A 72,089-nucleotide genomic window follows, 5' to 3' on the forward strand; every position below is an offset into this window, starting at 1 on the left:
TTATCAGAGAGGGCTCGGCTGTCTATCTTTTCCTTCCCTGCAGTGTCAGCCTGGTATTCTGACATTTGAAAGGAGAAACTGCGGAGGTGATTAGAATCTAGTTCTTGGCAGGCTCTTAACAAAGCACTTTGCGCTGGGTGAGAAGTCGCAGATCCTGGGTTCCTGTTCTGGCTTTGCCATTTGCAAGTACGTAAACACAGATAATTTACTATGCTTTAATCTTTTTGAGTCTCAGTTTCCCACTTCAGAGTGAGATGACAAAACAAGAGTTTTAGCCTGTTGGAGAAATTTTATGTGGGTTTCCTAAACATCGTCTCGCTTTCAGCCTCTGGGGACTATGTGAAATGCAGAAGAGGTAACATGATTTTAATTAACATAAAACGACATCAGTCATGTGACATCCCTTCTTCATGCTGTCAAATTCCTCATCTCAAGCCTAGAGATACAAGTGCAAATGCTTCCAGGCAACAGCAAGGGTGAGTGGCTGGGCTGCACACCACTAGGACCTCTGAACACTCAGCCTGTATTAGGAGAAAGTCACCTATTCTGGGCCCTGCACAGAGACAGAGGAAAGCCAGATTTTGTACTCTGAAGGAATGGCTGCTGGCTCTCTCTGCACGATCAAAGAAGCACCAGCTGGTCTTTGGCATGATCTGGTTTCAGGAGTCAGTAGCAGAATGACAGATCAAGTCATGGTACCTGCCCCATCCTTCCCGTTAGTGTGCTTGGTTGGGGAAACAGGGCATGGCAGTCACAGTGGACACCAACCACGTTTCTACCTTTATGCCTTCAACCACATTTCTACCTTTCCCAGGCTTTCAGTCATGCAAATTTCAGGGCTTGTCTGTTGCCATTCTGACCAATGAATTTGGAGCAGATGTGTTGGTGCCACTTACCGACTGAAGCACTAAGAGTCAGTCTGCTGCACCAGATTTCTGTTATCCTGCCTTGGCAACATGTTCTGTAGCTCTACGATGGAGCTGGCTGTCCAGCCTGCATTGGACTTGACTTGAGCAAGAGATAAACCTTTGTTGTTTCAAGTCATCCAGATTTAGGGGCTTGTCTGTTGCCGTAGCTAGAGTTAATTACCCCATTTCAAACAGGGTAAACAGACATTGGGAGAGTGAGAGTATTTGAAAATTATCTGGAAATAATTTCAGTTCTTAAGGAAGAGTGTTTTAAGAGAACTTTTCGAAAATAGGTGGTCAAGGAAAAATTATGGGCCCATCCAATGAGATAGTGAGCTAAGGGTCACAACAGTGTTTAGGAAGAGCTTGTGTGCAAAGATGCTGTTAAGTATCTGCCGTCTCCCTGAACTGACTACCCTGATGATCGATCAGAAGACTCCCTAAGATGGTGCCTGTGAAAGGCTACCTGAGTGTAAGACGGTGCTAACTCACCAGCGATGGGTTTATGGAAAGTGTACCGAGCATGTTTCCTTTCTCTAATGTCAACTCACTCTTTTGTGATTTCTAAGGGCGAAAAGACTCCAGACTTGGCTTATTGGATTTTCATTGTCCTTTTATAGGACCTACTAAAGCAGAATGACTTTGACACAGGCAGAAGGCACTTTTCTTTCCTAATTTACTAGATCTCTTCCCATCTTGGGCTTCTCTCGCCTTTAGGGTTGTTGCCAGGCAACAGCCTAAAGCCCTTGGTCTAAAACACCTCAGAGAAGCTCATCTTTTAAAAGAGTCAGACTTCAGTGGTTTCTTTTGACCTCACTGAAAAGCAAGAGATGGACTAGCATTTTGGGAGGTGGCCTGCGGTAACTTCAGAATGTTTCTTGCTGTTTAGGTTGTTGATAACAGCTTTTTGCTTTCTCATTCTCAGGCCACGTAAAAGCAGCTCACCTTCCATGACCTTCCCTGGTTTTTGCTTAGGAAAGGAGGTAACATGCGGCCAAGGTGATCACCACTCAGCAGACAGCTAAGACTGTTGTTCCCACCTTGCAGGAGGTGTTGGGGCACTAGGCGAGTGAGAGGTGGGGCTGGGAGCTGCACAAAGAGGTAGAGAAAATTCAAGGTAACAAGCCAGCCACCTGTAAATGTAACATGACCGACTAAGAGAACTGGCCACTAACAATCTAGAAACTGTTCAGAGCGATGTTCAGCATTTCTATTTTAAATCAAAACAATTTTTCAGGAAGAAATAGATTGTAAGGAACTTGGAGCTCTTCTAGTCTGAATTCCCCCAATTTCCCAGAGTTTGAACGCCAGCAGACAAAGATATGAAGGGGTCCATGGCAACCCAGGACTGACATTCAAGCCTCTAAACTTCTAATCACTGCCTGTTGTATTACACCCCTAAAACATCCCTCAGAGATGTACTGTGCAGATAATTCTTAGTAAAACTCCCCCACCTAAGAGAGGATGGTCTCAGGTTGTGGAGTTTCTATGGTCTTCATTCATTCATTCATTCATTCATTGCTTCTGATTTCAAGGAACTTTCATTCTCACATGGAAATGCTATCCACTGACCCAGACATTGACTTAAAGGGGAAATATGCATCTCCCTCTCCTTATTAAGCATGTCAGTGTTTTCTAGGGTTCAAGTCCTAAGCAGCAGTGGTCCGCAGTGTGCCCCCCAGGCCTGACTTCTGTTCCCTGAGGTGCTGGGTTAGTGCAGTGCTCTCTGCCTCGGGAGCAGAGAGGGTCCCGCTCACCTCTGGGCTCTTCCAGAGCTCGTCAGGGGCCAGGATGGGCAGTCCTCCCAGGATCCCTCAGACAGGCTGACACCCACTCCTCATCAGGACTTCCTGGATTCCATGGGGCCAGCCTCCTTCCAGGAAAAGCAGTGCTCTCCTCCCCAGCCTTGCACTTTCCTTCCTGGGCCCCTGGGCTTCGGGCAGGCTCCGAGAGCAAACATGCAGCCTCCCTTGACCCAGGCACTGGCAGCCGCCCCGCCTGGGAAGGGGGTTGGAGAGGTGAGGGCAGGGGAGCAGGTGCCTGTCTTAGGACCATTGTTTTCCAAGAGTCACGACTTGAATGTAAAGTTGAGTTCATGTTGTTTTTTTCGTTCCTAAGCGTTTCCTCTCCACGGCTTCATAAATAGCCACCTCCTCTGAGCTCACAGAGGTAGGTACAGCTGCTGGGGCCCTGCTGTGACCTCGCCTTTGCATCCAGTGCATCACATCAAGTCATGGTGCCACGAGCACCGGCTGTTGGTGCCACGGGTTAGGAATGTGACACTTTGGGAGCAGAACAAACAGCAGGTGAGTCAAAAAAGCATGCGCCTTACTTTGCAGGATGATGAAATGGGCATTCTGTCGCAAACCTGAGGAGGCTAAGCGGAGAAGGGACACAGCCCATGAATCAGATGGGCTGGAGACCAAGGCTGGGGACGAGACCCAGGCCGACAGAAGGCTTGAGGACAAGCCGAGAAATCAAAGTTCAGGCCTGTCAGAGAAGGAAGAGCCTGAGTCTCCCATAAGCTGCCAGGTGTGACAGTCAAAGGCTGTCTTCATCAAGGAGCCCTCTCTTAAGACAGAGATGCCCACTGACAGAGGACGAGGCTGAAAGCTGCCTGCGGCCTGTGTTCCAGCAGCAGTGATGGCCAAAGCCCTTCCTTCGGCACAAACAGAGAAATACGCATCAGGCAGATTTAAAAGGGCTACAGGTTAGCGGGGCCGCCTCTCGTGTGAATGTAAGCCCCAGCTCTGATGTAACTTGTTACCTCGGTGTCCCACCTCACCCCTAAATACACACAGACACACACACACTCATGCACACATACACTATGTGTGTGCATGTAGACACATGTGTGTATATGTGTGAATTATACATGATTAGTAATACATAAAACACTATACATACATACACACACACAGAATTGAGTTTTGCAGGACTCCGGTGTCCTGCTCAGAGACTGACTGCTTCCTCCTTCCTCAGGCTGCCCCACCCCACCCCCACCCCATCCATCGTGATTCCTCGGTCCCGAGCTGTGCCCTGGGCAGTGAGTGCCTAGGCTTCAAACCTTTTCAAATGCCTTCTGTTCCTCAAAACTGACCTGTTCAGTGTCCCATTTCCTAAACACCCTTTCGGTGGGGTTGGTTCCAATCTGACTAGCTAGTTCCACTAGGTGGTTGCTAATGACTTATTGTGTTATGCTATTCAGAGAATATGTTTGCATGTTAACCAGGTCCTTCGAGCTTTATCCCACATGGACTGCTGCGTGGAGGGGCCTGGATGAGGGAGTGGTAAGGGAGGTAACCAGGATGCACAATTTAAGGAGGTGCTGGCACAACTCCAAGAGTGAGTGAGTGCCTCCTTAGATTTACTGCCTTGGGAGCTTTTCTTGCCTCCTCCCGAGCTCAGGCCCTGACTGCCAGATGGCGGAAATGTAAAGTTTTGTGATCAGCAAGAAGAGAGAAACTTCTTGTCTCCAAAAATCACATTCCATGGGTATCTGCTTACTCTGCTAAGTATTAACGTGGGGACACTCTAGTTCTTAAATTCATTTGCTAAGTCAAAATATAAAATATCACATAAAAGATGTTAATTTGTTAAGATATTTCTTAATGCTTGACAATTTTGAAAGAGAAAAAAAGAGATTCTGGGTAGCAACCGAAAGGAGTTGGGCATACACTGATAATGATTTGGCACTGACTTTGTTTTATTTTTGTAGAGCAGTGATTCTGAACTAGGTGGTATTAAAGATAAATTTAAGATATAAAACTAGACATAATGAAGAAAATAAAGCTTGTGAGGTCAAAGACACAAGTATAATTCTGAAATAGATTAATTGCTTGAAAGGCAAAATTTACAAGGTTCCCAGGGAACACACATCAGCACGGGCAAGTCCCACCACTGACGTGGAATCTGCGCATTTCCAGGGACTAATGAATGCAGTGATGATGTTCGGTGACTTCCTGTCACCTTGCCTAAGTCACCAGTGCAAAGGCAATGTTGTGATCGTAAAGAACATGTAGTGAAATTATTTTGGAGGTTCTGGAAATCATCCTGGTGATAATTGTTTTATCCAAGTGGGAAATTAAATGAATAGGAAACTATTGTGTTGTATTCTTATAAAGGAGTAGTGGTTTTGAACAACAATTACTTTTGAAAACAAATGGGCTATTAGTTCAAATCTATCACTAAAGGCTTTTTTTTTTTAAGTATAGTCAGTTACACTGTGTCAATTTCTGGTGTACAGCACAAGGCCCCAGTCAAGCGTATACATACTGGATCAGCTAAAAATAAGTTATGTGGCTTTTGCTGCAGGGTTCCTATTAAAGAAGCAACGATACGTGATTTCCTCTAGTGGGTGTATATAAATGATTTTCCAGCTTCCAAAACTTCCTTCTTTTAATTGAAGTATAGTTGATTTACAATGTTGTTTTAGTTTGGTGTACAGCAAAGTGATTCAGTTATACATATGAATATAGGTATATTCTTTTTAAGATTCTTTTCCATTATGGCTTATTACAGGATATTAAATATAGTTCCTTGTACTATACAGTAGGATCTTGTTGTTTGTCTGTTTTACATATAGTAGTGTGTATCTGTTAATCCCAAACTCCTAATTCATCTCTCCTCCCATTTCCCCTTTTGGTAACTATAACCTTATTTTTTATGTCTATGAATCTATTTTTGTAAATAAGTTCATTTGTATCATTTTTTTAGATTCCACATATACGTGAAATCATATGGTATATGTCCTTGCTTGACTTACTTCACATAGAATGAGAATCTCTAGGTTCATCCATTTTGCGGCAAATGCCATTATTTTATTCATTTTTATGGCTAAGTAATATTTCACTGTATGCATATATATGTCTATATATATACATATATACATACCACATTTTCTTTACCCATTTATCTGTCAGTGGACATTTAGCTTGCTTCCATGTCTTGGCTATTGTAAATAGTGCTGCTATGAACATTGGGGTGCATGCATCTTTCTAAATTAGAGAAACTTCTTTGTGACTTCCAGTCATTCTTCTCCAGGGGTTGCTTGATATACTGGAACTACAGAGTGTGACCATGGAGTAGGAAGGAAACTGAGGAAGCTGCATCGAAACTTGCTGTACATCTTTTCAACAATATGAGAAAGGGATGACTGTCTGTTACTTTTCTTTACCACCTATTTTTTCTCATTTTTTTGTATTCATGTTTAATTATTTATTCAGCAACTGTACAGTGTTGTGCTCACCCTGATGAGGGTAGGAGCATGATGGAGAGATATTTGCAGGAATCCAAAGCCTGTCCTAAACCTCAGGCTAAACCCTTTGGTGTACAAGGGTTAGGTTTATTTGGGTTTGCAATATCTTAATGAATAAAGTAACATTAGATGTTCCATTGATTTGTCTATTTTTTCTCTTTCACTATATCCAGCTATCAGGTTTTGCGTTGTCTGCAATCAAATTCTGATTTCACTTCTCCAAGCTACCATCTTTTATTGGCTTCCCATTGCTGCTGCTGAAAATTTAAATTCATGGCATGATCGGCCTCTCTAACCTCATCTTCCTCTACTTTCCATGTTCCAAGCACACTGGCCTCTTTCTCATCCTTAAGCATTCAAGGCTTTTTACAAGTTTGGGCCTTTGTTTGTATTCCTTCTGTCTGTGATACTTTTCCTCCAGCTCTTCCCTTGGTTCTTCCATCCTTCAGTCTTAGCTAAAATATCACCTTGCAATAGAGCATCTAACTCCATTTTTGTTGCTTGACCCTGCATAGCTTCAAGCTCTGCTTCTCTGGGCGAGCCAGTAACAAAGCCTGTACCCTCACTCTCTTGGCACAGGTACAGGTGGGAAGTCCAAACCTTGCCAGCTGCAGCCCCATGCGTGGGAACTCTCATCCCAGCTCCACCCTGAGACCACAACAAAAGCAAATCCACATGGCCCTCCCTTTGTTTGAGCCATTTGAATTGACTTGGGCATCTTTTTTGCTCTCCCTACAAAGCCTCATTATGTGAGTAATCAACTTTTTCATAAGTCTAAGTGGTTGTGTGTCTTCATCAGCCTCCATATTGAAACCCACTTTGAGTAGGGGGTTTGATCTGACCCTCTGTGTTGCAACTCCAAGGCACACCTCCTCAGAGAAGCCCTCTCTAGCAATCATCCAAAGATGGCTTTGCCCATAATTTTTATCTCATCACATTTTCTATGTCATACTCTATGAAAAAGTCTTTAATGCTTCCTGTTGTCTGCAAAACAAGTTAAATAGCAGTAGCAGGAATCTTATATTCAGAGCCTCCACAGACCGACCACGGCACCTCCAAACGTGTCTACCCTGCTCTCTGAGCCCCCATTTAGCTAGTCTTTGCAAGTCTCACTAGGCTATGATGATCCCCTTTCCATCTCCTTACTCATTGTAATTTCGTTTACGTGGAAAGCCCTGACTCTTCTCTACTTGTTCGAGACTGGTCCATTCATCCACCCATCAGTCTCAGATTTAGAACTATTTCTTCCATGAACCCTGCTAAATAACTTCAAAGCTCAGTGATTACTCCCATCTCTAAACTCTTATAGAAATATTTCCTGGCATGGCTTCTCCCAATACTTTCCTCTTTCTTCATTTCAAGCAGGCAGCCAGACCCTCAGGAATTTTGCCAAGAGAGAAAGAAGGAGAAGTCTGAAATCAACAGCTTTTCCACGGTGATGTAAAAGCATAACTCACTGAGTTGATTATATCAGTACCCTGGAGCATCAGGAGAGGGAGGGTTCTTTGAGAGGCAGCTAGAAAGAGTGGCGAGTGTTCTCTGAAATGGTGACAGGAGAGAGATCTGAGGCTCACAAGAGAGTGGAGACTGGGTAGCAGTTTTAAGGCAGCATCCCAGGGTCAGGGGCAAACTGACAGGACTTAGCTGTGGGTTATGCCAAAGAAGGTAACACCCTAGGCACCAGAACTCAGCCTCCCCCCAGACTGTCAAGCTCTAAGCAGACCTTCAAAGTGGCAGAGTCTTTGATCTTGAAGGAATTGTGCAGACTGAACCATAGTGTCTCAAAATAACTAATGTTAACAGGTGACTAGTAGCCTCCCAGACCTGGATGCTTCACCAGCTCAGGGAGAGGAGCCCTTGGCATTGACTTAGGTTGAATTTCTATTCAATGTGGGACAGAATCAGGTTGATCTCGAAAGGAAAGATATGTGCTGTTCCTCGCACTTCTGAGTTTCTAGACTTATTATCTTATACTTACTACTCTCGTGATTTATTTAACTTGCTAAATTAGCAGGATATTTATCACTGATACTCATCCTTCTTTTGTAGTTGTATTATGTCTCCCCAGCTATATCAAAAGCTCCTGGACGACTGTGTAATTCAGACTCTAGTAGAATTTGCTGCATGTAAATAACAGCCAGTTTTCTGTGTACACTGCCTGGCAGAGGGACTTTAGTCTCTTGGTAATCATTGTCCTCATAAATGGTCCACGTGCTGGGAAGTAGTCCACATGAATTCAATAACCCAAGATTTATTCCTGAAATAAGAGGAGATATGTGAGTCAGGGAGTGGAAGAAAAAACAGATAGCTGTTAGGGCTTGCCTGACTCATGGCTATCATTTATAATAACAACCACCATTTGTACGTCCTTACTAAGATGGGCCCTGCTGCAGTATCCCCTTGCTGTGTTCCAGGGCTGTATGTCAGTAAAATGAGAAATGCCACTCCAAAATCAAATCTACAGAAGTGCTCATTAATAAAATAAGGCAGGAGAGAAAATTGAATATAGAATATTACTCTAATTTTATTGTTTGTATATCTACATATTTGTCTACTTGAAGAACACACACACACAATTATTTTTGTGGATATACATGTAAATATATCCATCTATTCTTGTTTCTATATCTATAAACTTTAAGCCTAGTTATCTCTAGATGGTGAGGTCCTTGGTGACTTTTACTATGTTGTTGATAGTTTTCTGTATTTTCTAAAATTTCCACAACACACAATGCATTTTTTATTAATCATAAAAAATAGTAAATGGTTCAGTTTTTAAAAAGGCAAGTCGATAGAGAGGCATTAGGTTTGACCACTACGTTATTTATAACTCAGTTAGCATTGTATTTATCCACCTGACATGGAACTGGGCAAAGAACAACAACAATTATACATGTTCGATTATTGTCTTGTGATCTGCGTTTCTCAGAGTATTGTTCGTGAAACATTTTCTGAACTGTATTACTAAAATCAATTCTAGAAATCAATAATGTTCAGAAATTACAGCAATTTTGTTTATATCTCTGTGACTAACATATGAAGACAAAATCTGAAGTGATTGTTTCAAATCGAAAACTATGGCCAACTAAAAGTATTTGACAAAGCTGACTCTTTGTAAAATATGTTTTTATTGCTGAGCAAGCATTAACAGTAGAGTCAGTGGAAGAGCTACCCCATGCCTTTTGCTCCCCACATCTGGCCAACACTTCCATCTGTTCATGCCCTTGAGAGGAAGGGAACTAACATGTAGTCAGCATTGCTCAAGGGCAGGCAGTAGCCTTATGTGGACCTGAGTCCACGTAAGTGCCTGAGCATCAGGTGAACAAGAACCAGCAGATGTTTCTGATCTGATTTGTCAAGTGTTCTTATTTTTTAAAAACATTGTCTAAATAATAAATGCAATGAGGAAATTTTACACAAAAAACGCTAGAGTTCCCGTTTGTGTTGAATTCCAGAGGTTTGTTGAAACTGGGTTCCCTGCGTGGCATTACGTGGGCCAAGCATCGGAGTCCCCCGCTGTCTTGTTTCACACAACTCTTTCATCTGCCTGGATCCTGCAGGCATTTACATTTCCAATGAAAGCCCTTTCGACCCAAGACACCAGGGTTTGGACTTTGCTTTAGAATAAACATCAGGCAATTTTCTAACATCAAATCTCCTGTAAAGCCAACAGTCCCTCATCTCTAATTGTAACATCCAAATGCTCAGAAAACTGAAAGTTTTTGCCAAACTCTTTTGGCAGGTAAATTTGCCCCAAACTGATGTTAAGCTTTTACAGCATTTCAGTCTCAGGAGATTCACTACTAAAAATTATTGTGAACCTCAAAGTTCTTTTGCTTATGTGAGTTGTATCTATCCAGTTACCACATTAGAAATGAAATGGAAAGTCAAAAAACATGTATTTATGTTTATTTAAAAATAACAATGAGTCCATTACACGATAACATAAGTGATACTTTATAAAGACAACTACTTTATTGTTCCAAACCAAAATTTTAGTAGGAAGAGTAGTATTGTTTTATACTCTTGCAAATCTCTTTATATATGGTCTTGCTTAGCAGAGAGCCAGATTCTCATATCTGCTTCTACATTCAGCCTACTATAATATCACACGTGGTCTAGCCCCTTGAAAACTTCACTACACACTCACATAAGCAAATAAGAGTGAAAAAAGAAACATATTTTTGTAAAAATGGTTTTGACTTCATGGACACCCTGAACAGGTTTTGAAGACCCCCAAGGATCCCTGAGTTATACTTTGAGAACAGTGGTATTATTATCTCTCTTTATCTCACTTACTGTGAATATTCATGTGTTTCACTGGAGAAATACAATGTTTGATTATTGGTGCTGCTCCAGACTTTGAGGGATGTGGGGACATATAATACAGTGTCTGTACTACATAAACTTTATAAATATGAAAAATTTCAAATTACCCTCAAAAATCTCCTTCAGTTTTTTGGATAAGCAATTATGTACCTTGGACTAGTTTCGTGGTAATGACCAAAACTGAAAAAAAGTCAACATGCAATAATAATAAAGAAAACCTCAGCAAAACGCAGTGGCAGATGTGTTTCAGAGTTAAAAAAAAAAAAAATTGCAGCATCTTGAAATAGAGCATGATTGAGGTGCTCCTTTTGGATGCACCCCTTCCTTTATTCATCCAATGAGTAGTTATTGATCACCTATTATGAACACCCACTGTAGTCTCAGCTCTAAATCACTGGTTAGTTGAAGCTGGTAAAAAGTCACACGATTGTTTGATAAAGTTTCCAACCAGAAAGACTGATAAATTAGCATTTAACTTTATGGCACGATTTAGATGTTGATGTGGATTTTGCAGGGGTCGGTAAGCTATGGACCTCTACCTGTTTTTGTAAACACACAGCCATGTCCTCGCCCTTACATATTGTCCATGGCTGCTTTTGTGCTACAAAGAGAGTTGAGTCCGTATGACTTGCAAAGCCTAAAATATTTGTTATCTGGCCCTTTACAGAAAAAGTATGCCCAACCCTGATTCAGAACATTGATTTGAATATCCCCTGAATAACTGGAAAAATAAGACCTGGTTTATTAGATGATGAGTCCTCTATGACTCATATATTTTGAGACATCTCTTGTGATTTCAGTTCCCAGAAAAGTGTGGATTGTATTAGAAGATTCTAAGCCGGTGGAATATACCTTGAACAGAAATGATTTACAGAGGAGAGTTACAATTGAGGCAAACTGTCCTTTCCAGATGAATTTCACTGCTGACCTCACAGTTGTCTTCGGGGCTGATTTCCAAGGCTAAGTTCTATCGGAGGCATCTTGTACCTGTTATACAAGTACTGGATGTGGATAAGCACCTGCCAAGTGGATTTTAATGCTCCAGGAGTGCCTTCCTATTGCCTTTCCAACTTCAGGGGCTTGTGTTTCTCAAGGCTGTATCACTGAGACAATTGAATCAAGCCTACATCTCCTCCTCCTCCTTCTTCTCCACCTCCTCCTCCTTCTCCTCTTTCTTTGAGTATAACTACTTAGATTGCAAAGCTATCCTGGTTTTATGAATTGCATATCTTAAGAGTTTGTGTTATGACCACAGAGAATTAGAGTGGATAATGTCCACTTAAAGTAATTATTGTGTAAATCAGTCTCAGATTAATTGTGGCAAAGGGATTTGCTTCTTATGAAGTTTGGATCAATTAATTTGCCTTATTGATTTGATGTCTACTTGTTAAAAGTCCATCTTTTTAGGGAGAAAGTATCACTGGAAAAAGGGGCCATCCCAGACAAAATTATGGAGTAAATTTCTCTTTGTCTTCCTTGCACCATTGTTTAAATACCTTCTCTTTCCTGGGAGTGATTATTTTCCTATTGATACTAATGATGTTGAAGATAACTGTAATAATTGTTATAAATCATTTAAAATCTCACAATTTAGTCTCTATTCATTATATGTTAGCTGCATATAGGATCATGCTATCTCTCATTCTCACAATTCTATTATTTTTATAATAGAAAGTGAAACGAAGAAGCTAGGAGACTTGGCCCAAATCACATAGTCAAGAAATAGAAATTGGGATGAATCCTGTCTTTATGATTTTTCCAAATCCTCTACCCCTGTTGTCTCTTGGCTTGCCAGGGCCATCCACTCAATTCTGGTCTGTTTTGCTATCTCCTTAGGCCCTGGGCATTGCCTGTTTACCTTCCCTCTCTATTTCTCATCACCACCAGCTCCCAGGCAGGTTGCTGCTTATCAGAAATGCGATAAATTAATTCACACTGGGACTGATTGGGGTTGATTCATTTATACATTGATGACCTCTTTTTACCACTCATTTTGCCTGCCTCTGGATTCTAAAAATGAAGACAACATCCCTGTCCTCATGGGGCTCCTGGCTCACCATGTCTACTGGACAGATAATGACCATGTATTATCTCTTCTGTGTGGTTTATCTATTTTAAGAGAGACAGAGTTGTAATGATGGAACTTCAGGTACCAGCCCGCCAGCCTTATAAAAGTATAACAGAGGAGTGGGGTGAGGGGTCTAGGCTCCCAAGGACCTGTAAGAGCAGGACTTTACTTCTGCGTAAAGGCCGATCCTGTTAGGAAACAGTCCGTTTTAAACTGTTACCATGCCTACATTATTCATTTGGGATTTTATCAAGTTTTATGTCTTACTCTAATCTAAATTCTATAATGTAGCCTCATAAGTTATTTCTCCTCCAACAATATTTAGAATCACAGTTTTGGCAAAGCAGGAGATGAGATGACCCTCCAATCTTAAGGTTTTATCTGTTTGCTGTTATCTTCTCTCTGCTTCTTTCTGCAGCCAAACAGTTGTGCTTGTAGTTCAGTCAGTGTCTCTGATGGGGTTCAGGACATGCTGCCTCAAATATGACCCTTGGTATATTGACTATCTTAAACTGAAGAAGTTTGAGAAAATGGTAGAAGCAAAAAGGCCACTCTGACCTCCCCTGACCACCCTTCTTCCCTGAAAGCAGGGGATAAATTTCCCATGTGAAAAGTACCCTCCCTGTATCCAGAGGAAGGAAGGCATTTTTGTCACCAGAGATGGGGAATGTGGGGCTGAGAAATCCATTCAAACAAACCTCATTAAACTAAGCATTATCACCCTGGTTACTTCTTCACCATGTACTGCCCCCAGCCCAAACCCCTCTGTCTTAATTCTTCACAAATGTACTGTTTCCATGCTTAAAAGGTATAAAAGCTTCCTCCTCTGGTCACTTCTTCAGGTCATCATTCTCTTAAGAAAACTCCCATATACATGTAAAAATGCAGTAAAATTTGTACACTATTCTTCTGTCAATCTATCTTTGTCAGTTTAATTTTTAGACCCCGCCAAGGTCCCTAAGAGGGTAGAGGAAACATTTTCTTTCCCTATAGCTCTATGCAATTGCCAGAAAATGGACTGAAAGATCACCCTCAAAATATGTCATTTTGAATTTAAAGAGCCAGTGAAACACTGTTGTAATGATATAATGCTTGTGTATTTGGAAGCATCTTTGTGTACTGAAATGTGCACAGATAATCTGCTAAACTTGCTGTACCTTTGTTTTCTGTTTTCATATGAAGGAATCATCTCGCTGGAGACAGATTAGAAGCAAGGCGTAACGTGGTTTACCATGAGTAAAAGGTCTTCTGTCTTGCATTTTTACGTGACTAAGTACAATATTTGCAAATATATACCACCAGGCTCTCTTGAATGCTATGAACAAATTTAAATACAAACACAGCAAGTTTCAACAAAAATCATTATGAATATTTCAAATATATTCTACCAGGGAACTAAAACCAAAGATGTAGGCAGTTATGTGATGTGGTTGCACGTATTTTTAAGGAGGGGAAAGTCAGCTGTCATCAGCAAACTGGTGACCGTCTTCCATGGGGCACACTACCTGATAAGGTGAGTCAGAACTTCAAGTTCTCAGAGGTTTCTGGGAAGCCTTCATAAAGCCTGAAGCCAAAGGCTGCTCTCCAGCAGCCAAATGAGTTGACTCTCCTTTCCTGCACAGTATTACCTTGTATTCCTATGTGGTTCTCCTCCTCCTCTTGTCACCTCACTTCCCAGAGCTCTAAATAACTTGCTGCCTTCTAAATACTCCCTCATTAACCCGAAAGCCACGGAGAGGCCGGTAGGGGAATTTAAAAGGGCTACCTATTTTCTGAGCTCGGAAAATTCTATCCCATCGGGTTTCAGCTCACCAGAAACAAATTTGAACATTCTAGCTTTGCACAAGGAAATAGGAAAATAGTTTGTGGTCACCCCCACAGCCTCCCCTGCCCCAAGGAACTGAGGAGAGGGTTCTCCAAACTGTCAGTTGAAAATATCTCCACAAATGCCTGGGGAATGTTGGCCTGCTTTTGTATGTTTTATTCACAACAAGTGTTATTTGTTAAAAAAATATATATATATATTTTACTTATATAGTAAATATATATATATATTTATATATATATTTTATATATATAGTACTGGGACAAAAAAGAGCCTAATTTGTAAAAATTCAAGTTAAAAAAATTTTTTTTATTTAATAGAGTAGCTTTAGTTGTAGAACATACAGTGTAAGCAGATAAAAAAGTAATGGAATCCAGAAATAGATTATGGATGCGTAACATGCCGTGACTGCAAAAAAAGGTTAATGTGTAGCTTAATTAATTTCCTTCATTACAGAACTTTTGTCTTTGCTAGGCTGCAGCTTTATTAGGTAAGCACAAGTTAGAGGTGTTTACATCAGAAAGGTCAGGGAACTACTTATGGGAAAACAAAAGAATAAATCCACAAGGGGAGAGGGGAGAAAAAGGAAAGATGAGAGCTAAGCAAAGGCCAGGTTAGAGGAACAGACTTGGCCACTGGCCTAGAGTTCCATGTGATACAGAAATGCACCCAAGGATGTATGTCTTCACTATATAGAAATACACACACAGATATCTATCTACATGCCTCTGTGTGTGTTTTGAAAGGCAAAGAAAACAAGAGGAATTTGGAATTTTAGAGATCTCATTTGTGGATTAAAAATGTAATTTCCCAATTTACTTTGAATTGTTTTTGAATGTTGGCCTGGGGTTTCTTTTCAAACTAAACTGACAGTGCTACAAAGTGGCTTGGTTTTATTAAGCTGAATGATTTGACATTGCTAATTTTTGTATGTCAAAGATGGTCAAATATTGTTGGTTTTTCCTGGTTCAACCCATTTTATGGGATCTCTCACATTTGGAGTTAGCTAGTCCAGGCACGAAGACTGGTTTAAGTGCTCCAGACAGAAGAAGGCTAGTGAACACAGGCTGGGAGGAGAGGAAAATGGGGCACCACCAGGGCCTTTGCCCTGTGGCTGGTGAGAGGTGACCCAGAAGGGAGAGCGGCAGGTGAGAAAACCCCAGATGAGCAAATCCGAGAGATGCTAACATAGAAACACCTAGCATGAGCTTTCTTCCAGACATCGTGCCAAGCACTGATAGACTAGACCTCAGTACAATCTCACAAGGATCCTGTGAAGCAAGTGTTACTATTTTTCATTATTCTCATTATTGTTATTTTACCCATGAAGAAATGAGCCTGTGATGGCTAATTTTATGTGTTGACTAGACTATAATGCTAAGTTGATGTTATTGATACATAAAATGTTAGCCTTTGAGTAAAACATATTACCCTCCATCATGTGGGTGGGCCTCATCAAATCAGTTGAAGGCCTCAAGAGAAAAGACTGAAGTCTTCTGATGAGGAAGGAGTCCTGCCTCCAGACTGCCTTTGGACTTAACACTGCAACATCAATTCCTGCCAGAATTTCAATTTCAGGCTTTCCAGCGCCCAAAATCACAAGAGACAATTTCTTGAAATCTCTCTTTCATCTCTCTCTTTCTGTCTATGTATGATGTATATATATGCATCCTATTGGCTCTGTTTCTCTGGAGAATCCTAACTAGTATAGAGACAGGAACTCAGGGTTTTCTGGTTCCAAAGTCCTTATTTTTAATCACGACATCATGCTGTCCCCTTATATTTCATCACAGAAGGTGTCATCCTGTGCTCCCATCATTTGCTGATGTGTTTGCTTCCCCTACTAAGCCATAAGCTCAAGAGGGCAAGAACTTTTGTATCCCCAGCATCTGATATAGTGCCTGTCACATGGCATTGCTCAATGCATATCTGTTTTAGAATTTAGAACAAAATATTTATGGTTATGTGCTCTGATGACTGTCAAGCACTATAAAAATAGGAGACCTGTTCTGTGGCAAATACATAATTCTTGTATACTTATTTATAGGCAAATATAGAATGTGTGTATATAGAAGTCTGTATGTGTCTAAGCCAGTGTGTCCCTCAAAGCCAGTATTATTACTTGATAAACTTTTTTCAGGCTTTGCCAGCAACCAGGCATGGGGAATATGTTATTTCTCTCCCTAAGAACTGAAGAAAGAAGTAGGAATCACAGACCCTTTCCTTTACAGGTTAAAGTCAGCAGCATCAAGCTCAGAAAGGCCGCTAGGCTCGCTGGCAGATGCAAGCTCTGACTGATTGGTGGTGGCACCTGCGGTACATGAGAGGACTGTGAGACTGCTCAGCAGAGAGTGCCAGGATTAACTAGCAAGTTCTGCCCTGGGCAAAGGATGGGGGGGCGGGGTAGGCAGCATGAGTGCCATTTTGTCCCCCGCCCTGATTTAAGCAATACAAGTCTAGCCTCCGTGGTGTTTTTGTGAATTAGCTACGCTTGCTGTTGGGAAGGAGGGTAGGAGTAAAGGTTCAATTTAAAAGGGAACCAGAATAAATTTCTCGAATCACAGGTAAAAACGTCTCAGGGTCTAGGTAAAGATTAATTGCCTCAGTGCTGAGTTTAACATACAGCGTCTTCCACCAACTCTTTCCTTTAATCACCAAAATCAGAAAAAATCAAATTAACCAACACTTTTAGGAACATGTTTGCTGGACTAGAAGAATTAGTCGTCAGGGCCCACGTACAAAGCCTACACCAGGGTAGAAATACATACTATTGCTAAAACCTGTTTCAGTTTTCTCCTATATTTCACCATAAACTAGATATTATTTTCATAGTTTTAAACAGTCAATGGTTGCTGACTTTTCCTCACGCATCTATCAGTGTCTTTGCACACTGTTTTATTTTTTCATTTTCTGAACTTGTTTTTGCACGTCAAACCTTCCATCTGGAATCACTTTTCCTGTTTGAAATGAATGTGTTCGTTAGAGTTCCCTTTAGCAGGGATCTTTTAGCAGTAAATTCACTTAACTTTTTCTGTTGTCTTTGTTTCCTCTTTGTTCTCAAAAGACAGTTTTTTTTTATGGTATGGAAATCAGGTTGACAGTGATTGACAGTGATTTCCTGTCCGTCTATTTTGTGCGTCCTGCTGGTTTCTGCTCTGTATGACTAGAGGTCAGCCATCAGTCCAGCTGTCATTCCTTTTCAGGTAATCTGCTTTTTCTCCTGGGAATCTTTTAAACATATTTTGTTTTTCCTTGTCACTCTACAGTCTCACTATTGAGTCTAAAATTGAATTTATTTTCACTTTTCCTGTTTGAGATGTATCATTCTCCATGAGGCTGGTACATCTCAACTACTTCTTGAAAGTGCACAGCCTTTTAATCTTCAAATGTTGTCTAGTTTCAATTCTTTACCTTTTTCTGAATCTCTGATTAGGCATTATTAGAGCCCTTGTCACTCTTTTTTCTTAATTTTTCATATTTTACATCTAATTTCTTCATAGTTGTGTTCTAGTTCTCTGATTCTCTATGAACATCTCTCTCTCTTAAATGTTTTGTTTCATTATTATATTATTACTTATTTGGTTTTTATCTGGACATAACTTGATTTGGCTTATATTATCTACATATAGTTTTATTTGGTTCTTCAGCAAATCTGGTCAGTCTCTATCATGTCTTATTCTTTGCTCATGCTTTGAAGTTTTTTATTTTTATAATTTAGTCAAGTATTTTAAGCGTAACGGTTTTACATCCTTTATTAGATAATTCTAATACCTGACCTTATTTTCAGTCTGTCTCTGGTTTATTCCTCATAATGCCTTATTCTTACTGGATTTTGTGCTGTGAACTATTTATTTTCTTGATCTATATCTGTGTCAAATCTTTGGTCAAGCTGACACTACCAAAGAGGATTTACATTTATTTATTGTCTTCTGTGTGACACATCCAACTCAAAACCACTTTCAATTTAATTCTTAACTTCAGGTTTTTGGACCACAAAGCATGAAATTGGGCTAAAACTCAATTTAGGGCCAGGTTGAGGCTTCAAATTCTTGGGGTAGATTTTTCTCTCTTCATCCAGTGTCAAATTCAAGACAGGCACATTTCCTTGCTTTCCCCTTCAGTGTCATTAAGGTCCCCCCTTTATGTAGGGTCTCCTGTTAATTTCTCTGTCTTCAGCAGCCCTGAGGTTTTTCCACTGTCCCCCATGTGCTGAGAAGTTAACACATCAGAAACTCAAATTCTCCATAGTTCAGCAGAAATCTTTGGGGCAAAAGCTAGCCTTGGTATTTACCTACCTCTCAGACTTACTGTTTCACCTAATTTTTAAAACTTTTGGGTTCCTTATTTTTTGTGTGTGTGCTAGTTCAGCAATGCATTTAAAATGTTTCCAAAGAAAATAGTTTATTCGTCTTCATCAGAAAAGCCATTCGAGTTACATAACTTGTTATAATGTTGAAAACAGAACTAAAAATCAAATTTTATCTTCTCATGTTTTCACTCAGACTTCTGCTGGGGACATTTGACTTGAAGGCGTGAAATCTCTTCATTCACACAAAATCACAGTCAAGAGAGCTGACTGAGTGTACTGAGGGGGGCTCTCTGATTTGGGGGTTGAAAGCTCAAATGCATTCACTACTTCATGAGCTTTTTGTTGTATTGGACTTTGCAATGTATGAATAAAGGAGAATTCACGTGGAATCTAGGTAGAAGCTCCTGGAGGCAGTTTGGCTACCATTAAGTCTTACCTTGATATTACAGATCATGTCAGGGCAGGTGATGGAGAATACTGAAGTGTGTGGTATTGAAGTGTTTGAGGTAGCGGCAGAGAAACAGGACCATATGGCTTTGCAAAGCTTCCTAACACTATTATGCCAGACGCACTCTCTCTCTAGGATGGAAGACCTGTGACCATAAGTTTGTGCTAGGAAGGGCAGGCTGCTCATCATAAGACACCATCTGGGACAGCTTATCCAGATGCAATTTCCCTTAGCAATTTTCCTATGCTTGGCTCTATTACCATAATGGATAGATTTCTGTCATCTGTTCCTTGGAAAGATTTTTGCACTATCAGTGTTCATGCTGTTAGGATTTACTTATTTATTTATTTGGCAAGGAACTAAGAAGTGTGACAATTTATTGTCAGTGAATTTGAAGAGTAAAATATTCCCTTACTCTGAGACCTTAGCTCACGTCTGCTCATGAATACCCTGTTCCAATTACTCGAATCTGGAGCCAACATATGTAAGTAAAATTCTGACATGGAATTACATGACTGCAGATAAAACATCTTGTTAAAACCATGAAACCAATTTTAGGATTCTAATTCTTCGAAACAATGTCATACTGCTTTATACTATTTTGCAATGACAAGCAGGCTTGTACATTTTAAACCAAGAGTAAGGATGGCTTTTGAAATAAAATTGCCTTTTGTCCCCCTAAAATCTAACAGACAATAACATCTGACGAACTGAGCAGGGGAGGAGGACTTAGTGTCTGCGGCTTATACACATGCACTTTCATCGTTTCTTAGGGCCATGGCCTCTTCACGGTGCAATTTTGCCCAGAAATATTTTATGTTATTTTTTTTAATGTACATTAGCAAGAGAGAACTAAAAGTAATATTTAAGGAGGTGCCAAATCAGGTATAGGTGTCTCTAGTCCTCAGTGTAGTTTATACAGTAAAATTTTTAAGTATAATTTTACAGGGTTCATTATTCAACCCACCATATAGTGGTTTGGATGCGAAATATTCTGTCCACTGAGATGACTCAGGGAAGGCTTCCTGAAGGACACGACATTAACTTAATCTTTGAAGGGTGAGCACTAATATGGAGAAATCACATTTTCTTAGCAAGTAGAAATTTCCTCTAGGAAGAGCCTTGTTTTGTCTGATGGATACTCTGACCATTCTTTTTGGGGTGGAGACCTGAGACCACCAAAGAGCAGACTTATGTACCAGGCAAGAAACGGAAGGCAGGTGCGGTGTCTCAGGAGTGAGGCTTTTAGGAGAGAAGAGAAGTGATGGGCCATCACTTTGGGTGTCACTACCATGTGAAACTTTCCCCCTATCTTTCTACAATATATTTGGTGAGATATCCACTTATTATTAACATATTCTGGAATTAGAGCTATCAGTGCCCTGCTTCAAGGCTGTTATGAATTAAATAGAGAGGCTGTTGTTCACAGGCTCCTAATGGGTAGGACTGTGATGACAGTGAAGGTGATGCTTTTCTTAATTTGGGCTCCTAATGGGAGTTAGAGAGCAGATGCTTGAGGCTGTATTTTCTCATGAGTGCTAAAAATGCAAATAAACTGGGTTCTTGATTAAGAGTTCATTACAATATTATAGAGGGCACAAAACAGAGTAAAGCTGGTGTACCTTTGCGGAAATTGAGGAGTCTTTGTCAAAGAGTTATAGGGATGGGGGACCATCTCAGCCCCACGTGGAGAGAGAAATAAAGAGCATGGTTTGATTGTAATATGGGGGAATAAGAATGAAAGTAGTAAGAGGCAAGGCTGGAAAAATAATCTGGAGCCAAAGCATGAAAGACCTTTCATGCATGAAAGAACTTAATGCCAGTTGTAAGTATTTGGTTCTTGTTTATTAGGGGAAAAAAAGAGAGTCATAGAATATTTGTTTTGGGATGGTAAATTAGATTTACAAAATAAGTTTTTATTGCTTCTAAAAATAATGTGTTCTTGTCATATAAAGCTAAGTAATATAGAAAATGCATAAAAAGAGAAAATAGATATTTTGGTAATCCTACTGTATTTATTGTATTCTTATATTTATTGTATTCTTTCTGGACTTGGGTTTTGCATGTAGACACAGGCCTTAACAAATAAAAATGTGATTATGATGCACATAAAGCTTTGTCAGCTGCTGTGCTTTACTTATCATTGAAGACTTGATGGGAGACCAACTCTATGTGAATAAATGTGGTTGCAGCTAGGTGCTGGGTTGTAGTGACCAGATCCTTGATACTGGCAAAGCCCAAGAGAGGTCTGAAGAGAAGAAATGTCAGGGTTGTTACAGAGAAACTGGGGAAGACCAAGAAGAGCTGGTGGGTACACTGGTCAGGGAGGCTGGGGCAGAGGAGGGCTCCATGGACAATGATTTCCAGATTTTCAGCCTTAACCTATTGAAAAATTAACCAAAGTAGGGAACTAGGATGAGTTGTCAGTTTTGATAGAAAGTTGATAGGTTTGATTGGAGATATGTGTGGCTGTCAGCAAATCCGGGTGAAAATGTCCAGTAGAATCTGGAATAGTCAGGCACGGGAACCAGGTTAGAGGGCTGGAATAGGTCAGGGAACAGCAGGCAAGTGTTTGCGCGTGCTCAGCTCACTTAAGTCCTCAACCTTGCAAAGCAAAAATGATCATCTCCATTTTATAGATAAGAAAAGCCTCAGGAAGATTAAATCACCAACCCAAATAGCTGCTAAATGGCAGAACTGAGAATTAAACCTTGTCTAAACTCTTTCTGTTCTGCTAAGCAAAGAAGTGTTGATGGGGCAGAATGAGTGGGGGAGAGCATTAAAAGCAAAAGTATCCAACTATTAATGTGGGTGTATTTAAATACATACGTATATACACATATCCCCCCACATGCATATGTGCACGTGTGAATGTGCATCTGTGTATGTGTTTCGAATGTTTATTACGACAGAATAAGGAAGATAACTTTCCTTATATACTCATACACCAAACAATGTCTCTACAATCACAGAGCTTACATTTTAGCAATGGAAACAATCACTAGACTATTGAGTGTCCATTACTTACAATTGTGATAAGGAAGCATTAGAAGGAATTAGTCATTAATAAGGGAATCTGACCCCATCTTGTTGTCCAAGGAAAATTTCTCTGAAGTGACACCCTTCAGGTATAAGTTTAAATGAAAGAAAAGGGAGAGGAAGTTATTCCAGACAGAGAAACCATCTTGAGCGAATCTCTGCGGGGGAGAGAGCAGGCACAATCCACGTTCAGGACGGCTGAAGTGTGGAAACGGGACGGAAATGGTGAGAGGTTAGGCTGGAGCAGGAGCAGGGTCCAGTTCCGCAGGGCCGACAGGACACGTTTGCTGAAACGGTAATGAAGCAGCTAAAGAGTATGGGAAGGGGAGTGTCACTTTAATTTGTTTACTCAAAAGACCTCTCTAGCTTGATGTGGTGAATACATAAGACCCATGTGGTGAACTGCGTTATCGTTTCTAATTCTGCATCCTTTCCACTGTTATAGAATAATGGATCCTTGCTTTTTACCCTGTGACTGCTCCTCTTTTCTCTGGATGGGGCGGCGGGGCTTGACGGCAGGCCTGGCCACGTGACTTGCCTTGGCCAATGGAATGCAGCGTGGGAGCCTGGCGTGGAGCCTTTAGATGTGCCTGAGCATCAGTTATGAGGAGAATGGCCTCTGGTCCCAAAAAGAGACACAGACAGAGCTGAACTAAGCCAGACCCCACTCCTCAGGTGAGAAAAACAAATGACTTGAGTCCATAAGAGTTTATGCAGCTTTTGCTAACTCAGGATGTTTATAAGAATGAAAGCAAAGAGACAAATTAGTGTTCTAGGTAAGAGATAATGGGGGCTTGGGTTAACATAATGGCAGTGAGGAGATGAAAGAATAGATTCCAGAGACATTTAGAGACATTTAGGCTTTAGAACTGGGAATATGGATAACTGATTGATTGCACAAGTAATGGAAAAAGAAACACCAAGGATGGTGTTTCAACTAGAGATTCTTGCAATACTGTTCAACTTTATGATCCGAAAGACAGTGGAATACGCCCAGAGCTTTCAAGTGATGTATGTTGTTTTATTTGTGACTACAGAGATCATTATTTTGGTGAGAAAGTTAAATAGTCGAGGTCTCTTCTCCTGGGAGTTCACTGAGGGGATCCAGGCTGCTGGGCACTTACTGTTCCTCCCTGAGGAAGCAGTTCCAGCCCAGGCTTCAGAGGACCTGTTGCCACTAGGCTAAAAGCCCTGCCTTTTGATGTGATTGATATCTAGTGTCCTGTTAAGGCTTTGGGGTTGTCTCAGGCATGCCAGCTTCTGCCATTAACAAGCACTAAACCTATCATTTTCACAAGGCAGCAAAAAAAAAAAAAAAAAAAAAAAAGTCCCATTTATTATATTTTAGTGCAGGATGCTTGTCAGGGTCTCTGCCTAAGGCACCGTCTGTGCCTGAACTTGGATGCACAGGTTTATAGCCTGTTCTTCCCCGACACAATTTCCCCGTTCATTCTGGGTGATTCTAATGGTTGCTTATTTTGTTTTTTCTTTCTAAGGAAGCAATGAACTATTTTCCATCCAATGTTAGTGAGCTGCACACAGCATGATTTTCATTAAATTAGTGAGAAAATAAATGTTGGGCATTTAGCCGAGTTGTTGAGACAATGGGGTTGTGAACTGCAGAAAAGTCACCAATCTAGTCAGAGACTGACTCCTTCTTTCAAAGGTTCTCTCCCAGCAGCCAGAGGGGTTTAGGTGTCTGTCAGGCTCTGTGAGCAGCAAGCTCACTGTGGCCCTTCTGCTAGAGGTCAGGGAATCAGAAGCACGTGTGACTCATCAGGCAGTTTGGACTGTTTGGTCTGACTTTCTGGGTTCTGCCTGCTGAATTTGCCTCTGTTAGATTTAACTCCATTTTAGCAGTTTGTCAGTTCTTTCAACAGAGCTCAGCCACTATCGGAATTACCAAAAACTTCACTTAAAAAAAATTTTTTTTTAATTTCAGAGTTATTTATTTATTTATTTTTAGTTGAAGTATAGTCATTTTACAATGTTGCATCAATTTCTGGTGTACAGCATAATGTTTCAGCCATACATATACTTACATATATTCCTTTTCATATTCTTTTTCATTTTCATTCTAGGTTACTAGAAGATATAGAATATAGTCCCCTGTACTATACAGTATGAACTTGTTGCTTATCCAGTTTTGTGAGGATTCTCCTTGTATTTCTGATGTAAAAGATACTCTGCCAAAGTTCAGTAGGTATTCTGTGCAGATCGTTCCATATGTAGATGTAGTTTTTGATGGATTCGTGAGAGAGGGTGAGCTACGTGTCCTTCTATTTTGCTATCCTGGAAACCTCCAAAACTTCACTTTTTGACACCAAAATTAGAAAAATTAATTGCAGTTAATTCTTAAATAAATATCTTAATAATTTGGTAAAGATGATATATACAGTGTCCCATTCTGGCTTCCCACGTTCAGTGTTCCCTGAAGATTTTCACTGAAGCAGCTAACAAATACTAAAATATATTGACTGATGTGTATTTCTGTCTCTATCATGTCATCGTTCTTAGAAGTCTAGGGGTAATAAGACTGCCTGTGCTGTAAAGACATGACAAAGATCAATGTAGAAAGTGGTCTAGGAAATCCACAAGCCATGTAATCAATATAATCAACATCTCAGTATTCACGAGTTGCCTGGAATATATTTTTTTAGCATCCTCACTTCTCCCATGTCCTGAAAAAAGCCCCTCCTTTTATGTAAAACCAAATACAAAACAAATACTTTTTTTTCTTTTTCTTTTTTCATTTATCAAAGATATTGTTTCAGTAGAAAGGGTAGGAGATTTGGAAACAATAAACTTTGTGTTTGTCTAGTTCTGGCTTTGCCAACATTCATTATATGGCCTTGGGCAAGTCTCTTATCACTTCTGAGCTGCGGAGTCCTCATCTGGTAAACGAGAAGGTTTTCTTCGGAGACCTTTTTAGACAAAAGACTGTATTTTCATTTCATGTGTTGCAGTTTACATGAGCCTGGATCTGTTGTTTTCTTAATAATATTTTTGCTTGTGTAGACAACTCGCAGAAGTCACTAATCATTCTTTGATGTGATAGTAATTTGTTTTGATTATATTGATTACAATAAGTGCCATTCATTTTTTTCATGATTAAGAAAAAAGAGCATCTTTTGCCTCCATTCTATTCATATATTTTTGAGGCTATTTTTCTCATCCTTTTAATCTCATAGATCTAGCAATGAAAATTGCTAAGAAATGCAAACACAACAAACAAAACAAAATACAAAGAGAAACTATACACACAATTAACCAACAAAAAATAAAGCAAAATATCAGAGGCTAAAAAAATCCAAAGCAAGATTTAACCACCCCTAGGAGCCTAGCCGGGACCCCTGGTTTAAATTACCCACAAAATGACATCAGATGAAGATGATCCAACTGGTTTCGTGAAAAATGTTTTATTTCCTGGCTATTTTGGCCTTTCAGTAAAATCTCTTTGCCTTGCAGTTGACGTCATTATTTCAGCATCTTTTTCTCATACTGTTCTCACTTGTAAATTTCTTAAGATGCCCTTTACATGGGTGTCTTGAAGAACACATTTTAAAACAGAGCCTCAGATCCAGGATATGTGACTATTCACCCATTCCTGTGAAGCAGTCCAGACTGTACTACCCTAAGTTGTGCCTTACAATTTGACATACTGATTATTTTCAGCTAAAAGCAACTGAGAAATAGCAGGCACAAGCATTCTCTGCTCTCTTCCTGTCTTCCTGAAAGTAGAGCATAAATGCCCTCCCCCAACCCATACTAGGATGAAGAAGAGACCCTGATCACTGGAGATGGAGTAAACAAACCTTGTCTTCCGTTCATTCCCCCCACAGATTTCCTAGTCACTTTCTCATAGTTTATCCTCCCTAGAAGCCCAAACCCCCTTCCTTTGTCCGGTCATATCTCCACAATTGATTACCCTTTGTTAAAAATAGTATATTAGCACCTGAGTCTAACTGCTTCTTTCGGTTTCCACCTCTTTCCTGTGATACTCCTGTGCATATAAAAATGAAAATGTTAATAAAATGTGTATGCCTTTCCTACCTACCAGGAGAAGGCCAGGGGCCCCTCTGTTAGCAAGCCCTAATTGTGGCCTTTTAAAGAGGAAGAAGAAATGAATCTGTAATGGCAAAGGGAAACGGCAAAGGGAAATTGGGAAGGTGGAATGCCATGGTCCCAGATGGAATTTGGCTAGCAGAGAAACTTCATGGTTGGAAAGTCGTCAGAACCTTCAGAAACTATATCATTATTAAGATGTAGACTTTGACTTTCTGACTGTTTTTCTTTCTGTTATGTGTTTTATATTGATAATGTTTCCCACTAATTGCACATTTGCCCCAGATTTCTTTGAAATAACTCTCTATCTTATTTAAGGAGACTTAGTTTTATTTCCACTATCTCCTTATATATAGCTAAGTTTTTAAAGAAAGGTAAAGATGTTTAAAAAGAGTGTGAAACAGGTGCAAATTATTTGTAAATGTACAGTATTTTGCCATATAATTTTCTATGACTTTCAAGAAACCAAACAGAATGTGGTTTGAGTAGATTTTTGTGCACAGTAATCTTCTCTGATATATCACACTTTTTTTTTCTAATATATCACACTTAAAGAAGTTTATGTTAATTTGTCCAGGGCTTACCTCTGGAGAAGCTTTAGCATTTAAAGGTCATCATTACAGCTGTATTCTTAATTCTGCTTCATTCATTAAAAACATCTATTTAGTACTCACACTACAACAGACACTGTGCCAGTGCTGAGAATACAAAGATGAAAATCCTAAGTTCTTGACTCACTTTGACTCCTTCAATTGGCAAATATGGAGGCATTTGCTGAAAACTAGGTCAAGTGCTTATAAAATCTCTTAATTTTCACTACATGAATTACACAGCTTGTTTGCAGGCAAATATGGCCCCAGAAAATTTTGGCTTAATGAATAAAAGTAGTCCAACTTATTTTCATTTATTAGAATGGCTTACCACTGAAGACTGGTTCCAATAACAAACAACAAATATATATGTATATATTCAATATTTATATATTTAGGAATATATATTAGTTTAAAATTATTTTTGTTCTTCACAAAACTGTTTTCATACATGCCTAATTTCTTGGTCACAAGCATCTTCTGACACCTTTAAAACTGGAGAAAAATTGAGTGTTTGCATGTGTTTGTGTGCATGTGTGTAGGTGTGTTAATGAGTGTCGCATCCTCACATGTAGTCAAAGTGGCTTCCAGTTGTGTCTTTTATAGACCAAAAGTTATATTTGCCTTTGAACTGCTTATGTTTATTTTGTGATAAATTAGAAATAAGACCAGGTTGTGCACATTTGTACTTACTCTAAATTTTAATATATCTTTTAAATGAAAATTGAAAATAATTTCTATCATATATGCCTGTCTTCTAAATTATTCAACTTTCTAAGTGACTTTAAGATTCTGAATTTACTGTGCCCTTACTTTTTAATTTTAATTCGTACAGTTTTTAAAACTTCAGGATGTATGTAAAGGGAATTTCTAACAACCTAAAAGTTTAGCTAGATGGTAAGTGATCTTATGAAAGGATGAATGTTTTCATATTATTTTTTCATGTTTCGTTCCTTTCTCTCTTGTGTGAAGTTCTCTCTTGTGTAAAGTTGTGTTCTACGGTGTGTCCTTCTTAACTAAAAGGCACATTTCCCTAAAAAGAAAAACGCTTTATTCTTTACTTACCATTTAGTTCAGATCAAACTTGAGCAGAGATATAGGATTGGAGATGCTTGCTTTGGTTCAGAGCTGAAAATATGCACTTCTAAGATCTCTCCCTACTATGTGATTCTCACTTAGATATGAGAATCCCCGGTGTCATGAAAGAAAATTGTTAAGCGTTGATTTCTTGAATTACAAACTCATACCAGGTAAAAGGATATGTCCTTTCAAAGCAAGTGTGGTGCTTTTCTGCCCTTAGAGACTTAAGTAGATTTGGCTTGAGTGGCTGAGAATTGAATAATTTCTGATGTATTTTTTTCCTTATGATTTCCTCTGGATTTTTTCTACTAATGTTTTGAAGTATAGTGTATTAACAGAAAAGCTGAGGTACAGTAAGGTCATCAGATCAGGGGATGATTGCCATTGCAAAGATAGTCACTCACAGTTCCCAAGAGGAGTCACGCCAAACCATGGAGGCCACTTGGGGAATCCAAGAGGTCAGAATGAGGCAGAGGGAAAGTGGGAATACGAGCAGTGGCCTTTATTGTGGTTTCTGCAGGGAAGAGCAGACGAGGGAGGGTAAGAAGGCTTAGGGTTGGCTAGTTGGACCAATTTCCATAGGCTCTGGGGCACAGCAACTGGCCCTAGTTGTCTGGTAACTGGCACTGGGGTGATTAGGGCAGATGGATGGTGTCCCAGAGTGAGGGAGCCTGATAAAGGAGGTGGTTGGGGTGTGGGCTCTGGATTGGTTGGTTTGCATTTGAAAAGCCTTCTCCTAGGAGAGTTGTTGACTATCTCTAGGAACTGTCTGACTCCGGGGGCGGGGGGGGGGGGGGTCCTACAAGACCCTGGATGTCAAAGCATCAGAAGACTGAAAACAATGCAACTGGGTGAACTTCCATTCTTGGTTCTTCACCTGAACCAACAGTATAGCCCTTTCTTCATCAGTTCCCACAAAAGTTCTAATCACATGGAGAATTTTGTTAGTTTAGGTATTCAAAGTGTTACAGGAAAGTACAAGGAGTTATAATCAATTGTCTTTATCTAGCTCCTTCTTCCCTTCCCAGGGCAACTGACAGTTTCCCCTCCTTCCCTCTGGCAGGGCAAATCCTTGCATTTAGACCCTCAAGGTCTTAGTTTCTACTACCACCAGGGGTTTCAAGTAATCTTTTCTGAGCATTGGTGGCTCACTTCGCCTTATGATAAATGCTTCTGTTGAGTGTTAAGAAAATAAAAATTCCCTATCTCATACAGATAACACCCAAACACATATAAACATCATACTGATAAGATGGCTGGAGGAGAACTGAAAATAGCAGAAGGGAGCAGTGATTTTAAGTTAACTGTGAAGTAGAGGTGAAGGTGGAGAGGGTGGCACTGTTGACTCCAGAGTGACGGTTTTGGCAGCAGCATTGATAAACCGACCATGACTTCACTCTCCGAGGCAGGATGTGATCTATGAGCTTATGTGGAAGGAATGTATTGCATGTGCTTGTATTATTTTAATGCAATTTGTGTTACCATTTGGGAGAAATCAAGGGCGATTTGCTAGACAGTGTGGGAGAGGGCTCCTGGGCATGCCAACCCTGCCTGGTGTGTAGCTGCCTCTGTAACTCTCTACTACATGTGCCCTTGGTTATTCTGGCCCAAAAATGGCCTATGAGTGTCTTTATGAGGATAATGTATCTCTGTGAGTATAAATATCTGCCCGCAAAGGACACATGTGATGGGTAATTTTATGCATCAACTTGGCTGGGCTGTAGCATATCCAGATAGCCGGTAGAACATCGTTTCTGAATGTGTCTGTGAAGGCGTCTCAAGAAGAGATTTAGCATCTGAATTGATGACCTGAATAAAGATCACTCCCACCAGGTGAGTAGGCACCATCTGCTCCTCTGAAAGCTTGAAGAAAACCAGAAGGCAGAGGAAGGGTGAATTTGCTCTCCGAGCTGGGATAACCAGTGCTCCTGGTTCGCAGGCCTTTGGACTCAAACTGCATTACCCCACCAGCTTTCCTGGTTCCCTGTTGGTTATGTTTCTCTGGGGAACCCTGGGTAATGAAGGAGTAACTTTGAGCGAGGATTCCTGGTACCTGGGATGAAAACTGTGCAATTTGTTTGCCGTGTTCCCTTGGGCCTGACTGAGGCTCACAGTCTCCTCACCTGTGAAATAGGAATAATGTCTAGGTCATGTGACTGTGCGAATTACTCTGAAGAATGTATTTAAGTGTTTAGCCTCAAGTTTAGGGCTGCTGGTAGTTACTGTCCTCTGGCTGCATTGATCTCAAGTCCAATTACAACGTAAATCTCAGGGTAATACATACTTTCATGTGTCTGAAACTGATTGATGAGCACAATATTCATTACAACACTCAGACATCCTAAAGATAAAAGAAATCGGACAGAGGTTTACTTTTTAAATATATGTTGTGTATGGAGGGGGAGGGTGCTCAGTTGTAGAGCACATGCTTATCATGCACAAGGTCCAGGGTTCAATCCCCAGTACCTCCTTAAAATTATTTTTTAAGTTAAAATATATGTTGGCTCGTGTTCTTGTCAGCTACAAAATTTTTGAGCTGAACTGGAGGGGTAATCAAGCCTGATGGTACAAGACACTCCTCTTGATGGAACCAGGGCCGCTGATTGTGGTTCGGGTTTCATCATGCTCAGGTAAGTGGTGCTTTGAGAGGCTGGAGAGAGAGAGAGGATACAGAGTGGGGCCATAAAGAGCTCTTGATGAAGAGCTGCCCTAGTATTCTCTGATTTGCACTCAAAGAAATCAGGAATTTACTGCCCAGGCACCTTGATCTTCCCATGGCTGCTGCTTTCTCATTTCCAAGTTATTATTAAACATGTATTAAACTCCCATGGTGCACAGCACCAGCATGTAAAGAAAGCCCTGTCGTGGGCAGCTTCTGTTTCCAAGCCCTTCTTTATCCTTTAACCCAAAGTTTAGGATAACCCAGAAATAGAAGAGCATAATAAAAGGAAGAGCTAATAGGATGCTTTTGGACCTTTCCCTCGTTATTCTGCAATATAAAAATAAGTTATGTTTAATGACTAAAATTATTAATTATTTGTGGCTGCTCACTGACTGCAGTCAGGATGTGGGATGGGCTAGAAAGCAGAGGATAAATAACCACCCACGTTCTGTTGGTTCTGAGAGACTAAGTACACAAACACAATGGCCAGACCACAGATAAAAACAGAACTTTTACCCACCACCTGCGCAGGAAACCAACCCCTCATCTACACGGAACAACGCAGGAGGACAGCCTGCTGTAAGTCACACTTGAAGGAAGCTAGATGTATCTCTCTGGTGACAAGTCAGGAAGCTAAACAATGATTTCTGTAACAAGTAGCCTCCAGTGGCTGGGATGTAATTAATAATGGACAGCTTCCCTAATTTTTGCTCCCACATTCAACTTAAGACCAACCAGAGAAAGCCAAACATGCCCCCCTAACCAGTCCCAGAGGATGCCCCACCTCTACCTATCCCACCTGCAGCTTCTCTGTGCCCACGGCCTCCAACCAGGGCACTGAAGTCTCCCCTTCTGTTCACTCTAAAGCTTTCTTTGCCTTCAAGTTTCTACTAAAGTGCAAGTGATGATGACTGACTCACTTGCTACAGCAAGTTCAGAGTAGCCTTTGTTTCCTCATCTGGTTGGTCTTCATTTATTTCTATAATTCTAAGGACAAGAGGGCTGAGCGTGGATGGTTCCATGAAAATTTCCCCCCTCCTCCCCACCACCCCAGGGAGAACTCAGTGACTGCCAAGTCAGCCCAGTGGCATCAGCGTTCTGAGTGGACAGCCCAGTGTATTTGTGTGCAGGTAGGTGAACGCAGAGACCTGAGTGTGTGTGGGCAACCGAACTACATACCTCAGCAGTGAACCTGAGGGACTGGGTACAGAAATGGCAAAAACAAAACAGCGCAGCCCCTCCAGGCCTCTGAGAGGATTAAGCTGGAAAGTCAATAGCTTGCAAAGAACCACAAAAGACAACCTGAGCAGTACTTTCAACTGTTCAGTGTACTGCTGTGAAATCTCAAAACATTACTGACTATAGCAATTTTATGACAATATTTTTCTAACTTTTAAACTGCTTTTGACATAGCCTTGAAATTCATTTAAAAGGATCCCCCCCCCCCCCAACACATACCTTAAACACATCAAAGCAGGGCTTAAGGCAGAAGAGGAACTCAGGGAGTTTCAGTCCTATGAAAGTCAATTTGGAAAAGGTAAACTCACAAAAACAAAGAAAAAGTTCAGTTACAAAAGCATCATTGGAAGAAACAAAACCCAACAGAAGCTACTAACCACAGAGCATTCTCACTCAATTCCACTTACTGAAAATGACAGTAGACACAACACAATTGTGATTAAAGCCTTCTGACTAGAATGCATCTTGTCGCCTCACTAATTTTCAGTGCTAATTAAGCTGTATTTCTTCAATTACTTGATTGTTCCTTATTTGTGTGCTATTATCTACAAAAGTCATGGCTGCGATGCTGGAGGCCTCACTGGGGCTTTAGAAATCTGGAGGCTCCTATCTACCCCTTAGGTTGGTGGTTCTTAACTGTGGCAGCTCATTAGAACCATCCCACCTCAGATCAATTAAATCGTAACCTCTTGGTATAGTTTAAAGAATAGCTCCCCCCCGGTGATTCTAATGTGAACAGAGTGTTAAAAAAACACTCTCCTTGAAGAAGCAAGATTTCCTTGACAGTCAGTGTCACCTTGAATTGTATTCACTTTGTTTGAGGGTTGTCAACATTGAATACAGTGACTTTTTTACCTTGTCTGTTTTAAAGCAATGTCATCACAGATGTTACAAACTCTCTCGTGCCTGGCTTGTTCAATACTGTGTGTCCCAGGATCCAAGGGGTCATCTGACTTGGAATAACAGGACATGGATGGCAGATTCATTGGTTACTTCTCTGCTGCTTCAATTTTCAATATGAAAATAATCAGCCACCTACTATAGGAGGCAAAGAGATGAAGGGTGATCGAATGCCAGGTTGGCTGTATGAATGACCAACGATGACACAGTATTGCCTGCTTGCTCTGTCAGACAGCACAGTCTTCTTTCATCATTGCCAGTGACCACCCAAGGGATGCGGGACCTGCAGGTGCGGTGGCACCTTTGCACGGAGGAATTAGAGAAAGCCTTAGGAAACGGATTTAGAGACGTGGGATTTGCACGTGTTGTGCCTCCTGCTCTCAGATTCGGATGCAGCGATATCACCAAGTGACTTTACGTAAGATTTAGTTTTCTAGAATTCATGAGATCCTAAATGAAGCACCATTTCTTTCAGAAGAGAGCAAATCAGAACTTATGACTGGACTGGGACAGACCCTCAGCACCTGGGCAATTAGGGGAGGAACGCCGGCGGAGCGCCAGCTCCTTCGCCACTTCTCTCCTGCAGCAGCAGCGGGGGGCTGGTCTCCAGACTCCCACTGACTGGACCTTTCCTTGAACAGACACATCTGGCGACAGCATTTGAAGCCTTCTAAGAAGTGAATTACTTAGAAAGGGCTCCACACTCCTGATTTGCTTAGAATATATTTTTGTAGAATTGACTGCTTTAGATTGTCTCAACTTCTCCCACCCATTTTAGCACATTGATCGCCCACTGTGGATCGGGTGCCCCTGAGGAAACACAACTGTCACCCAGATTTGGGTGACCTGGAGATCAATGTGCTAATTCTCAGAGCTACTTCCTCAATTAAATGGGTACGGTTTTCCTCAGCTTTGGGAAAGATATAAAATATTCTCATTGTTCTTGAACTTCTCATTATTCTAGGAGAAAAGAGTTTCAAGATCATATGTGCTGTCACCATCAGTCAAGGAAGAGGAGTGCCTCAAGGACTTCGTTTTGTGTCTGATTCCTCTCGGAGCCGGGTGCGGCGCCCTTGCAGCCTGAACTGTGCCTGCGTCGCTCACCTGAAACAGAGGGTGCCCTTGCAGAAGCACAAAGGTGGTCCACGAGTAAAATCACTCCAACACAGCTGCTGCTGTCACCATTCAGCAGATCCCCAAGTACGTTTACTAGTGGAACAAGGGGCATGGGTAAGTGACACTGCAAAGAATACTGCAGTTAAAACTGTTTAAAGTTTTTGAATGTTTTTAATAGGATTTATTTCTTAGGATGGTTTTAAGTTCACAGAAAAATTGAGTGGAAGGTACAGAGATTTTCCACGTACCCTCTGCCCCTGCACACGCACAGCCTCCCCCAGTTACCAGCACCTCCTACCAGAGTGGTACGCTTGCTGTAATCTGTGAACCTACACTGGCACGTCATTGTCACCCACAGTTCATCATCTACATTGGGGTTCGCTCTTGATGTTATGCATTCTGTGGGCTTGGACAGGTGTGTAATGACATGTATCCACCGTTACAGAATCACAGTTTCACTGCCCTGAAAGTCCTTTCTGCTCCACCTATTTATGCCTCCCCACCCTTTAAAGTTTAATTAATAAATCCAATAGCTTCTCTTACCAAACACTTCCAGAACTATGTTAATTTATTCAGCAAATATTGTGTGACTGCTTGTTAGGTGCCGCACCCTGATCCAGGCACTGGACTTACAGCAATAAACAAAGCAGCTCAAGATCCATTCTCTCCTGAAGTTTATATTTTAGAGGGAGAGAGAAAAACAATAAATAAGCACATGAACAACATAAATTCAAGAAGGAGTTAATGTTGTGAAGAAGACAGAATGGGTCACATAACAGACAGTGATGGGGGTGCAGGGGTCCTCTCTAAAGGATACCTGGGGAGTCATCATTCTGAGGAGAGGGCATCCGAGCTGACACCTGAAATGTGAGAAAGACTCAGCCACTCAGAGTTGGGAGGGAGAATGTGGCATAGAGCAAAAAGGCAAATTTAATTTCTTCCCTAAACAGGAATAAGCCAGTGCATTTGAGAAACGGAAAGAGGCCCTTTGTGCCTGGGGCATCGTGAGTGAACTTGAGAAAGGCAGCGGAAGAGGGCAGAGAGGTACACGGGGCCAGACGGTGTAAGGCTTTGTAGGTCATGCGAGGCACTGAGGTCTCTGTCCAAGTGAAATGGGAAGGTGTCGTGAGGTGTTGAAAAGGGGAGTGCATTTTATGAAAATCACATTAACTACTTTCTGGAGACTGGTAGAGACATTGTGGAGACCTTGTGGAGAGAAAAGTGAGATAAAATTGAAAGCGATAACTTGGGAGGCTGTTGCTGGGGTCTGTGTGAGGGGTGGCTGTGGCTTGGGTGATGGTGGTCACAGTGGACGTGGAATAAATGAGCAGGGAGGTAGAGTCAACAGGACTTGATGATGGGTCAGAAACAGGAGGTGAAGGAACAAGAGCAGTCAAAGTGACCAACGACGGTACCAACATTTACAAGACAGGAAAGAATAAGAAAGAAATAGGTATTTTTTGCTTCGTTTTGGTTTTGGGGAGAGGTTTGGCAGAATCAATGGTTGCATTAGAGCTAAGTTGGAGAGGTTCATCAATGTGGTCATGTTGAATCAGCAGCTGGATGTAGAAGTTTGGTGCTCTAGAAAGAGATGGTGCTGAAGACATAAATCTGGGGGTCATCAGGGAATAAATTGCATTTAAAGTCTATGGACTAGATAAGATCATCTAAAGGAGAGAATGCAGGGAGGAGAGAAGAGGGCCTGCACTGGGTCTTGGCAGCGAAAGAGGAGATGGTACCAAACCTGAAAAGAAAGGCCAAAGTGGAGGCGAATGCCATTTCAGTGGAAGGGACATCAGCCAGATGGGAGGGGGTTGAAGGGAAAACAAAAGATGGAGGCAGCAAATAATTCCATAAGTTTTGCTGTGCAGGGGAGAGAGAAATGAGCAATTCGCTGGAGGAGGGTGTGAGGTCAGGGGAGAACTGATTTATTTACTCCCACAAGACAGCAACCAGAGCATGGTTGTTGGCCGACAGGTATGAGGTGAGCTGGCCAATGTTAGTGTCAGACAGCAAAGCCCGGAGGCTTGGTTGTAACATCTTCCCTCCACCCCCAGCCAGTAGGATTCATTTTCCCTTGACTCCCATAGGGTTTGTTAATAATATTCATAATATTGTATTATGCTAAATCATGTAAATTTCTGTCTCCCAAGTGTACCACTTCTTAATTGTCAACTCTGTCAAACTGTTTATTCAGCACCTTCTATATAGGACCTCAGGTACTCTTCACAACAGCCTTTTATGGGAGACATAATCTTCTCTATTTTTTAGATGAAGAAATTCAGGCTCAGACAGGCTGCCTACACACAATCATGTGAGTGGTGAGTCAGCATTTTCATTTTCTCCGAGTCTTGAGTTTCTCTCCATGTTGCTACTCCTCACACCCTCTCATTCTCCTTCTCTCTACTGTTCACTTTCAGGAGGCAAATCTCCATGGCAGATTTTACAGGGACACTTTCTCTCTCCTCTGAAGTCTGCAAGATGCTTCAAAGTAGAGCCCAGGACACCTACAACTGATACACTATTGTAAATCAACTGTACCTCAGTTTTAAAAAACAGAGCCTTAATTTCCCCCAATCACTTATCGAGATACTCCTCCAAAGGAAGACAGTTCTTCTAAGAGGAATTCAGGAGCCAACTATCCAAATAATAAAATTTTCTTCATCCTGTGACATTTATAAAGTGCCTAAGTAAGCAAATCTAGCTATTATTATGAAAAGGAAATGAGCATTCAGTTCTCATCGTAGCCTGGGCTCTGGCAGCAGCGTGTGGAAGATTTAGAGCACTTCCTGATTCCATTTTTGCCGTGTTTGGGCACCCGATCCTCACCTTTCTCCCACACTCCAGGCCTGCCTCTCCAGCTGCCAACGCAGTCTCTACTTCTGGGTGTCCGGTTGGCACCTCACAGTTACACCACTTCTGCTTCCATAGAATTGGCCCTTCTCTGTGCTACGTTAGGTTTGAGCTCTAGATTGTCACTCTAGGATCATAGCATAGGCTGACATGGTGGTTGGTGGCAGGGGGGCAAAACGAGTAGAGGAATGATTAACTTCTCTTGCCTCAAGATAAATATGTGACATTCTTAATCTCTTCTACTCAAAGATAACTGTTAGCCAACTCCAATCACAAAAAAAGCGATGAGTAGACTCACTATGTCACAGCCTTTATTTTTGTGAGTTTCGCACAGTCTGGAGCTGATCCCTGGGTAAATGCCGTTCTGATTCCATTAAGGTTAAATTTCAAACAGACAGTAAAGGGCAAAGCAAGAGCTGAAAGTAATTACAGAGAAGAGTGCGCATCTGCTCCACCAGAGTGTCCATCTTGCTGCTGCTGCTGCTGCTGCTGAAACGGATTAATCCTTTCTCATAATTGGCTGAGCAGCTTGAATGGTAGGATGCTATTAAATGGGGGAGATGAGTCCATTTTGGAATGAAGGCTAAAACTTAAGATGCCCCAAATAAATCACCCCAGTAACAAAGTACATGCCTCTGCTTCTCTGGAATCAGCTAAAGCTCCCTTGCTGAGAACACTAAACACTGACCTTTATCCTAACCAAAAACTTCTAATGTAAGTAACTGGGATATTGGAAAGATGATACATGGTTCATTATGTGTAGAACAGTAACCACATTCACCTTCAGACTTAGGTCATTCTCTAGAAAGGGAGTTGTGATTTTAAGACACTGTACAAAGTCCTTCAGACCTTTGGCGAAACGTTGAGTTAATGTTACGGTTTATGGGCTTTGTGTCGGCATGATGATAAGAGGTGGCAGACTTTTAAGTGGTTTATCAATTGACGTGGCCTTAGGGATCTCCCCTTTGGAGGCTAAAATGACTTTTTTCTCTAAATCTAGTGTTCCAAGCTTTATTTTTGTGTCTTGTAGATCCAGAGGTAGAAGTCTAATCATGGTACTGTAGCACGTAATACTATGGTGTCATGACCTAATTGAGTTTATGATAATCCGCTATAATCTTAGAAGACCCATATTTCTGTCCAGATAGGACCTGGGATGTTTAAATGTGCATCTTAAGTGCCTGCCTGACTCCTGGGGATAGTGTACTATCTACTTAGTGTTCATGATCTCCCTTCCACAGACGCCGCTGAACTGAGCGTGGTAAAGATATTGCCTACCAATCATATAAATTAGGTAGTTTGTTTTAACAATGACAGAAATAATTTATGTCTATTGCCATTTAAACAGTTCTTCCATTATGCGTTTTGAAGCTCTTCTGTCTGTGATAATGGGTTTTATGAAAATAATAAAGTCTTTGAGAACATCAATTCTAGGCAGCTCCTGTTTATAATATCATAAGATGCTCCTTGGGGACCGCCCCAAGCATGAGGTTCCCTTAGGTAGAGAGAAGTACATTATCACTTGGCTCAGGCAACCCTTTTACATCCTTGCCTGGGAGACCAAGGCCATTTGAAGTTCAGACCTTAGATCCAAGGTCTATTGCTGATTCTCTCTTCTCTGGCCACATCCTTCCCTGACAGAGTCCCACGGAGGCTCTATCCATACACAGTTTTTCCCTGCAGGTGGGAAAACATTGCAGGCACACGTGAGATACACTTAAGCCAGTGTCAGGGTCTCAGTTTCAGGCCCTGTTGTGCTGGCACAAATTCAAAATGCTACGTCTCCTTGAAGCTTTCTGTTCTCTTGTCCTTCCCATGATCTTAAGGATCGCACTGGTTTTCTGGCCAGTCCTTACCCCTCCCTAATTTTGTCACCAGGCATTGACTGGACTCTTAGTTTCCCTTGGCTTCCAGGTCTCAGAAAGGCAAGGACAGTTTCTGGCTGGGTCTTGGAAATAGTCCACTTGGTCACAGGTTCAGTTCCTCTCCTGGAAATTCTTTCACCTTCCCCAGGTCTCTGCTTAGGGAACAGGGGCTACAATCGCAGTCACCACCTGATTGGGTTTATGATACTCCACTGTCAATCTCGTATGAACATTCGTATGTTCATATGGGTGAGTTAAGGAGGCGGTGGCGGGAATCACCATCCCTGCACCTTGTAAGTCACTGAAGGTGGCCGTGATCACCGTGCTTCTCCCAGTAATGTGGTCATTTTGGTTGGATGTCCTGTGAGGGAAGAGCTGTTATTATTGGCCTCCATAACCCCCACTCTGACCAGCTCCTAGTAGCGTTGGATCCTTAGGTGTCTGAGTGTCAGCTCAAGGCCAACGCTGAGTAATCCTCAAAAAGCACTGGTTGGCCCCCTTCCCCCGACACATGGTCACTGTGGTAACTGGATGCAGGTTCCCTCGGGAGGGCTAGGAGGAGGATCTACTGTATGAACATACGGCGCTGTCTCAGAGTCCTCCCTCACCTGGCTTCTTCCTTCAGGGCTCCACTTGTGTGTGGACTGGCTCTCATCTGAGAATTCAGTGAAGGGCTGTAAATCGTGGGGCCTCAATCTGATCTCTGTTTACCACACCTAGAATCTTTGATTTGTACAGATCAGGTAGGATTTTAATCAGCTGCCCATCAGTTTCAATCCTAGAGACACTGGGATCAGTGGTGGTCACTCTCAGAGATGCCCGCAGATGCCTGATTATTGCTCCGGTCCTGTTGCTCCCTCAGCATTCACACTATCCTAGTCTCTGGCTGTTAATTTGCCTCCATACGACAAGACCCCATCATCCACAGAGATATTAGGGAACTCTTTTCAGGAACAGTCTCTCCTTCTGTCATCACCAGGAGATAGAATAAAGCCAGGGCAAAGCTTTAAAACACACCCATGCTCCCAGCAATGTATTTCTTAATGCCTTGGTGAAGGTGTCCTTTAGGCCAACCTAGGTGACATGGTTAGGAGTAGAAGACTGGTTCTCTGTGATAAATTTACTCTAACCTTTTCATCAGCTAAGCTTCCAAGTTTCCCTACATCAGGGTTTCTCAACTTTGGCATTACTGACATTTTGGACCAAATAATTCTTTGTTGTGAGAGGCTGTCATGTGAGGTGTAAGATGTTTAACAGCACTCCTGGCCTCTACCTCTGAGATTCCAGTAATTTCTCCCTCCAAGTTATGATAATTAAAAATGTCTCCAGATGTTGACAAATTTCTCATGGGAAAGGAAGGGGGCAACATTTTCCCAGTTGAGAAATACTGCTCTATGCTACTGAAGAAAATTGTGGTTGAGTCCAGGTTTCAGACAAAGAAAATTGTTACAATAAATTGTTAAAAAGAAAAAAAAAACATCTGGCTGCTCAAGCTAACACACAGAATCCACATTTTTTAGTAAACATATGTATATCAATAAACTTGACACAACATTATGATTGTTCTTGCCTGGACTTGTACACTTGGAGTTCATTCCCACCACATTCCCGATATATTTTTCCAGATATAGGTTGGCAGAATCTTTTAGTTATTTCAGTTCATAACCTGTCTCCCCTTGGTTTAGACTTGTGCTCTAGCTTTTGGGGTTTGCTGGTACCTGACTCTAGTTATGGGGCCCAGAGGCACACAGAGTGCTGGGGGTAGGTCTTGAGAAATGCCAGCACCCTTTACAGGGTAACTGCCTCTGATGATGTGGAAGACATATTTTCTTCTCACTAAATAGCTCCATGCCCCACCACATTTTTCAGACTTCTTACAGTTTCAGGGGGCCATGTGTCTAGTTCTTGTAAATATGCTGTGAATAGAAATAGTATGTGACACTTTTAGGCCAAGGCATTGGAGAGCTGGTTTGAGGCTCTCTCTTTCTCTTTTCCTTGATAACAGCTGGGAAACAGCGTGTCCTCCACCAGTTCATCTGCAAGATGGTTGAGTGTCAGCCAATCTGGGTCCATGAGCACCTGTGTGGAACCAAGTCCCTGACTCTCTACATTGAACATGTAGCCTAAGAGAGAAATACACTCGTGTTCTGTTAAGGCACTGAGGTTTTCTGGTGGTGGTTACTGCTTCCTAGCCCATCCTATTCCGATTAATCAAGTGGAGTCATTAAAGAGTTTTCAGTAATGAGGAAAACTATAGTCGATAATTTAAGTAAATACTTTACAACTTGCATGCCATGGAGGATCAATAATTCGTGTTTTTTCTGGCAGTGAAATCATTATTGCCTTCAAATCTAACCAGGTTAGATAAATAATCTGAGGTGCCTCAAATTAATGGTCTGCATCCTGGAATCCCTTCTAACACCAAATAAGTTTGATCAGGAAAAGCAATCTGCATTTGAGGAACTCTGCTGGCAAAAAAATCTGGGGATAGAAGTTTCCAGTTTCTGGAATATTTAGCTCATAGATGGTACTGACTTGCCAAGAGAAAATCCAGCATTTGACAAGTATTACTCTGCAGTTTCTGTGCTAAACTTATTCTGAGTACCTGTTGTTTACTTTTCTGCATCTATTCACGTGAGAACCATTGTGGAAATCTTATTGGCTATGAGAACATTTCAGGTATTAAATGCTTGCTATACATAATGAAAATGATTGATAAAGAAAATAAATGTCTTACCTAGGACTGTAGCCATCTTATGTTAGGTACTTCTCGAGGCTAATGGACTTGCCTATTCAAATCTGAGTTTACCGTGCATTGAACAGTGCCTGGAATATAATGTATTTGCTAAAATTTATTAAATGGCTAAGTCAATGTGCATCTCAAAAACATTGAGAGACTACTATGGGCCAGCTCTGAGTAATAATGTAAGGGACAAAGATAACGCTAAGAAACTTACAGAAAGAAAGTAGGGAAGGAAATTAATAAATACAGATTCTGAATGCATTGTACACAGGGAGTTATCAGAACATAGAGGAATTCCAAACAGTGATATCTGATCGATGTCTTAAAAATATTGGCAGGAATTTTCTGGGAGTAAAGTGGGATGGAAAAGGAGAGTATTGAGCAAACAGCATGATGCCCTGAGAAACTAAGTGCATTCAGAATTGTTGGAGAATAATGGGGAAAGTTTAAAACAGCAAGAAGCCAGGCCACTGAAGCCTGGGTAGAATTTTCTGGCATGACTGTAGCTCAGTGTATTGGTCCATGCTTTCCAGCTGTTTCTGACTGTATGACTCTTCTTTCCTACATAATACAACCCGGCCTAAAATGCCAGTTATATAGACCAATAGAAGAAAAATGTTATTAGTGTATTTTAAATGTTCAACCTTTAAATAGAATAAGGAATGACAATAAGAACAATGTATATTTTTATTAAATATTGACTTTGATACAAGAAATCACTTATAAGGTATTTGATTATGCATTCTTATTGCAGTTTAAAATATTTTTCATTTATGTATAACTGCATGTATATATTCAGATCAACCATTTGAAAAATTCACTTCTACAAAGTGATTGTAGTTTGAAAAATTCTGCTCTAGGTGATACACAGCCATTTGAAAGAGTTCTTCAGAATCAAGAAAAAGGTCTATGTAGTTTTTAGGCAGACTAAGTTTAGCGGCCGTGTGGAGGGGAGACTTGAGACAGAAGGCATTGGAGACTGTGACAGAGGGACCCGGTGCTCATTAAATGTCCGTGTACACCCCTCATTTCCTGGACTCCCTTTTATTTAGGTTAGGACCACGTGCCTGTGACTAGTTCTGGCCACCTCTGTCACTTCCAGGCTGAATCAGAAAAAAGTTTCTCCATCTTGCATCTTCCTTTTCTCCCTTTCCTGGGTACCACTGTTGAGGTGATGTTCCCACAAGTTGGAAGCAGCTCTAATAATGAATCAACTCTCTCCCAGTGGATTCTGTGTGTGGGAGAAATAAATTTGTACTCTGTTATGCCACCAAGATTTCAGACTTGGTTTCTTACCCAGCATAGTCTAATTTTTTAAAAAAATTTTTTTAGGGGGAATTAGGTTCATATATTTAACAGAGATACTGGGGATTGAACTCAGGACCTTGTACATGCAAAATGCACTCTCTACCACTGAGCTATACCTTCCGCCTTCCCCAGCATAGTCTAGAACCAACTGACTCATACAGGTCTAGTCAAAAGATAATGAAGGATGTAAAAGCAGGGATGAGGAAGAGAGGAAAAGTTAAACAAAAACTTACTGTAGAATTGGCAGCTGTTTGTAACTGATTTAATTGTGGGATTAGGAAAAGGGAGGCATCTAGGTGATTCCAGATGTTAAGCTTGAGCTGGTGCAGTTGAAATCAAAATACAGAAGTAGAATATGGCATTAGATGAGATTATAGTATTCCTTCACAGGCGAGAGGACTTTTCCCAGCTCCAACTGCACAGTAACTCAATGAATAATTTTTTATACAATTTGTATCATTTTATGTGCCATATGAGACTTAAGCAAAGAGCTCATTTTCTTGAATCTTTTACAAATTATTATTATAAAATGAATAATTGTTCTTGTTTGAAAAATGGAACATATGACAAAACAAGAAAAAAGTCGTTTACAATACCAACATTGTCTGTCAACTTTCTATATCTTTAAGCAAGCTGAACAGTTTCACCCACTGAGCACTCAGTAGCTGCGTAAGGATGGCCCCAACAGTCTTTGCAGTGTGTGCAGCAAGCAATCTGGAGCCGACTTGCTTGTCTGTGATCTGCTTTCCCTCATCACGTTTCATAAAATCGGGAACTGGACAGGGGGCCAGGTTGAGACAAGATGAGAAGTGGGCTGGTCGGTGAAGCCCCCTTGGCCTAATCAGTGCTCATCGGACCAGGGACCCCAGCTGGAGCTTGGGCCGAGCCCACGAGGCTTGCTCACTGCCTGTGGAGGTTTGTATAACCGGGTAAAGCCCCTGTTTTGGTTTTGACTCTTCTCAGTCATGATGTTATGACCATTCTTGTGTCTGAGGCTTTGATGTAGTTAAAACTATTTTCGAAGGGAGAAGAACCAAGTGGAATTCATGGATCAAAGGACGCGGCTGCTGAGAAAGCATTGCAAAGTCTTCCCAGAAGTGATCTGATAACTGATGTGCCCAAATCAGTGATTAGATCCCTCTCTTCTCACCACAAGGAGTTCAATAAAGAGCAAAAATGAGTGTGACACACCATGCTCCGCGGTAACATAAATCAAGCCATGTTGCCTGTGCTAACAGGAGCTCCCCTATTCTGGGGTGATGTCCTCTGACTGGGACCACCTCCTTCTCCGTCAGGCTTCCGGACAGTAGACTGCGTCGTGTCAGTAATAATACACTGGTAGGAAGCTCATTTCCCAGCGGGGACCAAAGCCAGCCTACCCTTCTTGTGATGCCCTTTCTAGTGGCCCTCTGTCCATGTAATTTGTTCTCACTTATCTTCAACTGAGTAGGGATTCACTCCAGATTCTTTAAAAAGAATTTTGTCTTTCGAGGAAGACGATAATTTAAAATGCTTAAAAGTAAAGTAATACCATCAACTTTGAATCACTTTTTCATTCATTTATTTATTACAGCCACACAAATTAATGGAGGAAGGGACTCAATTATGATGATGTTTTGTGATTTTTATTAAAGAAATAATCACATCACTTAATCTTTCAGTCACATACATGGTCCTACAATGATACCTGGTTGAATCCCATTTTATATTAATACATTTATTAGCTTTGGGTAGAAAGAGATATAATATGCAACTGAAATGTTATTTTTTTAAGTGGAAGTAGGAATTAATTTTTTCTGCTTTAAGGAGGAAATTGGGACAACTGGTGAAATACAAATAAGGGCTGAAGATTTGACAATAGTATTGAATAATATTCTGTTAATATTCTGATTTTGATAATTACAGGACATCATGACTGCAGCTTACTCCTGCATGGTTCATAAGACAGTTATTTGTGTATACGTACACATATGTATTTAGAGAGAGAGAGGTGAAGCATGTATGGTAAAATGTCAACAGTTGGGGAATCTGGGTGCAGGATACACAGGAGTTTTTTGTACTATTCTTGCAACTTTTCTACACATCTGAAAGTATTTTAAAATAAAAATTACAAAAGCAAATAATAAATGGATCAGAAAAAAACTCCCACAATAAAGTTCTCCTCTACCCATTCTTTGTATAATTTTAATACTAGCATTTCTTTAATAATTTTAATAGGAAGGGCAGATGATAGTCTGCAGACTAGGGTTTTTATTTATAAATTATGTGGTATCATGGTTGTGGGAGCACCACTAAAAAACATTTAAATGGGATGTGGCAAAGATAAGCTACAATTAATTGTCCTTTCATTTAGAATCAGTGCTTTGCAAAGTAATTATGCATTCAAAAATCATTTGAATGCATATTCATAATGAATATTACCATGAATCTACATTAAAATCATTGTTCAATTCAATATAATGATTATCCCATGAAAGGCTGAAGATCCCAAGATGTTAATTTTCTTATTGATTTGCATATTCAGTTCATATCAAACATATATATTAATAGTCATGGTTCATGTAGGGTTCATTGATTTTCATTAAGTACTTCCAATTTGCTAAGTGCTCCATATATGATAGGAGACAGTCACTGTTTATTTTCAAGGTGCTTTCCTGAGACTGAATAATAAAGACAGCTTGAGCAAGGCTGGCACTGTGCCAGGTTTTAATAAGGCTGCCACCCCTCTCCTCCTTCTTCCAGATGGGGAAGAGGGAACGCGTGACATGTGCTGCCTGGGGACGTAGAAGGGAGCACAGGTGAGGGAGTGTGTGAGCAGCTTCCTCAGCTGTCATCTCTTCTTCAAGAAAGTCATTTATTTGGGGCTGTGCAGTCCTTTGGAGGACACTTTTCTGTGGCTCACCTCGGGATGACTTTGCAAAATTAGGGAACTCTGGAAAAGATGCAGGCTGAGATTAGCTTCAGCCAGAGCTGTACGGCAGATGGCAGCCATAGGAGGCAAGAGCTGGGCTGTGCTCAGTTTGGCCGACAACCCTGGGCAGAAAGAAGATGCTCAGACATCAGAGGAATTCCTGTTTCCCTGTCATAGCCACTTTAATCCAGCCTGACACTTACCTACTCCAAAGGGCTCTCCCTGAATAACCTCAATTCACAACTGCCTTTCTTTTCATTGACTCCCAGAGCTTTAGCTGTGGGCTTTATTCTGCTTTCAAAGTCGTCCCTTTACCTGTATTCATGCCTTTGTTGCTTTGCTTAAGGACATCTCCCTCAGTGCTCAATCAGGAAATAAAATCTGCTTCTTTCTCCTAGTGTTCAGGGGCAAGAGTTTTAGAGTTCAGCGGTTCAGGGTTCAATTCCAGACTCTTCCGTCTACTCCAGCTCTAAGACCTTGGACAGGTATTTAAACTTTTTCAGCCTGAGCCTCCATGTCTGCAAAATGAGAACAGTAATAACAACAACAACTGTTACTTTTGCCCGAACCTATCCTCTTCAAGACCTTGCCCTTGGGATTCTGGATTACACAGAAGAAAACAAGACACAAACAACTGAGAGATTTCACTAACCTTATTCTATCTCTCAGAAGATAAGATATAAGTAAGGATTGGTCCAGGCTGGTACAGAGAAGAAAACTTTCCTAAGTGCTATAAAGATGCATTCCTATCTAATAGAACAAATCTTCTCGACACTCCTTCCTCCCCTACGCCTTCCCATGATGTAATAATAGGCATTCTCTAAATAACTGCAGCCAAATGGGAAGTTATTCCTCCAGAGTTTCTGGAGTGAAGTTCAGCTCTGTGCTTTGGGACAGATGGGTTTACCAGTTACCTCAATTTTATATACCGGTACAGTTAGAGGAGATGGTGCTGAGTTCCACCAGATGGCTACAAAATACTATAGACAGGGAAGATTCAAGAAATAAAATAGTTGGGACAACAAAAAGGACAAGAGTAGAGAAAATGTGTGGCCATTAAAATCTATTCTACCTTGAAATCCAGGGCCACACAAGTTGGCTCTTACACAATCTTCTGTGATGTCCCTGGGAACATTACCAGATCCATAATTTGTACACAAAAGAAAATTTCAAAGTTTTTTCTCTCTGCCAAGTTTGTTCCAAATTCATTTGACTATTAAGCCTTTGTGATTATCATTATGACTCAGTAGTTAACAGGAGTCTGAATCTTGATATCACTAAACTCTTCAATATCTGCTTATAAAAGTTAAGTGGCCAGTACCACAATACCTGGTACATTGTAAGTGTCTAGAAAATGTTAGTTGTTATTATTATTACAAGTGTTACATATATCATTGAATCTTGTTACACATGAAATATGGCTCCTGTAAATGCTTGATGAACTTTATCAAATTACTAGCACCCTGACTTACACAGTTTTCAATAAGTTGAATCTACACATCTAACCTACTTGACATTCCCTGCAAACCAAACCCACAGCAGCCTCAGTCATCAATGCTCAATCATCAATCAACCTTGGCTACATAGAAATCTCGTAGAACCATGTGATAATCCTACATTGTCAGGACTTTCAAGAAAGCCTGCATACTCTGATTCTATTTCCCTTCTGTTGGTTTTTACAAAGAGTGGAGGAGTGGGAATGGGTACTTTATGTGTTTCTCACTCTATTTAGAGTTGGGGACATTTGCTAGAGGCGAGAGAGCAAGTCAAGACAAACTGTGTGAGCAAATAATTTTTGAAGACAAATTTCCAAGTCTACACTCAACTCAATTATAGTTTAAGGTCATTTTCTCCCATGCCAGGTTGAAATGTATAAACTCTGTTCATCCTTGGTAGGTAGAAATCTGAGCCTGTAGGAGCTAGGGGAAGGCTGTAGAAAAAAAATGTGTATATATATAAAATGTAAGGTCTGCAGATCTCAAGTCCCAGATTTTTATAAGAACAAATTTGAAGGAGCAGCCATAGTGACTACCAAAAAAGCAGCCTTTCTCTTCTCATTTCTCTTTTGTCTCCTGCCTACCCTGGTAAATACTACTGCACCATTTGGGGGTAGACCACTGGGACAGGGGTTGGTCAGTAGCCCTCTATGTCCTTGATGGTGGTTTCACTGGTCTTCGTACAATTATCAGATGTTCATATAGATCATTTGATGCCTTCACTGCTTAGATTGTGTAACTTGGACACATTACTTCCCAGCAATTTTCTTTTTGCAATTTTCAAAACCTTACTGGGGCTTTAACATCAAAATGCAAGCTGTAGCAAATCAAACAGAGAAGGATTTGCATGTTCTAGAATCAAGACTCTTGCTTCTGTCTTATTTACTTCACTCAAAGTCCTTTGATGAGGGATGTTTTGATGACTGTCTCTCTAAACAGTTGGAACATTCATATAAATGACTGTTCTACAGCTTTAAAGGAAATTCTTTCATACCAGCTCACAAGTTCTCTTTACCCAGCTCTCATTACATAAATTGTTATATAAACGGATGTCTGTTACACCAAAGTCTACTTCACTTGGGAACTCAAATTTTTCTGAGTTCCTATGCCAGTAGGCTAGAAGAATCATCTTTTGATGTCGCTGAGGAACATTTTATGCCGGTAGGATGTGAGCATAAAGGCAGTCATCAATCAGGCTCCTTTGCCTTCATGCCTTCTTTTCTCCAGAGAGAAAAGACCCAGAAAAGCATGCACGGCTTGATCCCTAACGGAACTCTTTATCTTGGTTAAATTAATTCCTTTTCCCAAAGTACACACTTTTGTCAATGTCTCCTCTATAACTGTGATAAAGACAATAGGATATAAAAGATTCTCCTCTGCAGTTTTATTTAATCGTCATAAGATAGTCGTTAAATAGGTAAAAGGGAAACTGTGGTTTTCCATTAGGCAAAGACTTCTATCTCAAAACCACAGAGCTAACAGTCATTCGTTCAGTCACTCATGCATGCATGAAACGATATTTCTGATTGTCTACTATGTGCCAGGCACTGTCTGTGCTTCTACAGAGCGGTGACTAAAAACATTGCCCTCAAACATCTTATATTCTAATGGAGAAGACAGGCATTACTCAATTAATAATAGAAGTTGATAATGAGAAGCCATGGAAAGCTTATGATTTGAAAGTATAAGAATTTTAAGAATATATAAGAGAAGCGCTAAGAGGGACCCTTTCAGGAAAGGAATTTGGGGATGAGTCTGAATAAGGCATAGGGTTTACCCAGGGCAGAGTGGATAAAGGTAGCATGTGATCTAGGAGAACACGTTATGCTTTGTGATCCTGGAAAAGACCCACTTGACAGGAACTCCGAGAGGGAGGAGACATGGCGCGAGGTGAGAAGGGGACAGAGGCAAGGCATCAGATTGAGAAAAGCTTTGCTGTCTGTCATGTTGGTTTTTTTCCCCTCATTCTCAGAGCAATGTGAGAACCTTAGCTATTTATTCAAAAAGACACAGAATCAGATTGGTGTTTTTAAAAGTAAGGCTGACTCTAGCGTGAAGAGTCAGCAGGGGGAATCAAAAGTGGATGGGAGAGGCACTCTGTAGTTTGTGGTCTGTGGAAGGGAAAAGTGGAGTTTGAACTAGGTCTTGGTAGCGCGAGTAGAGAGAAGTTTACAGATTTTACAGATACTTAGAACATAAGTTTAGAGGAGGGTATCCTTAGCATCTCCCACTTCAATTACCAGGGTGGAATCCTCCTGGGGGAGGTCCCCAGCCCCAACCTGCTAGCGCTGGCCGTCTTTAGCTGTGTCTCCGGGGCAAGCCCTCAGTGATGCTCCATCTGGAACCCCACGCACTGACTGCAGCTGCTGCCCTGGTCCATCTACCAGTAGGTGTCTAACTTCAAGACTCTGAGCCCACCTGAGGCTCATGAGCATGGAATTTCTTGGCTTCTTGGTCCCAAACCGCTGAACGTTTCTGTATCTTGTCCCACCCTTTTCTCTAATCTCAGGGTCAGAGACATCTCTTTACTTCTCCATGGTTGACACAGGATTCTGGACTCTGGGTCTTCCCCCGACCCTTCCTCTGCTCCAGGACCAATACCTCACTCCTCGAGTTATTCCAACTTTTACATACATTTCCGCCTCTGCCCACCTCCTTCCCAGCAGTTACAATTTACTCACTTCTCTTTCTGAGATGTCCTCTGGATGCTGCCCTATTCCATCCTTCCAACCAGTCAAGGCCAAGAGTCTATACTTTCCGTCTTCCCTCTCTCGCCTTGCAACTCACTCCCACTCAATTTCCTGCCACCTGACTGATGATCTCATAGATCTCCATTTGGCTTTATAATCATCGTAACATGCTTTAGAATAACCCCTCAGAATTTGATTAAATTCACTACCTCCTCCTTTTAATCTCCTCTTTGGGTTTCCATGACACAGTGCTCTACTAGTCACCTCTCTTCTCTCTGATTATTCCTTTTTAGTCTTCTTAAGTTTTTTTTATTATAACTTCTTTATTGGCCCAAGGTTACATTCCAGGCAACCTTCCTTTTTCATGCTGTAACATGTGCTGGGGACCCCACTGCTCCATTGACTTTGACTATCACTCATATGTTAGTAACTTCAAAAAGAAATTTCTAGCTCTATCTCACTCCTCACGTGTATTTTGAGTGCTGTGACACACACACCTATACCTGAACACCAAAAAACAAACAATAAAATAAAATTCAAAAGTTTTTGTGCCATATATTTAAGTAATTAATTATATAAAGTGCACTGTCTTAGTCCTTTCCATTGGACAGCTATGTCTTGTGGATACTGTAGAGAAAAATCCAAACATTGAACAGTGAAATGGGATTAAATGAAATCTTCTTTAAGGTCTTATGCAACCTGAGATTCAAATAACATTTCCATGGGCATGGTAAATGCAATACATTTTGCATTCACATATTTAGTTTTATGAATTCTCTGAACATCCCTGTGATTTAAGTATTATGTCCATATTTTTTTGTGTGAATAAAAAGAAGCAGACAATTTATTAGTCTATAACCACATAGCAGAATAATAATTGCAGAGCTGGATTTAGAAATTGTATCTTCTGGCTTCAAACCCCATAACTTTGGCATGATAGGTATATAAATATTATTTATATATGATATGTAAATATAATGATGTATAGAAATATTATTTCTCCAATAGGATTGTTATCTTTTTGAGAATGATGAACACAGATGTTTATTATTTTAATCCTGCAGAATATCTAGTGACTCTACTAGGTACAGGGGTAAATGTAGGTTCCATGGGGATTGAAGCTAGAAAAATGTACAGAATTATGAAGATACCTTCTGTGGCTTTGGCAGGGGCCAATACGTTTGGAGGGCCCTGAAGCTTAAGCCTCATTAGTCTCATTAAATAGATTTCTGAACTTAATACTTGTTACCTAAACACACTTATCTGTATCCTAAACTGTTACAGAATACAGCAGAAAAGCCCATTTATTCTTTACAATTATTCAAACCATTTTCAGCTATTTCTGATCAGTGACGTGATACTTTGGATGGTTTCCAAAGGAACCAGCCTATTCACCTAAAAGCTGAAGCCTGTTAGTAGTATGTGAAACTGGCATGGCATTCAACCTAATAGATTTTTTAAAATTTTTGCATGCCATTGTAAACCTTGGTCTTCTCATTAGAAAGGCATATTTGTTAGTGGAAGTTCTTAATGTTCCTTCTCCATCGCAGACAGGTGTTTTAGAAACCCAAGTAGAACTATTGTGGCTGTTAAGATGATTTCTACAAGGCAGGCCTCTAATGAGCAGAGGTCATCACTAGATGTGTGAGATACCTTGAAAACAAACTAGGGACAAGGGGTTTGATTGTGGTGTTAGCCAGAATGGCATGAAAGATAAATTAGGCACAAAGCAAAGGAATTATTAAGGAGCTAGTGTTTTCAAGACCATTATGTGCTCAGGTACACTTGTTTATTTACCATTACATCTTGTTCTTGCTGTTCTTGACTAATATACAACTGCTTACTTTTCTCTGGAGTTCTGATCCAAAGTCACCCTGAAACATAGCAACAAATCTTATGCTTGGATGATTCACTTCCTTAACAGTGTGAGGTCCTTTTAGTCATTACTTTTGGGTAAGAGAACAAATGATATAATAGCCCCACTTATATTTCAGACTTAAGGGAAGTGGTGGATTGATGATTCTCTTGCCTCCTTAAATTCCAGCCTCAAAAACAAGAGACTAAAACAAACAAACAAAAAACCAAGCAAAAAACATTACTTGAGTTTCTATCTTTGTTTTAAGGGAGAAGCAAACCAAATTACCTCTTTTTGTTCAAAAAAGGTATAGAAACATTCTTCCAGTTGTAGCCAGCTGAAGATTGAGTGAGCTACCCGTGTCTGTTGAGAGCTGACTAACACTGGAGGAGTTCAAACATGGGTAGCTAGCCATTTGGGATACATGGTACAGCAAGGGTTCAAACACCAGAGAATAGGTTTAACTGGATTATCTTCAAAGCTTCTTCCAACTTTAAGAGACAAGTTTAAATTTTAAAAAATTATTTCATGCTAAGAGAATACTTTGATTTTAAAAAAGAGAGGAAATAGAGAAATTTGATGACCTTTTGTTTTTCCATTTGCTCTTCTAACATTTACCATGGCCTCAGAACTGTACCAACACATAGCAAATAGATTGAAGAGGATTATTTTAGCTCAGAAACTGATAGATCCTAAAGCGTGTGTCAAGACAACACCTACAGTTTCATGTCTTATGGAGCTGTCCATGCATTGCCAAGTAGCCCATTCAGACATTGCTTTTTACACTTGCTCTTGAAGATATTTAAGCCATAGAAGAAAAGAAGAAAGAAGAGCTATAATTTAAGACATAAATAATCAATGCAATGAAACAAAGAGTATGGATAATGGCAAATGGAGACAAGAAAGCTGACTTTAGATATTAAAGCTGATCTAAAACAAAAAGATTCATAGAGCAAAATGGGTTCTTCTTGTATTTGCTGTCATCTGGCTTCAGTAAATTTCTGCTTTCAACAGCTAAATGTCGCTATTTTTCTGCACAAAGCCTTTTCTCCAAGTGCATGTGAGGTTTTCATGCATTATGGTTACTAATGGGCCAGAGTACCTCATTTTGTCCAAGAAAAGATAATGTGAAGTAATTTTTTCATTTTACCCTAGTAATAATTACTTTATTTAAATAAATAGAAAAAAAAAAGATAGAGGCTCTCTTCATTGGTACTGTGGACCAGGATCAAACGTAGTATCTTTGAACAGCCTTTATTGTCTCCTGCACACTATAATGAAAAGCAGATCAAGCAAAGAAAGTGAGCTCCATTTCAAAAATTGTCATATGTCCCAAGCATTGACAATGATCACTATATTCTATTTGTAGAAGACCTATTTAACCTCATTGCAAACTATTATATTTTTCCAACAGTATTTCTTTAAAGCCTCAAAGTTAAAGCTGGAAAAAATTGCTGGATGATATTCTGTTAATGAATGATATTATTTATTATTATTACCTCAGCTAATAGTGCGACTTGAAATCACAGTGAATCTGAAATTATCATTTGCAAATTCTGTACTGCTCTGTTTTCCAAGAGAAAATGTAAATGTGCACACATAAAACACAGCGACTCTGTCAGTTGGATGTTCATAGATCCTCAGAGAGAAATAAGATGAAAACCATGTTTGTTTGTTTCATATAGTGCCTCTCCTCATAAGGAGAGTCAACCATGAGATTTGCTACTGTACATTTGCTTGATTGTTTCAGTGAATGCCCATGGTTTGGTCTTTATTATTTATTATTCTAAATATGTTGTTTATTGTCTGATTATATTATCCAATCAGACTGATTTCAGTTTAGAGACTATATACATACCTTATCTGTCAGAAAAAGTAATAGATCTTGTTGTTGTTGTTGTTGTTTTTAACAATGACATTATGTGTTAGTTACCATTTCTGTATGATAAATTATCCCCAAGCTCAGCAGCTTAAAACAACAAGCAGTAGTTTCTGTGTGTCATGAATTTGGGAGTAGTGTGGCTGGGCAGTTCTGACTCTGGGTCTTTCCTGAGATTGTAATCAGATCTTGGTGGGGGCTGCAGTCATCTGAAGGCTTGACTGGGGCTGGAGGATCCATTAGTTGGGTGGTTAATTACAGTGAATTGTAAAAACCAAGTTACTGAAGGATTAGCCCTGATGTGAAGAATCTGGCATTTGGTAAGCCCATCACCTCTTCCAGAAACAACTTGCATTAGTGTAATATTTAGAAGTAAATAATTTTGGACCTTTTCCTCATAGCTGTATGACAGAATAAATTTTCTAAAGATTCTTCACCTTAAAAATCAAACAAACTAGTGAAAAATAGTGTCTGTCTGAATAAAACAGGTTTTTAAATTTATTTCTGGTCTCAAAGGAAACTTTTGAGGGCATTTCTGATAACTACCCATTGGATATAAAGAATGAGCAAGAAGCAATCACAGACAGCCGAGGCTGCTCTGAGGGCAAATGATTATAACAGTGCTACCACTTACTGGGAGACTAAATCTCTGAAAATTAACAAGGCAGAAAAGCTGATATTGAGATTCTTCATTACTGCATTAGCTTTAACAGACTAGATTGGTCCAAGAACACACATACTTTTAACTTTCAGTAAAAGCAAAAGCAAATTTCTCTCTCCCATGCTTAGTATCAGGGACAAAAAAGAAGGACATATAACTACAAATACAGACATTTAAAACAAAATAAGTGAATCTTGTGAACAACAGGAGGCTGAAAATTTTGTCCATGGATAAAATTTATGAAATGGATAAATTTCATAAGTAATAGAACTTATCAGAACTGACCCAAGAAGAATGCCTAAATTGTCCTATTACCAATACATAAATTGAGTCCATAGATAAAAATCTTCCAACAAAGATTATACCATTTTGCAACAGTTTTGCAGGTGAATCCTACTGTAAATCTCAACATTATGATCACATGTTCTGTCTACGAGCTCAATATAACTTTGATAACAAACTTGACTCTCTTGTTTTCTGTCATTGCCACAAAAGAACGTTTACCAGTTATCCTGCTAGTTCGGGGAGCAGACCAGATTCCACCTCTCGCTTGGAGTCAAGCATACCTAGGCAGTAGCTAGATCAGCTTGACCACAGCCCATCCACAGATATGAATAATTATAGTTTTAAGTCACCGAGTTTGGGAGTGGTTTGATATGCAGCTTTGACAATAGCTAACTCATTAACCTTAGAAAAAACATTTAATACAACTTAATAACTATTCATGCAAGACTATTAGTAAACTAGGAATAAAAGAGAATTTCCTTTTCTGTGTAAGATGTATGTATGTCCAGTAAAATTATACTAAATATTGTGAAAATTTGTATATTCACAATCCCTATACATTACACATTTTATTTCTAAGAGTCCTAGAGAAATTCTTGCACATATGCACCAAATATATTAATACTGAAAAAACTAGAAACAACAGGGTCTTTAAAATGAAAGTGAACTGTTGAATATTTGCACAATGGCAATGTTAAACCGCAGTACACATGAATGAACTACAATAATACGCAGCAACACACACAGATGAATTCTACCCACGTAATATGGAGAATGGCAGAATGTTCAGGACTGCATCCATCATGAATTCATTTGTGTAAATCTCAAAACATGGAAGATCTTAAGTTGAATATGGTTTTATAGTAGTTATTTTGCTATTATGATTATAATTTCTGTATCTGTTATGTATATCTCTGTATCTATCAATATGATATAAAATTTAATATGGAGTAAAATATAACAGAAGTTTATTCAGAAATACTGTATTATAATGATTTCAGTTAGCAGGTCAATACAAGTTTATCAAAGTCAGCATATTTTAGCCTTAGTGGCTTTTATGAAGAACTTACAATGGGCAGCGATGGAAGAGATTTGAAGTATAGCTGATTATGCACAGTATTATATTTTGTGGTTATTTTTGCAGCTATAGAAATGCAAATGTCCCCTGAATAAAACAGGTGACAGGAAATTTGAAGCTTTGGACTGTCTTATTTATTTGTGAGTGAGCATTATGCAATCAGGAGGAATATATAGTGTCTATTCACATTACTATTCAAAATTTTATAAAGACTGAATTTAAATAGGACACACACACGCATATGTATGTACTAATTAGGGGAGTATAAAACTATCATTTGTACACAAAATCCAAGAGAATCACTGAAAAAAACTATTAAAATTTATAAGGTGCTTGCATACAAGATAGTACATAATAACTTTTTTACAACCAATTAAAACACATAATGGAAAAAATCCCAATCACAACAGCAAAAGAAACCAAAAAACAGTGAGAATAATCCCTAACAAAAGACCTGAAAGTCCACTGTAAAAAGCAGCGTAACACTTGCTGAGAGATGTCTAACCCAACCTAAATCAACGCAGGGGAATAGCGTGCTCGCGGAAGAGACTATTTAACATTTAAAAGATTGTTATGCTTTCCAAATTAATCTATAAATTTAATGCAATCCCATATAAAATCCTAAAAGAACTATTTATGGGGCTTGAGAAGTTTAGCTTAATGTTCAATCAAAGATAAAAATATAATAGCCAAGAATATTTTGAAAATATCAAAAGGTGGTGTTTCCTCAATCATGTTAAAAATGCCGAGTGTAAAACTAGAGTAGCTAAACCTACGTAAGTAATTGTTCAGGAGTAGACAGCTCGATTGCATAGAAAAGGAGAGAGTGAGATCAGACCCAGCTAACTAGGGAAATTTAATATGTGACAAAGGCAATGTGGGATGTTACCCTGTGGTGGTAATTAAATACTAGTGGGTAAATAATGGGCTATTCGGTAAGAAGTCGTAGGCCAGTGAGATGACAATTTGAGAAAAACAAGTTTGGCCCTACCTCATAGACTCACAAAGTTGTTTTGAAATATGTCAAATAATTATACATAAATAACAGAAATATATAATTATGTTGAGAAAATAGAGTATTTATTTATAACAGTCTTAAAGGGTTTTCTGAGAACGGCTCTAAATTCAGAAATCATAAAGGAAAAAGTTGTCATATTTTCCTACGTAAAAATGACAAACTTTAAAATGACAAAAGTCACAATAATTAAAAGACAGGTGACAAATACTTTCTCTAAAAAATAACTCCCATTTGCCCAAAGATGCAAATACAAGGATGTGATAGGAAAGAAAAACCAGGATCACCCTACACTTCTATCGGTCAGGGGCTGGTCGAACTTGAGCACCTCTGCCCTGTGGAGCAGTCACATAGTTCCATGTATACCAACATGGAAAGCTATCCAGTGCATGTTAGGAAGTGGAAAAAGTAAACTGCTGGTGTTCAGTACAAAATCGCATAATTTAGACACAAAAATGTTTCAAAACATGAATTAAAAAATTAATGTACATACTTAACTGTGTATGCATTTCTTCATATATAGGTATGTATATAAAATTGCACTGAAAGTGATCTGTGAGAACTCACAATCTACTGCTAACCTTGGTTACCCAGGGAGAGTGGAGTGAGAGTCAGGTGTGTGGACATGAAGAAAAATTGGGCTATTCTTTCTTATGCTGTAATGTCTCTGTGGTTGTGCTGTCTTTATAAAATACATTTTACTTAATTAGAAACAATCCAAAGCAGATGTAAAAAGAGAGTAACTGAAAATGTAAGTGCAAGAATATATTTTAATACCTGGGTAGAAATTTTGGTATTAAATCAACTATAGCATAACTCAACTTACCATGCTACTTGGATTTAGCTACTTGATTTGCATTTGAAGCAAACACAGGAGTCCTCTTTATTGAAGTAAAAAAAAAAAATTAAACAAGTTGGTGGTGAATTGATGGGTCTAGAAATTTCTTGCACTGGGTTTTAGGGAGATGAGTTGACTCTGTGTACATGCTTGTAGGGGAGGGAGTGCAAGACGGCCTTTGGTGCACAGACTTCCTGAGTTCTGGCTATACTGACTGTCATTCCCACCTCAACAAAAATTCCAGCAGACATCTGTGGGGTCATAGCTGAGTTGAACACCAAGCTATATTTTAAGTTATAAGCAACGTAACTTTTAATTAGTTGTTAAAGGTAGGTGTGTGATTAAAAAATTCTCTATAAAAATGTTTATGGATGAGTAAGCTAGAAATATCTAATCTTTTGAGAGTTGATGAAAGTTAGGATCTTCTCCTTGGAAAAATATACTGTAGTATATATACAATTTTGCATACAATGTCTCTTCAGTAAATTTCCCATGACTTGATAAAAAAAGGAATGACATATTTGTTGGACGGGGTTCAATCCCCAACTCCCATCCCCACCCATCCATACACAATCTCATACATTCCCTTGGGTAGTTTCAAGTACCACTGACAGTTTGCCATATTTTCCTTTCCCTATTAGACATTCCTGCAAATATTCAAAATACAAGACAAAAAGTCTTCAGCATGGCTATAATTAATTAGTATAATAAATATGTATGAAGTAATGAAATAACACACATTTGACTGTTGGTATTTTAATAATAGTTAATGTTCTCAGTACATACTCATGCTAGGCACTCTTCTAAGAGGGAATGAGAAGTTGAGGAAGTTGCCCGCGGTCTTACAGCTGGTGAGAAGCAGAGCTGGGGTTTGAACCCAGGCACTCTGGCTCCTGGGCCTACGCTTCTGGGTAATTGATACATGAACTGTCCAGCCCAGCTCATTTATGGACCCATGGCCCAGCTTTAAAGGGAGGGAGGGTCTTCCTACATGGGTTTGCTATGGCTGAACTTCTGGTTGTCCTTAAAGGTTGTCCCTCTGAAATGCCTGCTCCAACTCCTCAAGGACATGACATGCTAGGGCTCACCATCACCCAAACTCAAAAAGTTTGTTGGGAATAAATCAAACCAATTCATTTTTTGCTTGCATTCAACTCACCATCTTTTCTATGTTCTCTGTTTCAGAGACCTGATTTATCTCCCCTTTCCCTCCTCCAGAGAGTTACTTCCAGTCTCCTCAGGAGACCTTTTCAGATGATTAACAGACTTTTCCTGTGACACCTCACACAACATATGGCATTGGGGTTCCTGGTTATTGCTCAGTCATTAAACTTTACTGTAAAGGTGCATATAAATAGAGCCTAACCTCACGCAGGAGAATAGGTTGTATGTCTCTTCTTTTATCTCTTCATCTCTGTTACATGCATTGCTTTTCTCCTGGGCTGCTTATACTTTGTCACACACCACTGTGACATTGCCTTTTAAAACTGCTCCCTGAATGTGAAAACCTCCCCAGCTGCCTCAGATTCATCTGCATCCTCCAGTCCCAACCGTACTGACTGCAGTGCATTCAAAGCAAAGCATCACCTGCTTCAATCAAACCCAAATGACAGATTTCTACACAAACTGAACTCATTGCCTGTGATTTTTCTTCAACCTCTCAAATTAGGCAGGAATATTTCTTTAGGATAAAGATATTTTTCAGTCTTGTAAGTAGGCTTAGATCATCCCGCTTTAAAAAAAAAGAGCATAGCTGATAAGGGTTGGAACAGAAATGGGATTTAACTGCACACCCTCTTAGCGGATGAATGAGGGAACTGGTGAGAAAGGGCATATTGCAGTCAGAGTGTTTGATCTTTGGTTAGAAAGGCCACTGGATGCAGAATAAAAACGCTAATTACCAGTCGTACATTAATATTTTATGTTGACGTGGTCATGTTGGATATTTGATATGCCAAATCTGGAGTACATTTTAGAGAACATGCTTGGATTTGACTCTTAAAAGTTAAAGCTATAAAACTAATTATATTGGTGGTTTGTTAAAGAGAATATTCTTTTTGTTAGATGGTTACACATTTTTAAAAACTTATTTTGTACAGTTTTCCTTTAGGATCCAAGCAGCATATTCTGAAGCTCGAATCAAGTAAGCACTCTACAGTCTACTGCAGTCTGCTCTCTAATGCTCACCTGCCCACCCACCCTCCCCACCATGCCCCGGTCCTTATCTTCCATTTCACACCTGAAGGAAAGAAGGAGGGAGGGAAAGAAGGTAGAAAGGAAGAAAAGAAGAAAGAGCGAGTAAGCAGAGGAAAGAGAAAGTAGGTTAATTTTATTTTGAGGATTTACTGTGCACCTGCTGAGTGTCAGTTGTTTTCTCTATATATGCTAATTTTACCCACCCCACCCAGTTTAATCCAAGATAAAACCAGTATTTTCAGACTGTAAGGGACCTAGGTAATGATCTCTTCCTTATTTTATAGATGAAGAGACTGTGCTCAGGATGCTTAAGAAATTGCACAGTCCTACAGCTGGTTAGTGACAGTGTTAGGAAAAAGCTGGCCTTTCTTACCATTCCTATTAGTCTTCGAATAGGATTCAACAAACTTAACTTAGGTCTAACGAGGTTCTAGAAATTCTTCAGTCCAGCCAATATCTTATCAATTCTTTCTTGACCACAAACAGAGGTGACCAATTCTCTTGCTTCTCTCCTCTGAGTCTCCGAAATCGAGCAGCCGGATGATTTCTTTCCGGTAAAGTTTAACCTTTGCGCATTTTAGCTAATGTGCTTAAAACAGGGGAATTTATGCCAGTGCCTACAGAGTTACCACTGGAGAAGCTGGCTGGCTGCAGCAATGTTGCTGGGAGAGAGAGATGTCTATTCAGTCAGAAGCTCTCAGTTCCATACACGTATCGCCGAAACAGGTGCGCTGACTGAGCGGGACTGGCCGATAGACACCCTTTCCTGTTAAACTGGATGACCTCCCCATTCCTTGTCTTCCACTTCTCACCCCACCTTCCTCACAATGTATCTGTTTCCCACAGAGACAAACTAAGGGCTCAGCTCTAGGGAGGCCTTTCGGCCATCGTGATTGTTACGAGGCAAGACAGAATCCAAGAAGGAATATTCTAATGCCTGGAGAGAAAAATCCATCACAAAGGAAGAACAGTCTGGTAAGTCCAGCATGGGGAGAGAACCAGCATATCCCAGGCCTGTGGGCACCTGGGGAGAACTGCTGTGCATGAAAATAGATGGAGCTTTTCTCCAACTTGGCAATACTGAGGGATAAAACAGCGCTGGCCTTCCCCAGCTGAGCTCAGCACAGAGGGGAGGGCCGCTGTCTCCCTCTCTCCCCTAGCGTATTTATTATTGCAGTGGGAGAACTGGCAGGGACTGGCATGCAACAATGGTGGTTGCTACCCGGAGTAAGTGACTAGTGATGGACTGACACATGGACATGTTCTTAAGTGGAACATTGGGAATTCCTGGAAATACTTTAAGGACAGGAGCACCAAAAAGGTCTGGACTTCCCACATGGGTTAGTGGAACGCTGGAACTCTCTGGATTTGAATATGACTCAAAGTATTAATGAGATTGTAACTGGATTCAGAGGCTTGGAATGCTAAACATTTATGTTAAAGGCATCGCTGTTTCAAGTTACACAGATTTTCTAAGTATTGTCTAACGAGTTTCTTGTTTTCTTTATTCTACTCAGTATTGCATTTGTATTTGAATAGCCCTTAATAATTCTCTACATTCAGACAAATGTATCTTGACAAACATCACAAAGAAGTAGGACTCATCATGTGACCCACTTCAACCTCTGGCTGCTCAGAAGAAAGTGAGTTCACATTAGACAGTCAGGAAAGGGGAGTTTCATTGCCAGCCCCGCACCCCTCTGAATGCCCCTCTGTAAGTCACCTCATTTCTCTGGCCCAGGTTCATCACTGTTCCACATGTGCAACAAAAAAGTAAGTGAATGAATGAGGTTATGTAAATGGAAAAGGGAGACAGTGAAAAATTTTAAGTTGCATATTTAAAAACAAACTGTTCAAATCATATAAATATACTGTTCTTTATTCTCTTACCTTTACTTTTGAAGCCACCATTTATTCATTTATAAGTACATGCATACACATACCCATATTTAGCATCAAAATTTGCTACCAAGTGATTTGAAAGAGAATACATTTAAATGATACTTCTTTCTAATGTCACTTGTTATCACTACACAATTTTAAACAATTTCATATATGCTTGTATTTAGAAACAATATTCATGTATACCATCATATTCTCTTCAATGACTCATAAACAAAAATGCATATGTATATATATTCACATATACAAAAATATGTCTATATACACACATATATATGCACACATGTATATGAAATTTTTGTACAAAATTGTGAATTTCCAAACATAATCAGTGTTTTCAGTTATACTTAGTTATTTCCAACTTAATTTCACTGAGGTCAAAGGAGATGAGTTCTATATGGATCCTTTGGAATTTGTTGAGGTTATACTTAGAAGTATAGAATGAGATAAATTTTCATGAATATTCCATTTGGCTTTTTTCTTGAAAAAAGTGTATTTTATCATTAATGGGTATAAAGTTTTATACATCTCCATTAGATCAATATTGTTAACTGGACTTTTCCAATCTTCTACAGCCTTATCTCTACCTTAATGAGAGAAATCTGTTGAAATTTTCTACCATGATAGTATTCTCCATGTAGATGTCTTAATTTTCTTTTATTGTTTGAGGCTAATTTTATTGAGTATATTTTTTATTTAGTTTAAGGCTATTATATCTTACTGGGGAGTTGAACCCTTAATCATGATAAAGCAACCAACACTTCCAAAACCATTTGCTTGTTTTTGTCTTTGGGTCCTTTCTTTGCCTATATGGTTAATGTTTGGTACACATTTTTCATCATTTGCTTTAAATATTTTGGCATCCTTACATTTGGCATGTTTCCCTTGTAGACAAGGCATAGCTGAAGGTTTTTCTTTGCATATCACTCCCCTCATGCAGGCCACCTCACCACTCATTTGGGTCTTCCATACACTCTCCTCCTCTCTCCCCGCCGCCTAAAATACATCCTTACATTTTCCTTTTGTGAAGGTCTTTGGTCATCAACTTTGTCAGTTTTTGTTCACCTGAAAATGTTTTAACTTTACCCTTATTCTTGAAAGATAGTTTCACTGGGTTTACAATTCTAGGTTCATAACTATTTTCTCTCAACTCACTGAATATGTATTTTCCTTCACCTCTGGCTTCTGTAATTGTTGTAGAGAATGCAGTTGTCAGTCTTGTCAATGCCTTTAGGAACATGTCTGTTTGACTGTTTTTAATCACTATTTCTTTGTTGTCCTGCAGTTTGTTTATGGTGAGACTATGAATGAATTTGTATTTACTTATGTTCTTGGGATTTTTTTTTTTAATTTGGAAATTTGATGATTATTTCTTATAATATTGTGTATGTCCTATTATCTGCATTACCTTCCTTTGGAATGTTGTTTAAATGTGTGTTATATTTATTATATTTTAATGATTTTTAGTCTTTTTATCTGATTGTCTTTCTAGACTATATTCTAGAAATTTTATTCACATTTGTTTCTCAGCTCACAGATTCTCTCTTCAGCTTATTTAATTAGCTGTTTAATTTTCTATTCAGTGTTTTATTTTAATATTTACTGTTTTACGTCTAGAAGTTTTATCTGGCTCCTTCTCAAATCTGCTTATTCCATGATCATATTTTCAAGTTTTATTAAACATTGCTTTTGCAAGTTATGTGTCTGATATTTTTAACATCTGGATTAATTTTTGATTTTTTTAATCTGTTGACTGTTGCTCCTTCTGGTTCTCACCTATGTTTCTTTATTTCCTTTTACGTTTTGTGAGTTTTGGCTTTGAGCTGCTCGTTTTACTTTGAGACCTGGGTTGAAGTTAAATTCCTGTGGAGATTTGCTGTTGATTCTGCTGTTGCCTGTTACTACTTTAAATTCTCTCTGTGAGAAATTTTTGAATCACCCAGGTAGAATGAACTCAGATCTCAAATGCACTGCAAGGGCCAGTATGGGATTACAAAAATTCAAAAAAGGACTTTTTTCCCCCTCTACTTGGTCCTGGACCTGAGATAGGAAAATTTTCCCTGGTCTCCTTTGCATGGCACGGTTTATTTCTTGCCTAATTCTAATTCTCATGTTTACTGTGCATGTAGCCCATAGAGAGCGGTCCAAGCTCTGTGGAGTTCAATCTCTTTTTAGATTCCCTACCTTGGAGGCATCCTGAGTTTTACCTCTTCTCTCCCACACCTCATGCCACCATGGAAGCTCAGAATAACTAGAGATCAGTAATCATCCCTAAGACAAAAATTAGCTTTGGGGCTTGCTGCCCTGCCGAAGTTTCCTGGTTTTACTTATTTGGGGGCTTTGAGGATTTACTGATCTCCTAAAAGTTCAAAAATGCATTTAGAAGGTGTTTTATATATTTTAAAATTTTTTTCAGCAATTTAGTTTCTTCAGGCACAACCAGCACTTTGGAGGATGATTCTGTGTGACTAATCTGCCATATTATTGGAAGCAGGAATATCTGAACGTATTCATAAGGAAGTGACATGCTGAATTTTGAGAGCTTTTCATAGAAGACAAATTTGATTTAGTAGTCTAGGCATATTATTAGATACCCATGGAAGCTATCAACATCACAAAAGTGTCAAAAACAGATGGGAGTCATTCTCTTCAAGCTGGAATAATTGGACAAAATACCTATAAGATGTGCTTAAAGGTTTTTTTTTCCTTTCTAATTTTAAATGGAGACAGCATTAGATAAAGTAAAATTGAGAATAAATTTATTGAAGGAAAAGACACAAACTAAAGATTAAAAAACAATACTTAAAGTTAAAGGAGTACAACTACTGTCTCCAAGAAACAATTTTGAGAGCCTCTTACTGAAAAATAGCCCCAGCAACAGTAACACATGATGATGAACTTGGCTCAAGAGTATTTTACTTTAGATTCTTAGCTAATAGCGATGGAGCCATGTACCAAGTGAAAACTACTCATGAAACTAAATACTTTTTGATCTGCTATCCCAAGATTGCCAGACTCCCAAATGATGAAGGAAACACTAACAGCGACAAGGTTTAAGGAAATCATTTTCTCAGGCAATCCTACTCTTAATCCACTCTTTGCACAGATGCAATACAATCAAGGAGCACCAGGGGCAAGTTATAGCAAGAGAGTTTAAAAGTTTTTTTCTTTTTTTTAATCTCATGACATTGCATCGGAAATGCAGACAACCTGCCCTTTCAAAATCCGTGAGAATATTTTTCTTTCAGAACAGCAGGAATGGGATATCTATCTAGAAAGAAAACTCTAAATGCACAGGATTTTCTTCTTCCCCACTTCCCCTTCCTCAACCAATCCCAAGGATTGACCTTCTGTAATATTTTTTCTGAATGATCAACATAGAAAGTAACTTCAGAGAAATGACATTGTGCCCTTTCAGGTAATTAATTTTGTGGGCAACAGGGTACCTCGCAGAGAAAGACTGTGAGCCTGTTGGACAAGAAAATGGCTTGGGAAGTTTCAGAGACAACACTTTAAAAGTAAGAGACTTCGAAAAACAATTTAAACAAGAAATGTAAGATTGTGGTCTTTCAGCTATTTGTTAAAATAAACAAAATGCTTGGGAGTCTTGAGCATCGACTACCTGAAGTCCACCAAAAGTTCTGTATCACTGCAATTGAACAGGGAAGAAGTTTCACATAAGCATAGCACACAGGTGTTTGGTTTATAGAGCACCAGGGAATTTCCCACATCCCCAAACAGCTTCCTATCCCCAGTATGCCCTATTGGAAGGTGTATTTTACTGTTAGCGATCTACTAAAGATGTGCAAGGCTTCTACAGCAATACTTGTAAATCCAAACACTCCTTGGAAGTAAACAATTCTTTTTACTCTATCAAAATGTGGAGTTCCCTCTATTGGCAAAGTAGGGAACAGCATCTGAACTTCAAAAAGGCAGACAGATTCACAGCAGGCAGTGAACACAGAACCGAAAAGGCCCTTAGGAATGTCTGGTTAACACGAGTCACAGAGCAAACAAAGAGAAGGAACGCGGTGATGCTATGGACTCAGAGGTGTACCTCAGAGATCAGGTGGGCCCACAATGGCAAGAAGTGGTCTTAGCGGCACTGGCTGGTGCCTGGATTTGGAGAGTGGGGTGCCGATACAAATTCGCAGCCTTCAGGAGCATAAGGGCAGGACCCTGTGAAAAGAGCCAGGGTGTTAATCAGAGAATCAGATTAATGAAGACCAAGGCTGGATTGACACAGAAAGCAAAAGATTGGAAAGAGAATTTTAAATGAAGAAACAATAAGAAAAGAAAGCTGTAAAGAAGTCTTCTAGCCTGTGTTTTTTTGTAGGTTCGCAACCCTTTTATTCTCCAGAGCCCTCTACACGCCTAAAAATTATTGGAGATCTCAAAAGGCTTTTATTTATGTGGCTATATATATTGGTATTTGCCATAACAGAAATTAAAATTTAAGAAAAGTAAAACTTAACTCATTTTAAAAATAAATAATCTACCCAATTCAAGTTAACATAACTTATTTTTATGAGAAATGAGCATATTTTTGAAAGCAATAATATATAGTGAGAAGACTGACATTGATTTACATTTTGAAAGTCTCTTTAATGTCTAGCTTAACAGAATATACCCGGATTTGCATATCTGTGAATTCAGTCTGGTTACAGCATATTTTTATATTGAAGAACATGAAGAAACTCTGGTCACACAAAGGCCTCAATTTGGAAAAGGGAAGAACACTGTGATATTCTTTTCAGATAACTGTGCATACTCATCTTTGATACTGCACCAAAGCTCAAGAAGTGGTATTTCCTTAGAACTTAACTGCAGTGTAGAATCTGAAACCAGATAAATAATGTTACATTAAAATCCATTCATCTATCTTGTACTTAAAATAGATGTTTTACCAGTGTGATTTTGTAATGTTACACATCGGTCATTTGGAAAATATTAGTGCAATGAATAGTGTGGTCTTTCCCATATTGACACATTTCATTACACAATATTCCAAAATCACATGTGATAAGATCACCACTGATTTCATTAGAAAACTATTCTTATGGTCAGATGCTGTCAGGCCAATGGTGGCAGATTTTCATTTTCTAAAATTCTAAATTCTGCTTGAAAGTTCAAATTTTATCATTGACAACAGATGCCATCAGTTGTTTTCCTTGACATGACGACAGGCTCACTTGGTTGATTCTAGAGAAAACACTGCCAAACACCCAGTCCTGAAGAACCATAGGCTGGCCCTCAGTTGTTTCTCTCGGGTAAAAATGGTATTCCTAAGGATGTTAGCTCCTGGACAAGATGGAGTCACAGGAACTGGATTTACCCAGCGACCTGATTTTAAAAATGGGCAGAGTATATAAAACGAGAGTTTTCAAGACATTGGAACAGATCCCTGAGAGATGGAAACCAAATGATGTGCCTCAGTAATTGCTCTAGTTTATGACCTTAGAGAGTTTCCAGGTCATGGTGCAGGGAGGGGAAACCAAGAGTCTGTGAGATGAGCCAAGTTGAGGAGATGGAGCTGAGAGTTCAGGCAGAACGATGTGGCTCCAGTTAGTAGGACAGAGTACAGGAAAGGAGATAATTGAGCAGAGAAACTGGAGATCTGTAGAGAACTCAAGAATACTCCACTACTTAATGATCAGTGCATGTAGCAAAACCTACCTAAGGTCAGGGAAAGAATCACCCTGAGTGATAATTCGCGTATGTGTCATTCTTGTATATGTCTTTTGGGGAGTATTAAATAAACGTTTTTGTTGAGTAAATGCCTAGGGGTAAATAGATACTCTATGTAATGTTCATCTTTAGTAGATGTACCAATTTATACTCCTACCAATGGTTCCCATTTTTCTACATCCTCTTGAACACTTGTGTTGTCTATCATTTTTATTTTAGTCATTCTGTTGGGTGTATGTTAACTCATTCAGTGTTAATTTGCATTTCCCTGAATGGAATCAAGTTCCTTTTTATATGTTCACTGGCTTTATTCTTGTAACTGTTATTGTATAACTAATCATTAACATAACTTTGTAACAAGAACAATTTCTTCTTTTATTGACTGAGGACATTTTTCTCCTTAGAAATATCATATTCAGTTATCAAAGCTTACAGGAAATTTTCTGTGAGTTGTTTGACTACTTTGGGAAAAGTCCACTGGAAGCCTGAAATTTAGGAAAAACTATTTAGTAAGTAGTTTGAAAAATCTTCATTGATTGCACTAGCTGGAAATACATTACCAAGCTGAGCCAGTTGGCTCAAGCTTTAATTAGCCAGTGGGTGATGATCAGATCTCAGAAAGGGCTGAAGAGCAAAGTCTTCCCTTCATGAGCTTGCGGGAGAGGTTTGCTATTTTCAGTTTTGATGTTAGACCCACTTACCTCACCAAGCGAGACACTTGGATAAATGGGGTAGAGGATGCTATCACATGACACTGGTAAATTTTCTTTCAACAAAATTAGAATAAATTGATAGATCTCTGTCAACTTTAGAAATAACTTTGCTTTGTAAATAAAAATAAGACTATAGTGAAGGGGGCATCTGGTGGTACAAAAATAGACCGCACATGGCCCAGGGAAAATTAGCTATCATGAAAGGGTTTGCTAATTATTTTTCCTTTGATGCTGTCATTCCTGAAATACCTCTACCACCTGAAGCATTATGCTTAGCTTTTCTCAAATCACTTGATTTAAATGTTTAAAAAAATTGTAGTGGGTGTCTAAACATGCCAGCAGCATAATCTCAATTAACACAGAGTCTGTAAGTCACAGAAGCCCTGAAAAAGATGTTAATGGGTATCGTTAGACAATTTACCTCCTGCCTTAGGTAAAAGCAGGGCCTGTGAAACCTCCCAGATAAAACAAAATATCGCAGAGTAAATAGATCTGAAATAGCTCCTTGGCCCCAATGCTTCCGCCTCCTACATTTTGTACTATTCACTTTGATGAGACCCATAATTTTTCCTTGTGATTCTCATGCCACTCATTTTGAGAGAACATCACAATAACTCATGAGTTGGATGACAAAGGCGATGGTTTGAAAGGTGGAAAGGACTCTTTGTCTGGATTTTATCTCTTTAGTAAAAACACAATGGGACAAATCATCTGTTCAGTTTCGAATTTTAAGCCTATGTATCATCTCTGCGTTTCCATTTTTCTACTTGAGTAAATAAGATCAGCGGTGATTCAAGGAACAGGCATCTCAAGCACTGTTGGTGACAGGGAAGCCAGCTGATGGGTTAGCTGTAGATTCAGTTGCTTAAGCACCAACTTATTGTGGTTTTATAGCAAAAAAAGAAAAAAACCCAACAATATTTGTGTGTGTTAACTAAACAGTCTGCCTGCATTAAACATCTTTTCTTCCCAATGATTATAGAAGTTAAATATATTATTTCTATATTTCAGATTAGAAAACTGAGGTTTAAAAAGTTTACATCCCTTTCCTTTTGCCTCTTAAACACGCATTTGATGTCCGTTCTGCTTGTCCCTTGCTTCTACCCTGCCTTCCAAAGTAATTGTTTCCCAAATTCTATTGCCTTTTTTCCTCCTACAGTCTCTGTGGAAAATTTGACTTACATTATGGTTTCCTATAAGTTTGGGTAATGAGATAGAAAATACTAAATACATCATTACATGTAGAAGCCAATGACAGATGAAGGAATACTTCATTAAGGATCTTAAACATTTTGCTTGTATTTTTATAAAATTTTAAATTAAAAATGAAATGGAAAATAATCACAACACAGTATTTCATTAGTCAGTTCTGTGGAATCATCACTTCTTGTGCCTTTTGAGAGAAAAAAGTTATATCTTATATTCATTCATGTCCTGAGAAGTCAGAGCAATTGGCCTAGAGCAGGCACTCAGTAAGTTTTCAAAAAATAAAATAATACTAATATTTTATTAGTATAAGAATCCCTATCAGCTTCATGGACGTCTTTAAAAATTCCTAATAGATATGAATATAAACTCTGCTTACTACTAACAAGAGTGTATATTTATATATTATGCTTCTGTTTTTCTTCTTCAGTCTAATCCTTAATATATATAGTCTGCATATCATTCCTCTGAGCCATTTTTGGCCATCAAGAGATATGCATAAAGTCATAGTGACATGCTTGTATTCTTGGAATTTTGGACACTTTCAGATGAACATTATGATGATTTCGAGGTTTATTAAAGAGATCTAATTTGTCATGGTAAGACGTGTTTGAAGTTCCTTGTCTTCCATGAAAATACAAGTTTCGTATTTATCCTTGATTCCTGGTGATGAACCAACAACATTTTAAAATATTTTTATACCCATGAAATATAATAAGATCTGTGTTTGAGAAAAACACTGAAAACAGTATGTAAGGGAAAGACAAAATGAAGAGAAGGAAAAGGAGAGGTAGGGCATCAATTAACAAACTTCTTTAGTAATCAGGTGAGAGATTGACTCCCAAATAAGACGGCAAGGATGAAGAGAAAAGGGCATATGGGAAAGACATTAAAAATACAGAATTAGAAGAACTTGATACCTAGTTGGACTTGCAGAGTTGGGGAGTAGGAGAAGTTTAAAATGTATTGATCAGGAGGATAAATAGAAGGCCTTACACCAAGTTTCCCAGGTGTGTACCTGGATGAAGAATCATTAGGAGAACTGCAAGCCTGCTGGTTTCTTTCCTTCCTTTTCTCCTTCCTTTCTAACATATTTACTGAGTGCCTTTTTCATTCCAGCCATTTTTCTAAGCTTTGGGACTACACAGTGGACAGAACTTCAGTTCTTGCTCTCATGGCACTGTATTAAGGAGACCGAGGATGAATAAACAAGTCAATACAGAGTGTGTAATGTGCTATGGAGAAGACACATAGCAGGATAAGCTCTTCCACTTTGATTTGGGATGGAGTAACTGGTATCAAACCAATTCTCCCATCATGAATACATGTTCATGTTAAAGGGGAATTGAAAAAAAAAACATAAAAAAGACAAAACTATTTGAAGACATCAGAAAATATTCAAGGTAACTCTGACTTCATAAATAAGATTCCAGAGGGAAGAGATAACACACTGATGTGATCCTGCCATACTGTGCACAATTTCCACTTCGAGGCATCCTTTTGAGGCATTTACTGACTCCAAAGTTAAGCACATGTGGGGCAGTTTTCTAAGATGCCACGCTGAAGCAGTGATAAGGGGCTACAAAGCTAAGAGGAGATTTTTGTACTATCAAAAAAAAAGTGAATCTGTCAAGGAAGTTAGACTGATAAAGGATTAGGCCATTAGGATAGGAGTAATTGGTTGAGTTAGTGAATTGTGTGTGGTAGTGTTATGTTCCAGTTTTTCTTTTCTTTCTGACTATTTTTTGGTGTTTTTTACATACCCCAATTTTTCATTCTGATTTTCTCTTTTTTTTTTCATTTTTTTCATTTTTTTTCATTTTTTTCATTTTTTCATTTTTTTTTATAAATAAGACTTTATTCTTCTAGTGCAGCTTCAGGTTCACAGAAGAATTAAGCAGAAAATACAGAGTTTGCATACAGCCCTCCCCACCCACACATATATACTCCTCTACCCTCAACATCCTTCATCACTGTGGCATATTTGGTACAATCAATGAACCAACATGGGCACATTATTATCAACCAAAGTCCATAGTATACGTTAGGGTTCACTCTTGATGTTGAACATTCTATGGGTTTTGACAAATGCATAATGACATGTAGCCACCACTATAGTATCATACAGATTAATTTCATTGCTCTAAAAATCTCTTGTGCTGCATCTATTCCTCCCTCCCTCCCTCCCTCTCCCCAAACCCCTAGAAACCATGATCTTTCTATTGTTTCTGTAGCTGTGCCTTTTCCAGAATGTCTTTTGGTTGGGATTGTACAGTTTGTAGCCTTTTCAGACTGGCTTCTTTCATTTAGTAATATGTCTTTTAAGTTTCTTCCATGTCTTTCATGGCTTCATAGATCTTTTTCTTTACTGCACATATATTTTTTAATTTACATATATGTACTGTTCATTGTTTCTAAGAATTTTTATAGCTTTAGCTTTTTAAACTTACATAGTCATCAAAGGAATAAAGCCAACCACAAAATAAGAATTAATTCAAAAAGATACACACACCCTGTTATTAACAGCAACATTATTTATAATTGCCAAGATATGGAAGCATCCTTAGTGCACATCAATAGTTGAATAGATAATGAAGATGCAGCATATATATAATGGAATACAACTCACCCATAAAAAAGAACAGTATTTTGCCATTTGCGGCCCTTTAGTCATTCTTTTTTTCTTCACTTCAAAAACCAGAATTTTGTAGCTGACAGAGACATTTCCATTACATCAAAATCAACAAAATACCTAGAAATAAACTTAACCAAGGAGGTTACCTATACTCCAAAAACTGAAATGACACAAAGAAATGGAAAGATTTCTTGTGTCCTTGTATTGGAAGAATCAACACTATCAAAATGGCCACACTACCCAAAGCAATCCACAGATCCAATGCAAATCATTCTGATTTTCTCTTTTATTTTTAAAAGTTACTTTGTATAGATGCTGGGAATTTTATGTGTTAATTTGTTTATTATTAGCTGCATCAGATTTCCCTGCATAAGAAATAAAAGGTCATTCTACAGACTGAGAAAGATGGGTTTGAACTGAAGCAATGTACTTAAGTG

General features: G+C 39.5%; 1 long non-coding RNA gene across 2 annotated transcripts; it reads left to right on the forward strand.

Annotated features, from left to right (window-relative positions):
• The first annotated feature begins 18,134 nt into the window (after positions 1-18,134).
• On the forward strand, positions 18,135-38,116 carry LOC123619815 (uncharacterized). Of its 2 annotated transcripts, none has more exons than XR_012508559.1 (4): positions 18,135-22,858; positions 33,684-33,949; positions 36,107-36,156; positions 36,256-38,116. It is a non-coding gene; the product is annotated as an uncharacterized LOC123619815 (long non-coding RNA). The 2 variants fall into 2 exon arrangements; XR_012508558.1 differs by lacking the exon at positions 18,135-22,858 and adding an exon at positions 28,756-29,751.
• Positions 38,117-72,089: the final 33,973 nt, after the last annotated feature.

This window comes from Camelus bactrianus, chromosome 8 (assembly GCF_048773025.1).
Source record: "Camelus bactrianus isolate YW-2024 breed Bactrian camel chromosome 8, ASM4877302v1, whole genome shotgun sequence".
In the NCBI taxonomy this organism is placed as follows: domain Eukaryota; kingdom Metazoa; phylum Chordata; class Mammalia; order Artiodactyla; family Camelidae; genus Camelus; species Camelus bactrianus.